Source organism: Alosa alosa, chromosome 10 (assembly GCF_017589495.1).
Source record: "Alosa alosa isolate M-15738 ecotype Scorff River chromosome 10, AALO_Geno_1.1, whole genome shotgun sequence".
NCBI lineage: Eukaryota > Metazoa > Chordata > Actinopteri > Clupeiformes > Clupeidae > Alosa > Alosa alosa.
This window is the reverse complement of record NC_063198.1, coordinates 7,794,497-7,863,799: the sequence shown is the minus strand read 5'-3', so window position 1 is coordinate 7,863,799 and position 69,303 is coordinate 7,794,497. Positions and strand designations below refer to the sequence as shown.

General features: G+C 41.6%; 3 protein-coding genes across 3 annotated transcripts in view; 2 read left to right on the top strand and 1 right to left on the bottom strand.

Annotated features, from left to right (window-relative positions):
• Positions 1-12,276: 12,276 nt before the first annotated feature.
• angpt4 (angiopoietin 4) lies at positions 12,277-41,203 on the top strand. The gene is made up of 9 exons (XM_048256026.1): positions 12,277-13,176; positions 32,153-32,308; positions 33,712-33,833; positions 35,206-35,453; positions 37,362-37,474; positions 38,012-38,113; positions 38,703-38,869; positions 39,244-39,374; positions 40,638-41,203. Exons 1-9 carry the CDS (start codon positions 12,793-12,795, stop codon positions 40,796-40,798), a joined length of 1,584 nt encoding a protein of 527 aa, XP_048111983.1. The 5' UTR covers positions 12,277-12,792; the 3' UTR covers positions 40,799-41,203.
• An 11,603-nt stretch (positions 41,204-52,806) lies between these two features.
• abraa (actin binding Rho activating protein a) lies at positions 52,807-55,785 on the top strand. The gene is made up of 2 exons (XM_048253923.1): positions 52,807-53,533; positions 54,635-55,785. The coding sequence occupies exons 1-2, from the start codon at positions 52,916-52,918 to the stop codon at positions 55,070-55,072; spliced, it is 1,056 nt and encodes a 351-aa protein (XP_048109880.1). The 5' UTR covers positions 52,807-52,915; the 3' UTR covers positions 55,073-55,785.
• A 3,577-nt stretch (positions 55,786-59,362) lies between these two features.
• Positions 59,363-69,303, bottom strand: part of rims4 (regulating synaptic membrane exocytosis 4) — a 17,640-nt gene continuing 7,699 nt past the window's right edge. The window contains exons 2-6 of the mRNA XM_048255564.1: positions 66,646-66,784; positions 62,737-62,849; positions 62,438-62,539; positions 62,094-62,233; positions 59,363-60,483 (exon numbers count right to left, since the gene is read on the bottom strand). Of these exons, the coding sequence (XP_048111521.1) occupies positions 60,265-60,483; positions 62,094-62,233; positions 62,438-62,539; positions 62,737-62,849; positions 66,646-66,784 (713 nt within the window). The 3' untranslated portion in view covers positions 59,363-60,264. The remainder of the gene's footprint in view (positions 60,484-62,093; positions 62,234-62,437; positions 62,540-62,736; positions 62,850-66,645; positions 66,785-69,303) is intronic.

Here is a 69,303-nt window from a genome sequence, read left to right as displayed (position 1 = left end):
TCATCCGATATGTTTCTCCAATTCTTGCGAGTTTTTCCTCGCCCCTGTTACTCATTGGCTCTGTCTGAATGTTTAACACTCTGTAAAGCGCCATGAGACATGGGTAATGTTTTGACGCTCTATAAGTGAAATTAAGTTGAAATTGAAATTCTGAGAGGGATTTGTTGATGGGCAATGGGCTCCTGTTCTGTCAAAACTTCCACCAGCACCACAGGCTGTTGTGGAGCTTGTGAAGTGCTGTTGTCTTGCCAGCCAATGCAGTAGATGGTGTTCTTGCAAGAGTAACAACTTACCATTCACACAACTTTGCAGGTGTGAAGGCTCTGAGGAGATGTGCACCAATATTAAAAAGACAGTGACAGTGGTAAGGATAAATACTTGAGTGACAATGTTTTGTTAATGTTAATGTTTTTCTATTTTTCCCATTTTTTCTCCAAATTTCTTGGCAAATGATGCAATACATCTTTTGTAAATAGTCTGTATCTCACTTGTCTACCTTATTATGTGTATATTTATAAAAAAAAAATTGACCACTTTAAGCCTTTATATTATTTTTCTGCATATATTGTCCACCATCTTGATGGGTCCTAGCAAGTAAAAAATCACCAGTTGCAAAAATCTAAATGAACCGTTCCTAAAATTGCACGATTCCCCATACTATAGCCTACTGTTTCCGGATATTGCCTATTTGGTGTGTTGGTATTTTCGATTGACTTTCGTTGGGTTCGTTTTGTGCAGTCGATAGTTTCGTCTTGTCCAAATATCTGGATTCTTCACATTGATTTTTACACTTTTTTTTTATCTTGGACAGACGTGAAATCAAAGAGTGTGGCCTACACACATGAGCAGCATGGACACATGAAGGACGACCGAAGACGTCTGCTGAACTATACTCGGAAATTCGTCACTGCGTTTACTCAGGTGCCCCTGTGTCATATATTTAAATGAGAGGAAAGACGAGTCTATATCCTGTAGTTACAAAAATGAGAAAACAGATTAAATTAAAGTTCAGTTTAAATAAACCACCTCCTCAGTAACACGGGTCTATATATATAAAGCTTGCAATGAAAGGAGCCCTGCGGTTTCAGGTGAGTTCGTGCAGTTCCCTGGTGTGGCCTGATTTGGTCAGAATGGAGCCTAGACATTGAAGTCAAATAGACAATAGTGGGGTGTCAGTCTTATCTGGCAGAAGATCAGCTCCAAAATAAGCAAATTAATGGAAACAGCAGGACACTCAGGCAATTGGATAGTGACCTGGTGCATTATTTAGTGAAAGACACACCACTCCTGTGAATGGAGACAGAGCGGGTGTTTATTGATATGTCTCCATCGGTATTAGCACCCAAAACATATTACCTGTGGCAGGTATGGCTCTACTCATGAAAACAGTATTGTATGCAGTATCCTGCCATATTAGTAATTTATTTGTACTAGTGCAATGTCTATTCAAAACATGCCTACTTCTGTAGAAAACCTGTAGCCCAATTACATGACTGCAGGTAGGCCTTCTTTAAAAATAGGATGATAGTAGTAGGGAAAAAAAACATAATTCCAGCTAAGCATTCAATAATGCTTTTAATGAACTTGCAATAATTAAGCATCACTTACAGATCAAAATTATATAGGCCTAACAGTAACAGCTACTTTGTGTTGGCTATGTCCAGCCTAATTTAAGAACTTGATGATAGAGAAGACAAACACCATTTTCAGTCCCTGGTATAAGTGACATCACACTCTGCCTCTCAGTGTGTGTTGCTGAAGTGGCCAGATTAGCCTACAGTATCTCTAAATGCTTTTCATGAATGTGGCATTCTGAAATCGACAGTTGGAATTGTCACTTGCTATGCTTCGAGACCGTGCAGTTGTCATTTGTTTAAGTATATATACTCTTTTGATCCCGTGAGGGAAATTTGGTTGCATTTATCCCAATCCGTAAATTAGTGAAACACACTCAGCACACAGTGAACACACAGTGAACACACAGTGAACACACAGTGAGGTGAAGCACACACTAATCCCGGCGCAGTGAGCTGCCTGCAACAACAGCGGCGCTCGGGGAGCAGTGAGGGGTTAGGTGCCTTGCTCAAGGGCACTTCAGCCGTGCCCACTGGGTGGGGTTCGAACCGGCAACCCTCCAGTTACAAGTCCGAAACGCTAACTAGTAGGCCACGGCTGCCCCATGGCTGCCCCGTTTATCCAAAGTCCAAAGACAGTGAAAGTGTAGTGGCAGTTTATGAAGGCGTGTTGTTGCAAACTCCGCAGAATAATTGTAATCTCTATATTGTTGAGGTCAGACGTGATGATGTGCTGTGTGAGAGGGGGAGTGGCTAGTGCGGCTAGAGTGGCAAATGTCAACTTGTGCTTCTTCGATATTTAACAATGTATGTAGCATTTCTTCATCAAAACAGCATCAAACTTTTCACTGCACTCAGTCGTGCCTGTAGCAAGAAACGTAACAAGTTTGAAATCAGTCAGATGAATGGTTCGAGAGATATGTGACACAAACACACACACACACACACACACACACACACACACACATACACACAGAGGTTCCTGTCATTAATGGATAGATAGATATATGACGATAACCGTCCACCCAAAAGCACCGAAACTGCCAACGGCCAGATACTTGCCATCGTGTGTTATCAGAATTTCATGCAAAGACTTGCTCCACTAAATACAATAGCAGCCCATACTGTACATATATTGTGAGAACCAGCTGTTATGTCTGTCAACAAGTGTTTCAAGTGAGTGTACAGAGCTTCAGATTTCTTCGAGCTGTCTATTATAATATGTACTATGATTTTTATGCAGTGTATATCATTTTGGATACATAAAAAGAAATGTGGTTCACGGCCCACTTAGGCCAATATTGTGGTGTTAAAAAGGTGTGTTAAGAGTTACAGAATGTTAAAGAATGGCAGGCGATTATACACTGCACATATTTGTTTCATGTTATACACAGGCCATACCTCATTACAAGTGCTCTAAATCCCCCCTCTCTCTCCCTCGGTCTCTCTCTCTCCCTTGGTCTCTCTCTCTCTCTCTCTCTCTAGAATGTAAATTCAGAACCACAAATTAAATCTGTTTCACTCCCATGTCGATCTTGTGTTACAAGGCACAAAAAAGTCAACACCATTTTTAAAGATACAAAGTGTGAAGCCCTTCCCAGGAGACTTCCAGTCGTGCCCAGGACAACATTAATCCAGCGTGGCCCCTTCGTGGGGCTTAGCACATTTTAGGAGACACAACCCATGGACCAATAGCACAGACTTCCATAAATTACTGTTCCCCTGAGAGCGCCGCCGTTAGCTACAGGAAGCAACCAGCATGTAGGAGGATTAATGGATGAAGCCCTTACACTACACAGACCCCTGGACACTCAGGACCCCTTCAGAGAAAGCACACACACACACACACACACACACACACACACACACATGCATGCAATGTTTCTCTGGTATATCTTAATCAGGTCAGCTTGAATTGGACTGTAATCATCTTTACTGGAATAATTGCTTGCCGGCACAACTGCACTCTGATCTGCTCACACAATGAGCTGAGAGGGGCTTGAACAAGCCTTTGCTGGATTGCCCATGGTGTGCTTTGATTTGCTTAAGCGCAGGACGTGGAACATTGTTATCTCTCTCTTTCTCTCTCTCTCTCCTCTCTCTCTCTCTCCCTGTCTCTCTCTCTCTCCCCCAGTCACTCCCTCTCTCCGTCTTTGTCTCTTCTCCTGGTCTTGTTCATTGTACGTTTCTCTCTCTCTCTCTCTCTCTCTCTCTCTCTCTCTCTGAGCAGTGGTCATTCTTCCTGTCTCTGATTGGATTGTGGTGATGACCTCTCATCCCAGGCCCTGTCACTGGGGGTCTTCTTTGCCTCTCTGCAGTTTGTTCACACAGACTTGCCCTGATGAAATCCTCCTCTCTCTCTCTCTCTCTCTCTCTCTCTCTCTCTCTCTCTCTCTCTCTCTCTCTCTCTCTCTCTCTCTCTCTCTTTCTCTCCCTCTGTGTGTGTGTATGTGTGTGTAGGATTCTAATAAGGCTTAGCTTTGTGACTGCCTTTTATTTTAATGAGAAAGTATGTCAAGAGCCCCTCTCCATTGTAGCAACCTGGGAATAAAACTCTTCTGAAGTATGCTTCCCAGCTGATGGCTGACAGGGATGGATGACATATCTCCATCCACACTCTGCTCTACACTCTACCATTCTTAAGAGAAATAGACATTGGGATGATGTCAGCAATGATACCATCATCAATTATTGATCATCAATCATTTATTCAGAAGAAATGATGAGGACTGTCATTCATGCTTTTCATCCCATTTTAAGAATAACCCAGAATGAAAAGTTTGAAACTTTGTTGGTCCATTGTAATTACATGATGGTGTTAATTTTCAGGACTTGTTTTCTAAAGTTGTTAGCAGATGTAAGCTTATTTTGAAACATAAAATGCTATAGTTATAGTGGTGGATAATTGTAGCAATCGCAATAATCCAAACATGTCAAAAAATGATTTGACTAATGGCCAATTCTTGCTTTAATAACTTCTCTAGTCTTTGAAGTTGCTTTATTTAGTTTCAAAACAGATTTTGCATGTTGGCAGAACTTTACATTTACAAATATAGCATATGCAGTATGCTCCAAATGAAACAAGACCAACAAAACAAGTATTTACGGCTGAAGCTGATATGGCAGAAATAGGCTCCATTCTGGTAAGAAAAAACACTGATAAGATACGATTTACTCAGTGCTGGAAACTGCAGCCGCAGGGGCATATGGCAGCATTCTGAAGCCATTTTCACAAAGCAAGCTTTAATTTTCTTAAGAGGAGCCCACGGGTCTTAACAACAACATGTTGATTGCTGGTTTTGAGAAGATAGCTCTGATTTGTAATCAAGTAGGCTACCTGCTGTTAGATTTAAAAAAAAAAAAAAAGAAAGAAAAAGAAAATGCTCCAATCTAAACAGAGGAGAAGTCCAGAGCAGTGAATCATTGTGAGCTCTGGATGTGATAGATGAGAGCCCTGATCTGCCACAGGGCTGGTGCTGCTGAGTGTTTGCGTTGGGATCTTAAAGCTGTCAGTTGCTGCCGGCAACTCCTGGCGACCTCCTACAGTCACTCCCGCGTTAATGTGTCAGGGGCACGTTCAACTCGCCCCACTCTTCACCGTAAAACCCACAACCCCCCACGTCTGGTCTCGTCTTCTCTTCGCCCGTCTCAGCTGCCCCGTGCTGGCCCAGACGGTGTTGAAAGAGCGTGCCGCTAATCCCACCTGGTTGAGGTGATTCACGACCTCGGTCCGACCCCGGGGACCGCCCAAGGCTTCTTTGTAACTGTTGCCTCTGAGGTGTTTGAACAAGGAAGGCATTTATGATTCCTTCAGCCTTTCAATTGATTTCTTTAGTGAGTTCTCAGCCAGCTGTGTAGTGCAAACCGAAGCATTAGTTAGCCCTTAGAGGATGGCAGAGGAAATGTACAAGCTCAGGATTTGTTAGTAGAAGTGAGTGGAGTGGATGTGTAGTGGTAGTTGACCTCCTCTGTACTTATCTGCATGGTGAAAAAAAAAGCCTTGACCCAGAGCCATCTTCACTGTAGGTTTAAATTCTTTAGAGGGGGCAAAACGGAGAGATCTTCACGTCCCACTGCAGGGAGGACACCACAAAGAGCATCCATCTTATGATACTTCACATATAATCCTGTAAAAGCATTCTTCTCAAATATGTAGCTTCACAATTTTTCTGTATGGCTAAGTAAGTGTTGAGCATGTCACGGTCATTGGAGAGGTATTGAGTTAGGTAATGAGGTTTGGAAGATGTAATGATTTTTTTCCCCCAAACACAAGCTGAAAAAGAACTCTTACTTCATAGAAACAAGTAAAGACACAAAGCAGACAAAGAGCTTTTAGAGCACAGATGTCCTTTCAGGCCTGGCCCATCTGATAGTGCTAAAGGTCTCAGGCAGAGAGATGATGAAAGGGTGACCCAGTGCAGTCATTTAGTCGCTCCCTTTTCCAAAATATATATTTGCGTAAATTTCATAGATAATTGATGGGGCATTTATCTAGACCCAAAGGTAAAGCTGTTCTGTTTCTAAGATCCATTAGATTGTCATCGGTCTTGCATGGTGACACAATGTGGGTTACTGTTGGCAACACTGATATTATGACTTGGGTTCAGGGACAAGGAACTTGCTTGGAAGTTTTTGAACTTTCAGTTCCAACTCTTGACATGGCTCATGACATATTTCTAATATAATAAAGCACTGGCATGGTTATTTATTTACATTTCAGGACAACAGAATTGGGCATGTTTTACACAAATAATTATTAATACAATGTATACATTAAGAATAGTTTAACAATCTGTTTCAGGAGATGAACTCCACAATAAAATGAACTGGCCATCAAACAGATAGGATAACATTATACTCCATTATACAACCCCAAAACAGAAAAAGTTGGAATGTTGTGTAAAATGCAAATAAAAATAGAATGTGATAATATACAAGTCTCTTAAAAACCCATATTTAGAAGCAAAAAGGACATAGACAACATATCAAATGTTGAAAATTAAAATTTGAATTATTTCATGGAAAATATATGTTGATTTTGAATTTGATGCCAGCAACATGTTTCAAAAAAAGTTGGGACAGGAGCATGTTTACCACTGTTGCTTCACCTCTTCATTTAAGAAAATTCTATAAATGTTGAGGAACTGAGGAGACCATTTGCTAGACTGAGAATTAAATATTGTCCCATTCCTGCCCGATAGGATTTCAGTTGCTCAGCAGTATGGGGTATTCTTAGTCATGTTTTTCATTCCATTATGCAAATAATTTGACAAATCTGGACTGCAAATAGGCCATTTTAGCACCTGGACTCTTCATCAATAGACTAGGCAGGATTTTGGAAAATGTGCTTATTTAAAGTCCCGAAGCCAAATCATGTTCATTTTTGGCATACAACATTTTTAGAGGTTTTGAAGGGTGCTGAATTCAAATCTTCCGTATGCCAGGCTCAAAAATGTCCCATAATGCCCCAAAATGGAGAAATCCAATATGGCCGCCGCCGCCAGGTCAAAATCGAATTAATCACTTATCTTTTGGACTGTACAAGGTAAAAACCTGAATGTAATGTGCTTTTATAGGTTTTCACATATAGGGAATTCAATGCCATGCTCATATTTAAGATCAAGACTAAAGAAAATGCTTGAAATTAATGTACATGGTTAAAATTGTTGTCTCAGATAATGAATAATTCATTAAAAAAGAGGACCATGAAACAGGTTGATGGCTTTCTGAAGAATTTACTTGAAACATGTTTAGAAGCATGGTTGATAACCATATTTTAACTATCTATTTATATTATTCACCTGTATTTATCTATCTATCTGTATTTTAACTATTTATTTAATAATGCATATTTTCCTATTTATTTAGTAATTAACCAATTCTATTCTATTCAATTCTTTGAACTTCTTGATATGAAGAGGTAGGCTACACACTTAGACTATCCTAATCATCCTCATCCTCTCTCCTCCCAGCAGTGTTCTGACAGGTGCTGCATGCAGCTGCATGACTCCATGCATAACATGCCACTTTTCCTGCAACTGAAGCACAGGCTTAGACATCCCTTGAAGCAACCACAGGAGGTGATCTCCTTACAAGCTTTTGGAATTGGTGAGAGATAGTAGCTGTGGCACTAACTGATCATCCACATTTGGATGGCCATGATTGAAGTGTGTGTTGTGTTTGGGCCACCAACATGCTTTCTTGGCAAGAGACGTGCATTAATTGTTTTATTATGCCTACACACATTATGGGACATTTTTGAGCCTGGTATACAGAAGATTTGAATTCAGCACCCTTCAAAACCCCTAAAAATGTTGTATGCCAAAAATTAACATGATTTGCCTTCAGGGTTAATTTCTTTTAAAAATTGACCTAGACTACTATGGAGAAATACTGTTTAAATATGTGCAGAATTCATTTTATTCATTTTGCCATTGTTTTCCTGAAATATTCAAGGTCTTCCCTGGAAAAGACATTGCCTAGATGGCAGTATATGTTGCTCAAAACCTGTATACATCATTCAGAATTGATTGTGCTTTGCCAAATGTGCAAGATTCCCATGCTGTAGGCACTAATGCTCCTCCACACTGTTTTGAACTGAGCACTAAAACAATGGGTTGGATACTTCGATATAGGCTTTCTCCTATTTAGTCCAGATGAGTCCATGATTTCCAAAAAGAATGGCAAAATTTGATTGGTCTAACCACAGGACCTTTTTCCATGTTACCTCAGTCAATTTTAAACAAGCTTAGGCCCAGATAAGATGGTGGCATTTCCTGTATCATGTCTCAATACAATTTTGGCTGCAGTTTTTGATTTGAGTATTAAATTGTGCAAATAAAAAAAATAGGTCTGGTGTTGATGCAACGCCATCTGAGGTCCAAAAGACCATGGCCATCCAATTTGTTTTTCAGCTCTCTCTGGATTCTCTGAATGTTTTAATAATATTATGTCCTGTGATGAACTCCCCAAATAATTCACAATTTCATGTTGAGAAGCATTAAAATGACATTGTTTCTTCATTTGTGCACACAGGTTTACAAAGTGATGTATACCCCTATACATCTTTACTTCTAAGAGACCCTGCCTCTCTGGGATGCTCTTTTTTTAATACCCAATCGTGTTGCCAGTTCCCCTAATTAGTTGTGAAACATTCCTCCTTTTGTTTTCTTTATCATTACAACAACTTTTCCAACATTTTGTTAGCCCCCGTCCCAACCTTTTTTGAAACGTTGCTGGTATCAAATTCAAAATTAACATATATTTTCCATGGAATAGTCACATTTTATATGTTGTCTGTGTCCTTTTTGCAACTAAATATGAGTTTAAGAAATTTCCAGATTATTACATTATGCTTTTATTCACATTTTACACAACGTCCCAACTTTTTCTGTTTTGGGGTTGTAATATTAGACGTAGTTCAAACTTTGCCATAGGTTAAATTCAAAGTGAGTGAACACTGACACAATTTGCTATAAAAGTATATTCCCACTGAATAAGTTTGAATGTATGTAGGTTAAGGGTCTTTTCACATAGAAAGTTTCAGCTCTGCATGATCATAATGTTATGCACATATAGCATAATGGTGTGGATACTGGCTCTCAATGTGTATCCACAAGATTTTTATTCTCTTTATAATAATGAATCTTGAATATCTTTCCACAAGAAAAATACAGTAGGAAAGAAATACAACACCCGCAGGTGGTTTGAGCCTTAGACATAAAATGTTTTCGATAGAAGAGTATAAATATTCTTCTTACTTTGATGTTTTCACTCAAATATCTCAAAACCAGTTAAAATGATAACTGACAAAGTGGGAGAGCCAAAGGCAAGATTTGACATTTGTATAATTTGCCAAAAAAATGATAAGATTGTGAGGGGGAAATATGGAGAACTGACAGAAAGACATTTAACAATGCACTTTTACATAGTTGTGGTCAAATGTACTATATGTAAATTATATATTTCTGATCCACAAAGCCAAAGGCCTAAAAACGTAAAACAAATACAACTTTCCTTGTGGACCCGCTAGATCTCTGCTTAAACCCATATGCTCTCACAGAAGATGTTTTCACATGGAAACTAACCTGGCACTGACAAACTTGAAGCCCAAAGTGTTGGTGTTGATAGATGACCTGGGCTATTAAGAGCCGAGAATCCACTGGTGCAATTAAGTTGATAAAGGCTCATTTCTAAACGCAGCGGTGCGAAATCTAGCGCAGCTGAGGACAACCTCCTGAGAACAATACAGAACGCAACGCAACAACACACTGGATAATTTCAATTTGAATCACACTTGGCAACCGCAAGCATGGTGACTCGATCTCCCAAAGTAAAGGTTTATCAAATCTGTGATTACAATATTCAGGAATAAATAGCATAATGAATGACTGGCGCCTGGCCAATGTGTTTAGCCATTGCAGTCCGATCCAATACTCCAAAGTCATTTGTCATGTTTGAGGGACCTTCGATAGCTGGTCTCTGTTGGTTTCAAAGAGATTCTTTGTGAGCTGTTGACCTGTTTTGACCTGGATTCAGTAAACTAAGTTAATCATGTCCACCATTTAAAAAAAGGTCTTCCTATCAACTCACTATATTTGATTCCACTGTAATTTATTTCTTTAATAACAACAAGTCTTTGGCTGAATTGAGACATTTAGGGAGACAGACATGAAAAAGGTGCCCATCTTGAGTAATTCAAGTCAGGTCACTTTATTTATATAGCACATTTAAAACAACATTGACCCAAAGTGCTTCACAGGTAAGGCTATCTTACATAAAAGCAAAGGAGGGAGATTGACAAATAAAATTAAATTAAAAAGGGGGTAGATATAGAGGTGTTTAAGATGACAGTAAGACATAAGCCAGGAAAAAAAAGGTTACAATGCGCATAAAACTAGAAATAAAACATAGAATAAATGAATGAATAAAATAAATAGATAAATACACAAAGGGCTATTAAAAAGTCCAAAATAAGATAATCCTAAAATCAAGACAGAATAAACAAGACATAAAATAAAAAAATAAACCACCAAAGTCAAGATGTCAGCTGTCAGTACAGCGAGGGAGAACAGGAAGTAGTTCCTGTGAAGGTGTTGGGCTCTCACTCTTGGGATCAATAGGCTGCTGTGGATGCTTGTTTCCTGTGAGGGCAATACAGTATTACAGTGCAGCCGCTTTGATCCCACAGGATGCCGTGCAGTGCAACAGAATCTCCCCAGCGAGTCTGAGGCCGCAACTGCCGTGTGCCGTGTCACATTTTTATTAGAACCTTTGGAACATCAGTCCTACATAACACTTCATGTGAACCACAGCAATGGAGCGTAGGAGCGCTGTTGCTCTTGACTTATTTGAAATGTGATGTGTGTGTGTGTGTGTGTGTGTGGGGGTTGCACGAAACATCCCCGAATCAAAAGATATCTTCATATTCCCACAAGAAAGCTGAAAGTTTAAAGTTCTGCTTGCAAAATGTGGGGGAGGGGGGAAGTGTGTGGTGTGTGTTGGGTGTGTATGTGTGTATGTTGGGTGTGTGTGTGTGTGGGGGTTAGGGATGAGGGTTCCAGAACTTAAGTGAAAATAGAATGCTGGTGTACTGGCCTTCCCCCTCGCATTCCCATGAGAATAATCTCAGCAAAGGGCAGAGAGCCTCTGAGTGTGACCCCCCCATTCTCCCCCCTCCCCAAGGGGAGCAGCCACACCACAAGCCAACCGAAAATAAGCATTATGTAAAAACAAACAAATGGGCACAGGGCATAGTGCATTAAGGAGTCACATGAATAGGAGGAAATGAATCAGAGCGGGAGAAAGAGAGATTCTGGACGCAGTACGGACATTTACTTCTAGTGGTTTCTAAAGTTGTGGTTGAAGGATAATAGTCCAACTTCAAAGCCTTTGTAAATGAGCTGTTCAGATATTTTCATTGAAATACTAACAAATATGGCATAATTAGGTACATGTGTGTATGCTATAGAAATATACACTGATATACTTCATGTATTGACATATATTTATAGTATATTTAATATGAAATAAGTTGACCTGCTATGTGCTACGGTGATATTATTTACCCCCTAATGATTCTGAAAGCTGTAAACTGTTCTGAAAACTGAAACTGTTTAGGATACTAAATCCATAGTCTATCTTCAGAAACCGATCAGAAGTATCCTTCCAGCTGCAGTAAAGCAAGCTGATCATCAGTGTGAGTTCATTCAGAGCACAGAGGCGACTCAATGTCAAACATGTGGATTTAGAACCAAGACACAGGCTGACGCATTCCTGAGGCGCATGAATGTCTCTGCTCCTGTCAGATGTCAGACAGAGTGTGTGTTGTACATGTGTCTGTGTGATAGCTGTCTGCCTGAGCCCTCCCACCACCACCTCCACCTCCACCACAGCAGCAGAAACAGCAGCCTGTGTCAGCCCGGTGCTGTGGTGAGGAGGGAGGGAGGGAGACACCGGGGAGCGAACAGACGAGCCATGAAACATTATCTGAACTGTAGCAGAGTGCGGGGAAGGGGCAAGATAGGAGGAGACGTTAGCCGGAGTGTGCTAACAGACCTCCCTCAGACTCCCCTCAGATTCCCCCTCCTCCTCCCCATGTCCTCCTCCTGCTCCTCAACCCCCCCCCCCACCCCCCACCCCAATCCCCCAGATAAGAGGGCAGAGCAGTTTCACTGTGGTCACTTTTGAAACTCGAGCCACTGCAGACGGATAGCAAGGAAACATTTCTCCCTCTCTCTCTCTCTCTCTCTCCTCTCTCCCCCCTTTTCTCTCACCTCTCTCTGTCTGTATACCTCTTTTTTGACGTTTGGAGGGATTGAGAATTTAGAGATTAATTTGGAGCAGCTGTCTCTTTCTCTCTCGGTGGCTTCGCAGGGGTCAGTGCTTGCATCTTGTTCTCTCACGTAGCAGTGGGGGCCATGGAGAGTTGAGAGGAAGCGGAACCCTACGGGGGAAACATTCTACTCTCCTAAGAGTCCGAGCAGCCGAGCTGACCGTGAAGACAATTGCAAAGGCTTTAACAATTAAATCTCAAAGGATCCAAAAAGAGACTTGAGCATCTTCTCTTCGTTTGTGTGACCCCTCTGGAGCCATGAGCAGCAGCAGCAGCAGCATCGTGCTCACCAGGGGGTGAGTGATCAGGCAGTGCTACGACACACACACACACACACACACACACACACACAAACATAACCCCGCAGGTGGCTGAGTGGACGGTATGAGACTGGTGCTACTCAAGTGGGGGCTGGTGGTGGCGGTGACGGTGACAGCCGGTGTGGTGGTGGCTGCGGGAGGCGAGAGGGGAGGGGGTGGAGGAGGAGGAGGAGGTGGTGGTGGTGCCGGGGGTCACCGGCGCAGCGGTGGCGGCGCAGGAGGAGGAGAGAGGCGGCGTAAGCTCCACCGCGTCCAGCAGGGCCAGTGCAGCTACACCTTCATCCTGCCCGAGGTGGAGGGCTGCCAGGCGACTTCGGGGGACCAATATGGCGGCGTGAACGTGGTGCAGAGGGATGCCCCGCCACTGCCGGCCGACACCGAGTGGTCCAGCCAGAAGCTGCAGCACTTGGAGACGGCCATGGTCAACAACACGCAGTGGCTGCAAAAGGTAAAACTCAACGCACTCTCAGCCCATAACATTATGAAAATACTAATGTCGTTATTGTGTGTGGGTGGCCTGTTATTGCACTGTTGATATAATCGTCCGAGGTGTTTACTCAGAGAGGCTGCATGTACAGCATTCTCCACTTTCACTGCGCTCAACGCGAGCAGCATGAACATGTTACTGGCAGTTGTAAATACTTCATGCACAACTAGGACCAAGACATCTGCTGAATGTTGATCAGGGAATAGACACTTAAATGGTCTGTGAACTGTCATAACAGTCACATGTGAAAGATTTGTTGACTTACATATTCTTTTTTAGAGAGATAGAGTGAGAGAGAGAATTCCAATAATTTGATAACATTTCACAAGGCACTTTGTGTCTAATGATATAATATCAAAAATATCAAATCATATTGCCAAGTAACACAACATTGCACTCTGAAAGCATGTAGTCCCAAAACGAACCCTGAAAATTTCAAACTGAGCTATTAGCCCTGGAAGTAAAATCTGACATTTCAAATCTGACCATGCTGTTGCGAACCTCTTTGACTGAAGCAATGAATGGAGTGTTAGTGTGAAGTGTTAAAGTTGGTGTATGAGTGTGGGTTTGCATGGATGTAAGTTTCCCCTTATGTGAGCACATGTGTGCAGTGCCACCCACGTTGATAAAAGGCAGCAGGTCAAGTACCGAGCTCAAGAATGCCCCACCTCAACAGGAAGGAGGCAACCGGCCCCCTGCTCCACAGTCTCCGGAGGGTAGACAGAGATAAAAAGATCATTCAATTAACACAGATCCAGAGTCAGACGACAGTAATCTTGTTAAACGTTTGTGTCCTGGGGGTGCAGGACAGGGGGTGTTTTTGGTATTTCAAAAATGTCAATACCTGATTTCTTTATTTAACATACATAGAAAACTGATCCCTCTCCAAGCCTGGATGATGTAGTGACGTGTTTTTTTTTTTTTTTTTCAAGCTTACTGAAAGCCTTAGTGCGTCCAACCACAGGCCTGGAAACACAAGCACTAAAGAAGCACTTAACAGGGGGAGGCTGTTTAGTTTAATGCCAAATGGCTGAGCCTAAATGAAGCCATTGTCTGGCAAGGATGCAGTGAACTCTTACTCTTTGAAGTGTTGGAGGGCTCTTAACCTGATATCCAGTGGAAACCACACGCTGCAGTGAATACAGATCAGCTACTTTCTACTCCATCATTAAATAGACAGGCAGGGAGAGGGGGGAGAGAGAGATAGAGAGGGGGATGGGGAAATATAGAAGGGAGAGAGGGAGAGAGAGAGGGAGAGAGAGAGATATACTGTAGATAGGGATAGATTGTTTTGCTTATTGCGTATTGCGTATAACTGGAGTATCTTCCACATTCATAAATGAAAGAATTTGCAGTTATGGGGCACAGCTCCAGGCTATTTGAAAGAAACTTTGCTTCCAAGTCTTTTTCAATAGATCATTCTTTTTTAAGCATCATCTAAAATGTTTAATATAGTATAGTATATCTCACCAAATGCTACATATAAAAGTGCAACCCCATTTCCAAAAAAGTTGGGATGCTCTGTAAAATGTCAAATAAAACAGAATAATTTTGTGAATAATTCCAGCAACACTTCTCAAAAAGTTTGGGACAGGGTCCTCAAAAATCTGGAAAAGTGTGTGTAATGGTATAGAAAATACAAGGAGGAACATTTCACAATGAAGTAGTTTAACTGGCACCATGATTGGGTGTGAAAAGAGCAGAGAGGCAGAGTCTCTCAGAAGTAAAGATGTAGAAGTCAGAAGTAAAGATGTAGAGGTATTTATCACTCTGTAAGAAACTGTGTGGCGATTTGGGGATTTCATCATCTATATAACACTCCAATATGCAGAGAATCCAGAGATCTTTGTACATATGGGACAGGGCTGAAAAACAATATCGGCTAGCCTGTGATCTTCAGATGACACTGCATTAATACAGACATGCTTCTTTAATGAAAAATCAATACATAGGTTTTGAAAAACCGCCAATAACCATTGTCTATGAATATGCTGCCATTTCTGGAAAGGTCTTAAATATGTCAAAAAAAAACCATGCCAGACTGCATTCTGCATATATTACAACAGTATGGCTCCACAGTAGAAGAGTCCAGGTGCTAAAAGGGCCTGCCTGCAGTCCAGACCTGTTATTTGGAGGATAATGGAAAGAAAAACATGATTAAGAAGACCCCAGACTGTTGAGCAGCTGAAATCCTATATCAGGCAAGAATGGGACATTCTCAGAGCTTCAGCAACTGGTCTCCTCTGTTCCCAAATGTTAAGAGAATGTTGTTAAAAGAAGTGGTCATGCAACAGTGTTGTGTGTAACGTGTTACAAAGTAACGAGTTACAGTAACGTAACTACTTTTTCAAGTAGTGTAACGCATTACTACTGAAAATTTGGTAACGTAACGTAGTTCCTTTTTCATATTGGCGCAACGTTACTTTTCCCAGAGACAGATTTGACAGCGACGCTGCTTTCTCAGCTGCGCGCTTGCGCAATAGGCACGAACTCCACACGGCAGCCTACATGACAGAGGCTGGTAGCATGAACTGCAATCATATCTCCACACAGTACGTGACGGAGGCTGGTGGCAATGAAGAGCAATCATAGCAAGCGAGACGCAGCCAACGCTAACTTCTTAGGGATGGAGGTTTACATTACAGTCAAACTCGTTGAAACTAAAGGGAGGAATGTGAGTGTTAGTTGTAGCCTACACTGTGCCCTGATTTTGTCCACTACCGTTAACTCAACTCGCCTGTAAAATAAGCCCTTATATATTTTGTGTTCACCTATATGCCCAAGATGTATCGAGACTATGTTATTTGATATTGTTTTATAGGGCTTTAGTGGTGGTGTTGAAGCCTATAAACCCAATGTTTTCTTGTCAAGTGCTCTGTTTGTGGCATTTTTTATAATAAAGAGCACAAAAGAAATACCTGTTATGTCCTCCATAGTAGAACTTTATGTAGGCCTTCGCATTTAGGAACAGATATTGGGTTCTGCCCAAAGTCAAGCAACATAAAAGTAACGTAAAAGTAACGAGTAACGTAAAAAGTTACTTTCCATAGAGGGTACCTAAGTAACGAGTTTGAGAAGTAACGAGCATCTTCTTTTTTGAGAAGTAACGAGTAACGAGCAAACACTACTTTTTAAAAGTAACTTCCCCAACACAACATGCCCCTGTCCCAACTTTTTCTTGAGATGTGTTGCTGGCTCCAAATTCAAAATGAACATATGTTTTCCAAAAACAATCAAATTCTTCTGTTTAAATAATTGATATGTTGCCTTTGCACTACATGTTTTTAAAAACTAGGCATTCTGTTTTTGTTTGCTTTTTACACAGTGTCTCAACTGTTTTGGAGGGGTTCTGTCTAATGTATGAGGTATTTTTCATTTTATTATTCAGACATTGCTGAGATCAAAGTATGGCACCATTTCTAAAAAGCCCTTTTATAATACCAGGGTTCCTATGCAGTATTGGAAACTTGGAAAAGTATGGAATTTGATTTTAGTAATTTCCAGGTCTGGATAAGTATGGAAAAACAAGGGTATGGAGAAATATTTGTGTTTCCAGACTATTGCATTTGTAGTACTAATCACTTCACTCAGGTCATAATGAACCATTCCTACTGTTATGTAGTTTAACTGTCAGTCCCCATCGTCAAGATACAACTATGATACAACTAAAAATGACCCAGCTAAACGGACAAATATTAAGTGTCATTTAATTCACTTCAGTTGTCCATACCTTTGTTTTCACCGAGTTATCCCAAACCAGAAGTGGCCGCAATGTCGAGAAGATGGTCAGAAAAATCTACCAAGAAGTTTGGAAATTTAAGTATGGAAAAGGTATGGAATTTTGAAACGCAAAATGTGTAGGAACCCTGTAATACGTGGTCAGACATGCAGGTTTTAGTATGTGTCTCATTTGGCCAGCGCGGGTCATACGTATTAACATGCCATTGCTGAACAAGCTTGGCACTCGACATCTGAGGACTCTCCCAACTGCTTAAATGCAAGTGTAATAATGGTTAATGACACAAGCAATCAGCACCCATTATCGACAGCCTACAGATGCACAATAAAAACACAAATAATTGGGAAGTCAGACTTTCTGAGAGGTCCTCCTTAGTAATTGAACTGTAAAAGCCAAAGACAAAATACCAATCCCCGAAAAGATTGTTTTAATATGGGGTGTTTCTCCTAATGCAACAGCGCACTAAATAGTCCCTGAAGCCCCTGTTAATGGATTCTGTCTCCAGGTTATTGCTCATTTCATTTATCTTTGGGGATTTCAGAGGGGGTTGTTGGTGGTGGGGATAGGCGGAGATCCTGAGAATCACAGCGTTAACAGCAGTGCACTTTACAGGGAATGGGGTGCCTTTTCAGTGTCTTTTATTGCCTCGTAAAGCACTCGTAATGGGCTTCCCTCAAAACTCCGCAATAACCCTGACGGATTACACGTTTATCAGTCAAACAATCTTTGCGGGGAAAGACATCAAAAACTCCGTCAACGCCAGCCAGCCACATACTGCTGTCAAGAATGCTGGTCCAGAGCTCAAAATAAATAATAGACCCTTCTGGGAGAGAACTGAAGTATGCTGGAGAAGAGATTTTGAGAAACAGTGAGAAAGTAAGAGCAGGAAAGGAAAGAAAGGCCTAGGACCTAAAGCCAGTGTTGGCAGAGTGGGGGAGACCAGGGAGTGGGAATGCGACCAAGGTGGAGGCTTGCCACCTTGTTCAAGTGCACAGAAATCGCCTGGATAGGAAGACAGAAAAGAGAATCTGTGCCTGAAATCAGGAGGACATCTAAAAGGAGGCAAATGGAATTATTCATGGCTTGCACACAAGGCCGGGTCAAAGACATGATTTAAAAGAAAAATAACAACGAAGAAAAGGGTTTTCAACTTCCTTTTTGAACTCTCGGTGCTCTCATTGTGAAGGCGAGGCAGTGTCCCAGCAGGGCCTTGGCCTGGCTTTAGGCAGCTCCCGCCCTGGGGGGCTGATGGATCATCTGCTCGCTGGACTGGCCCAGATCACTGGATCGGGCTTCGGTTTGTTAAATAAACATCTCGCTCATGTTTATCATTCTTGAGGAAGTGTCTCCGAAAAGCCAAAGACCGCGATACCGACAGGGGCCACGGTCCCTGAGTTGTCGCCTGCACTGACATCAGTCAACATTGGAGTAGGCTATCTGCGGCCGCCTCCTACGCACAGATAAGAACGTCTCTCGGCTCCCCAATATTACCTTTAATTGAGAAGGCCCTTTGTTTCGGCCTCTGAATAGACTCGCTTCTAAAAAACGAAGTCTAAAAGTAGCAGCTAAACAGAAAAACAAAGGCTGCACAAATAAAGAGACTGTACAGAAAAGGCAATGCTGACTCTAATAACCCAAGGTAACGCAATGATCTAACTCAGCACCCCCGAGTAATGCAGCCTTAAAACAAAACATTTCCTAGTTTTGATAAGATCATATTTACGGAGCGGTCAGTCTGTGTTTACATGCAGTCTGGTTTGTCATCAGACTTTATTATTCATCCTGTGTTTTTGCCAGCGCAAAAGTTGTCTCACAATGTGTGATATTCATGGTTATCTACCAGACTATTATAAATACAAGGTCTGATAATAATGACAACTCAGTCAACAAGCGACAAGTTATTTTCCATGAAAAAGTGACCATGTACAGAACTTTGGATGAAATCATATCTCTGTATTGTATCTAAATTCCTGGGGACAGAGCAAGTGTATTCTATGGCAATTAGATCTTAGCACAACAAAATATGATCCGATACCTTATAGATTAGCGCTTAATCAAGCATGTAATCTGGAGCCCGTCTCAGTAATTCTACATAACCCAATGTAAATAATGCTTAAGATAGTGGCGTGCAATGTGGTATGGAAATGTTACGTGGTTTTGTTTTTGTACTGTATGGTCTTTGTCACTGACATAGCTTTGAATTATGCCTGTGAATGGAAATGTCCTTGAATTTGGGGTTATGAATTACATGAAGGAGTCATGGGTGAAGAGGATCACGTTGGTCCGTATGCTTGAAAGATACGAAGCGCCGTGAGGTATGCCTACGGAGCATGCAGAGAGCATTCGCTGTAAGGAAGGAGGAACAGCTGTTTGGGGTCAGTCTTCTGCTACAGCTCCCGCTCTTTCCAGCGCCTTCTCCCGATTATGGCCAGTGCAAGATAGGCGAGCCAAAGTTCAAACACTGCCGCAAGCCTTTGATGGCGACGCGGACATTCCGTGAATGGTCTTAGATGCTTATCAGGCTCTGATCAACAGCAAGTTTACCCCCAAGTGAATTGAGGGCAATTTGCACAGTAGCTGCAACTTCAGTACACATGCAGGCTGTGTTTTTCTGCCTCTCTATTGCAGGTTAGTGTTAAGGAGCTATGTGATGAAAGAGTTGGGACTTGCAAACAGCTTGAAATGTTCACTCTGTCCTAACAGACTGTATTCAGTGGATATCCCTGTGGGTTGACTAATTTTCCAGTAATACATTTCCATCATTTCTCCTACTTCCAAATAAAAAATGTCATGGGCAGTTAACACAGTAACAAATGACTGCCTCTGCACCCCTACTAAAGCAAATGGACAAATTTGATTACAACCAGGGAGGGCCAGGATATCTTGTTCTGGAATCATCCGCCAATGGCTCCAACGGGACATCGGATTCGTGAAATTAAGCATGATATTGAAGCAAAGTGCTGTTTTTACAAGGCTGTGAATATTGAGAACACTGTTTTCAGACGGAAAGCATATATCATGCAAACATCATCTGTTGCCTCCATACCTACCCTCTCTTCTGAGTTTAATAAGCGGTCATTATTGGACTCACCGGAGTCGTAGACGGCTGCTCCACTGCGGTGGAGGCCCGGTACACACACACACACACACACACACAGACACACACATACAGACTTGGCCGAATTCCAATCATACAAACGTCTTCATGTATTTCAGCAAGTACTGCATATTTTTAGGGAATTTAGATATATTGCTCAAATTGACTTTCACAGTTAAGAAAAGAGAATCATTGTCATGGGAAGATCAGCCAACTTGATTAGCATTATTTGTAGCTAAGTTAGTGAGTTTTCAGTAAGTGAATAAGCAATAAAAATATAAACTAGTACATTTTACTCATCTATAATAATCAAATAAGCATGAATAACCTGCTCAAAGTTGCAGGCCAGATACAAAAAGAAAACTATTGAGGTCAAGTTTTGGGCATGCCCTATTCAGCCTACTAATCAGACTGTCCAGTCCATGTACCTTGTCATGATGTGCCGAGGTCACATCTGGCCTCTCAACACATGGTCAGCGGCCTGCAGTCTTTTAGCCCATCTTTACCAAGTGAACCCTTTTAGCCCATCTTTACCAAGAGAAACCCTTTTAGCCCATCTTTACCAAGCGAACCCTTTTAGCCCATCTTTACCAAGGGAACCCTTCTGAGCCCTTTCAACACACTACTTTGAGATACCCAACCACCACTCATGTCGTCGATGTTGGATTTTGGGCGACTGACGGAAACTGATCAATCTGACCAATTAGCGTCGATTTGACACTTTTGCTGTCCAGGTTTGCAAATCATTAATTTAGAAAACGTATGTTGCGCTATTTGTTATTGTGCAGTAGGCGACGACCTTACTATGTTATCATTACTACCAATTGCAATTAATAAGCCATCATAATCATCATCGTCAGCATGGCATGTCACACACACACCTGCTCCATCACTGAGTTCTTGTTGCATGTAGCCTCAACTACGCTACACTCTCCACCAGTTGCTCACTCCACTGTCCCACAGCTCTGTAAGCTTGCTCACATCTCCACTTTCAAATTCAGTGAACTTCAACCTGTTGCTAAAATAGGCTAGTCTTAATATTATATATTTTTTAAGCTTCTACATTGGTGTTATTTCTTGCCCAATTGGCACTACCAGCAACTGCCAGAATTTCAACATGTAGGCTACTTCGATTAACCATTTCAATGCGTTCACAGAATCCTGGTCTAGTCCAAAATGGGAGGGGTGGGGCCTGAAAAGACGTGTTATTGGATCAGTCCAGTGTCAGTATGGAAAATTAACCAATGGGCCGCTGACTGTTGCGAATTTAGTTGTAGGCTACAGCAAAGATGGTTGATTACGAAGATACTTCCTGAGAGGTCATTTCCTGTCCCCGGAAATGTATGCAAATAGGGTAGCAGTAGTACACGCCCCGCACGAGGGGGGGGGGGCACTATCCCCCATTTATGCAGTGATCGGGCTCCCTTTTTAACATTGAGGCAGAATCCAAGAATTTCCCAGAATTTGTCAAAGCCTTATTTTTCTGAGCAATGGATGCACATTTCGGACACGGTCTCATGATCTCCAAACCCTCCTCCCCATTTAAGGAGAATGTTGTAACAGTATGACCCTCCAGTCGGGAGAAAATCAACCTTAATGAAGGTGTACACCAAGTTTGTTTTGTACTCCGGCTTTGGTCAGGCGTGGAAACCGAGGCGTTCAAACGTCAGTCATACGTCAGTGACACGCCCCTGTGCAGGCGGGGACTGAACCAGAGCCCTTGACTGAACTCCACTTTGCCCTCATAGACATGAACCAGGACAACCCATCTTGCTACGCATTAATTATCTTTGGCTACAGCCTATTGTATCAGCCCAAAAGGTGCGTCAGCCTACTGGGAAAATGCCCGGTTTGCCAGATAGCCGGTCCGCCCCAGGTCAGCCTAAAGGAGCAGTATGAAGGATTTAGGATGAACTATTAGCAGAAATTGTATGTAGTTTCATAAGTATGTGCTTGTTAGTGTATAATAATTACCTGTAACTACAAATTGTTGTGTTTTCGTTGGCTCAGAGCCCTTCATATCTACTTAGGGAGCGGGTCCTCTTCCACAAAATCCGCCATGTTTTACCACCATGCTTCCACTACAGTAACCCAAAACAGACAAACTAAACTGACACTAAAGAGTGATTTTTGCCATCATAAAAGCACCTGAAAGGCATTCAGTTGGTTACAATCTCAAGCTCCAGATGCTACAGAATGCAAGATCTGCAGATCTTACATTCTACTATGCTACTATGGGCTGTCTGGTTGGCTGCAATATCTGTTAGTTAAGCAGGCTGCAGAGTTGAACTTTGCCCAGATGAAAATACTTCCACCTCATAAAACATACTAAACTAATAATGAAGCTAATTTAAACTTGAATTAGATTACATCTACCAATTACATTTTTACCAGAGTTCCTATTACAATGGTTTTCTCCTAGCATTTGGTGAAATTGCCAGTGAATATGATAATCACTGATAATCATTGAATAAAAACAATCCAAGTCTCCAGTTCCAAGTTTAGTCCCTTTGCTGGACATGGGAAATGCAGCTTAAAGTTACCTTACTCACTCCATGTCTAAATGATGAATGTCTAACAAGGTTAGGACCACTGCACTGAATTCTTGTAGACTGGACTCAATATATCCAATATTTAATTGTCCACTGACTTTTATAGGTGAAGATATTGGAGTAATTGCCGCAAACAAAGTCTAATAATTGAAGAAACCTGTGCAAAAGAAACAACTAACTTGCCAATACGGCCTTGACCTGGTTTAAGACCGTCTGCATAGTCTGATGTTAAATATGAAACAAAACATCAAATCTGACACATCTTTTTCCAACCGCAAAATTATTAAGTTCATCCCATATTTTCATGCCAAGAATGTAGCCTTCTCTCCCAGTCACAAGCAGTAGGCCAAAAGCACTGTTCGTGCAGTAGGTGCTGTTCTTAAGAAACCACTGGAAACGTTTGATAAGGGAGGAGAACCAGAGCCCCTCCTGAACTCCCCAGTTCAACATGTGCGCAACGCACTGAAGGCAGTTGGAGCGTTGAGCTCGGTAGTCTGTCTTCCGCCCTGTCCCTGTGCGGGATTATACCCAGCAGTGTCCATTAGCTGGGGATTGTTTGTTTATCTTAGCTTGGGAGAGGAATCTTAGCCCCTCACTCTACATCTGCACTTTCCCTATGCGCAAGGGCCAGTGGTCAAATAGAGATTGGTTGCAGCGAGATTTGAATTGCAAAGTAAACATGGTTTACTTCCAGCTGAACTGTAACTTTGATAATGGTAATTAATGGAGGAATCTGGCTCAATCAAATATGGTCTTAAACCTTCACCTCCAAGCAATTATGAAACGCTAAGAACAAAAGCTTCATTTTGATTTTCATTTCAGCATTTATGTTCCACTTTGGGAGTGATTTGGAACAAAGCAGTCAGTGTCTTGTGATCCTCTGTGTAATGATGACCCCAGTATCCTCAGACTGATTTGTGCCCTCTAAGGGGATCAGATATCTATTTTAGCAATGTCTTTTTATCTTGGAAGCAACTAAGTCTTTTCCATATTTCTTATTCTTCAGAAACTTTGACAAAATATCGCACGTCTCCAGGGCTGGTGTTACCAGATATACGGTTTTTGAGATTCTGAGTTTCCAGGGCGGAGTTTAGCGTGAATATTTATAAACCCAAAGAAAGTAGAAGACCACTGTGTTTTAACATGTTTTTTGATGTTGTCATGGATTATTAATGGAAAGTATGACTATGTCGTGTTCGAGTTTAGATGCAATTTGGCGTCAATGTTGTTATCTTGTGTCGCAGCCAGTCAAACAAAACTTTGTGTCAGATTCAGTGGGTCGCTTACCATTAAGGATATTGGCAATTTTTACACAGTAGGCCTTGATGGTAGTCCTAGCCTAGGCTATTATGTTTTTATCGTTTTGATTGTAGCCTAGCCTCTGTGCATCTGTAGTGACATGTTAGCCCAGGCAGCAACATAGCCTACATCAGATTGACACACTGTATAGCCTACAACACAAATGTAATAAACTAGCCTATGTTACACGTGAACAAACTCTGAACAAATGGTATCCTGTCATTGCCCTCATGCACATGTGATATGTTATTCTGAGACATAATCTATAGGAATTACTACACATAACTAAACAGTTGTGAAAACAATTTATTGTATTAGTTATTTACAGCCAGGGCAAATAAACTGTCCTTCAGTGTCAGGCCAGTTTACACATTTAGTTTTAGGCCAGCCCTGGCAGCAATCACATTGTATCTTCAAGACAAAAACATTGGCTTGACTCAAAGTTGTTATCATAGCAATATCATGCCAAAATACCCACAGATAAGGATACAAAATAAAGTTTGGGTAATCAGCCTTCAAAGGGCAGAAATGGGGTGCCCTGCATGTCTATCTATTGTACAGCAGTTTATTCTTTTCAATTTTAATTTTACATTGTAAGAGGGAGTCTGGCCAAGTTAGCCTAAAATTCCTAGGGAATGGAACATAACAGCAGATTATGCATGACATGACTCATTTGGGGTTTGAAGGGCCAGATTACTACCTGTTATAATCAGCCCATATAGTCATTCACCTCAATCTGATTAATTTTACGTTATAGTCCCCCCCCCATCATCCTCATTGAGCACATAGGTTCTTGTAAAGTACTACTTAATTGCATTTGTAACCATTATCTTTTGAATATACAGATTCTATATGACCATACCCCACATTAATAACATTAACCCATTCATCCATGTAAAGCTAGACAGTGTTTGTAAGGTAATAAAGCATATTTACTTAATGCAGTTATGACCTTTATGAATAAACATAACCAATATACTGTAAGTGCATGGCCCATATTGATGCCCTGCTTCCCTAATGGCAGAATAACGGAGCGCTGGCACTACAGGTCTCTCTCACACCATTACGGCAGTAATGTCAGCACCCCATTGAGTTTGTGAGCTCTGCAAGTAGACCATGAGTCATGACCAGGGCTGTAGTGGAGGCTAAATGTGAGTAAACACAGTTTATCCACCTCTGAAATTTCATAAATACAATTTATCCACCTCTTATTAGAGTTTATCCATCTCTTAAAATAGTTTATTCACTAATTACAACTTTTAACGTTCAAAAAAATCACACTGTGTTATCCACATTCACAATATGTACTGTACACCCATCAACACTCTAGGAACCATTTAATACCGCTGGTATTGTTATAAACACTGGACACTAACCTCCACCATCATCAAACATGTTCTGAATGCCTTTTTCAAAAAATCCGACACCACATGGCGCAGTCCACCTTACCATGATTACAGAGTTCATAGTTAACCCACCTCTTATTTTAACACTGTACCACATGTCATGGCAATTCAAAGTAAGTCGATATGACCAGTTCACATATAAGTGATCACTCTGCCTTGACTGAGACCTTATATAGGACACAGATATGACTGATGAAAAAATATGAAAAACTTTGCCCAGATAAATGTTGGCAATAATTTGCACTGATGACAGCTTTGATTTGCAGACTTGGAAACAACATGAAGTGCTACAAGTCCTCTAGAAGCCTGTATGGGTTTCAAACATGTTCTTATCTCCATCACTTTAGAGACTTCAAACTAGTTGAGCTAATTAGCTCAAACATACACACAATGCCTGGCACCTAGACAGACAGACAATTGCAATGCACTGCACTGCAATTTGCAAAAGATACACAACTCCTTGGTTATACAGTTCTGTGTATCAAACTAAATAGTAATATGCAATAAGATTTAACCATCAATCATGAAGCAGTCATGCTAAAGACATTTGAGTCAGGACAATCACTCACACACACTATAGAAACCTACTGGGTATTCATGCGATCCTTTGGCACAACAAGCTATGTAAAGAGGAAGGTTTGTCAGACCCTGCGAACCAGGAAGCAATAGTATACCACTGAGTTGCCTAACACATTCTCCAATTATACATGCATCAAACTAACATTTGTCATAATGAGTTATCATGAATAAGCATGAACATGTTTTTGCAAAACATCATCAAGTAATGATGATTAAACAAGAGCTGTGGTTTGTTATCAGTATCATTTATTGCAATGGCTACCTCATAGGTACTGACTTGAAGGTATGCCAACTGAACAACTGTAAAATGTTAAACTGTGATCTATAAACAATCCGTAATGTGCCAGCAATAGCAACACATGTATTGAGTGTGATAGATGATTCTTACTGATATTATTGTCCATGGCGCTCCTATTTACAGGTCATTCTATATTATGTATACATCTCCTTTTGATGAAATAACAGAATGCATTATGCAAGCAGGGGGTTATGCTCTAGATTTTGTATTTGTTTTTTATGTCCTCCCATATGTGTAGTTGAGCGATCTTTGACTTTGAAAGCAGCCCAACACAGAGGGAGTTTTGCAGATGATAAAGCTATCAGAAACGGCAATTTAGTCTGAATAACCTTCATAATCACAGTGCTGGCAGACGCAGAAAAGTGCACAGCAGCCCTTGGCTCATTAACGAATTCTGCTCCGAGGAAACAAGACTACTTCCAGTCGAGCGCGCACCGGGGGACCTTTCCACAACATGTCCACAGAATGAATGTTTCACCCTGATACTGCTGCCGCCAGTCACCAGCAACAGCAGCAGCTGTAGCCATATGGTTTCAATGGGATAGTTCCTCATCTGAGACATATTCGTCTACTTATAACATATCAGCTCGTATCACACGTAGCTGCAGGAATATGATCACACAGAAGTCAAGAGTGATACATCACTTTTCCATAAAGGAGGGTTTTTTCCTTTTTACAAATGGACTTGGGTTATCATCCAAATTACTCTGTTCTGCTCAGATCTGTTTCTTTTATCATATTTCGCCGTTATCTATATTGGTCCGCAAAGTACTGGAGCTCTCCGTAGCCATGGCAATAGAGTGACCAGATGGGAAGGAGCTGGCAAGCGAACTTGTGGAGATTTGGAGGCAGGCAGGCAGTGGTGGTGGTGGGGGGGGATTGGTGAAGTATGTGGCTCTCTGTGAGCTGGAGAAGATCCAGACTTTGCACACAGCAAAAAAAGAGAAGTAAAAATTCCCCAGGGTCCCCTTTTTACCCTCTGGCGCCATGCCAGGTTTCTTAGCCATGACGGGGCTCAACATTCCCTTTTTATTGCCCCTAACAAACTAGCCTCTCTCTCTCTGTCTCTCTCGCCCTACGTCTCTGTCCATCTCTCTCTCTTCCTGCCCCAGTGAAGGGCAGTGGGCATGGACACAACAGGTAGCCCTCAAATAGGGCACCCACCACTGGTTTTAATGGCTGGGGCAGGTCTTTGTGGGTGCCGCTGTGTGCTTTCCCCTGATGAGTGCTTGTGCGGTTATTTATGGGAGTGCGTTAATCACTCCGCTTCTGTGGGAAGATGTTCCGGGGGACACTGGGCATGCTCATCTGAGACCATGCTCTCTACACGGTCCATTAGGCAAGGGTTGACCACAAACACAGACTTGTTAAGGACTTACATGGCTGCACATGCTAAGCTCCGTAGGCTAAGAGTTAGGTTGAGTTGCATTCATCCAAGCAGATTTTGTGACAAAAGGCAGATTGGTTTGGAGTTTGTCGAGGGATGGTCATGCTACAAAAACAAAACTAGATGAAACATTTTCGTGTTGTTTTTGGAAGAGTTGCCACTGAAAGCATTGTACCTACGCATCTCATGCATAGCACCCCCTTTTTTGGTCAGGTCTTCCTTCACTCTACCATGGGTAGCCAACTATGACTAAGCCATGTGGAGCCAATGGCATGGTTCCAAGGTAAACAATGCTGTTCCCACCCAACCATCACCATCACTGTTGTTATGAAATGCACTATTAATTTTCAATTCAGAAGAAATTGTACATAGCTTTTTTTCTCCAAAAGCAACGTCTCAGACCAGCGGTGCAGGGCCTTGGATCACTCCAAGCAGGCACTGAGACAAGCATGTGTTCAAGACTGATGCGTTATAGCGTTGGTCTTTTGACACGAGTCGGAGAAATAGCGGGCACAAGGGAAGGCAAGTGAACAAATAAATACACTAGCCTGAGAAGGGACATTAAACGAGACCTTTAGCTTGTCGACAGTGCCCGTTGTTGACTTTGCCCATCTGGTCCTGATTTGGGCCTGGAAGAGTGAGATGTTTGTTGCGGTTCGAACGCGGGGGTTTGGCAACCCCCCTGACCCTCCTGCGGACTCCGGGGGAAAAGTACTAAGAGTCTCATTCAGGAGAGGACACACAGCACACAATGGAAGTAATTATTTAATCGAAGGTAAAGAAACAGGAACCAGAGGACAATGTGCAGATGCTTGGACACATGGTTCAATGGGGGTGGGGGAGGAGTTGAAATATTTGTGCTCACCATCCTCTGCGCTCTGGGGCTTTATTCCTACAGACTCTCCCTATATAGCAGATCAATGTTTGGCTTGGAAGGGGGAGTGTGTGTGTGTGGGGGGGGCTCCAACTGTGTTCAAATAGCCTCACACCCAGGGCTAAAATTAAATTGGCTGGCCACTTATCATAGTTCCCACTCCCACACCTAAGTAAATTTAGACATGCCTTTTTGCACAAAGGATGAAACAGTCCTCAGAGTAAGCCTGTCATTGAGTGATGTGAGCCAAGAGAGAACACTGAGTCACTATAAAAACTATGTAGCAAGAACGCACACACACACACCATTTTATAAACATCTATCTTCATATAACTATAATATTTACAGATACATTTTGTTATCAATTCCAATTTTGAGTAATATTTGAAGGAGGGCCATCTCTCATGGATAAACATTTGTGGCACTGCAGTACATTTTAGCAAGCTATGATTTTGAATTGTTATAAGTGTTGTGCAATGCCACAATGAAGCAAGAATAGAGACTCCCTACTTGGCCCTCATTGTTTGTAAACAGAAAGATGTGTAAACAGATTTTCTCACACCCACAAAATGACTCTTCACTAATACAAGCAAACAACAGTTGCACCAGCAAACACCTGTAGATACTGCAGGGGGAAAAAACTTAATTCGTTTGGCTGATAATCTGACTGCAAGACCTTATGCAGTTCTGCCAGATCTACCGTTCTGTGTTTGAAGTGCAGAAGGTAATGAAACAAATGCTGGCTTTGCATCCTGCACCACCCAAACAGAGGAAATCATTTCTCCATTACAAGTCATCCACACTGCAACGGTTAATTTGATGTGATTGTTCTAAAATACGGTGCTGAAACCATTTTCAGACAACCCAGAGTTCTTTGAGCCAATTCCAGCAATGGAAATCAGCAAGTGATATCCAATTTCCCAGGTACAAAAAAAAGTGACTTTACATGAAACTTATTACAAGGTCTCCAGAAACACAGCACATATTACAGACTGTGGAGTTTGATCGACACGTTAGTTAGTTTATAGTGAATTTGTTACTTCCTGAACCAAATATTGACCTGAAGCCAAACATTTTTCCTTTTCTCACCAATGAGATCTCATTGTAAAGTGTTGCCACTATTCATTTTTTGGTTGAAATTAATTAGAAACATGTATATACCAAAGGAAACTTCAAGCCACAGTGTTGAAAACAATCTGTCATTTTGATGGGAGTTGTGAAAGATGTCTTTGCACAGATTGACAGGTGAATAAACATAGGTATAGTTACAAGTCAGTGTGCATTTAAGAATACTATTTTCAAGAAAAGCTGTACTTTATTTTTTACCTTTTTGATCCTTCAATTTTGCATTTTAGTTTTTACAACATTCCCATTTGTCTCATCCTCACAATTGCACTTACGTCTTCAGTGAACCAACAAGTGAAAAAAATGCTTTTTCCAGCCAATTGGAACCAACAAGTATACACAGGTACAAATGCTGGTTGGGTGCACAGTAGAAGCGTTGTTTGATATAATCAGAGTTGGCTGTACTTGACCTATCATCTAATCAAAAGAAAAACAGAAGATCAACTCTCATGATTATTGCTTGTCCTGCGCCAGTGCACATAGCCTTATCTCAGCTGTATTTTCTTTATTTTTTTATCAAGAGGAAAAATCGCAGTCCCTGCTGCACTGCATGTACACATCTCATGGAATGATCAATATCCTAACTGCTGTTAAACGTTTCCGTGCTGTGACTTAACTTTTACCTCAGAGCCGTGATACATAACAGGACTAAACCTATGTGGTTTGCACTTTTCAATCAAGCCAAGGTTTGCCGTGTTCTCGTTCTCCTCCTGATTACAGAGTGATTTAAGGAAAGTTTGTGTTCATTAGGAAATGAGGAAGTCGGCCTTTGTGTAGCTACACAGATTAACACGAGAATCCCACGCACCCAGAAGGAATCGGTGTTGACCTAAGGCTGTAAACTAGCCCATGCATGTCTTGAACTGTCACTGGAGACAGTAGAGAAGGGATTAAAGCTGTTTTAGTAGTAACAGCAACAGTGAATAGGAGTCAGGGGCCTTGGGAGAGGTACACAATTGTTCTGTTCTGTGTAGATTAGAAAGGTTGATTCGGACAGAACTAACCTAATAGATAGCTGGGATTTGCTGTCCGCTTTCTACCGGAGACATTTTCTTGATTGATAGCATTTCAACGCGGGCTGTGTATCATTTCAAGCAGGATGGACTGTTTTAAAACACCCCATTAAGACCAGGTGACAAGACTTAAACATGACCCCCCATTCCACCTAATCTCCCAGGTATTGTCCATGGAGTTGACTCGTTAAGAGGTGCCTCGTTAAACGAACACATGTCCGATTTACACTATTCCTCATTCTCCACATCCCGTTGCTGTCAGGGCCACAGTGATCATGCTGAAACAGGACATCTGTTTTAAGTTAGGAGCACTGGAGCAGGCCCTTTTCGCCGGCCTATCTGTGTTCTCAAGCTCTTAATATGGGCATGTCTTGTGTAATTTTAATCCAAAGGCAGGAAGCTAGGGTCAATTAACTGGTCAAAGCACACAATGGCTGCAGGGAGCCAACTTTTTTTTTTCTTGTTGTGTCTTGTTTGTGACTATTCATTTTTACAAGCCAACCATCAGCCAGCTTCACAATTCTGTGACAAGGGAAGGGATGTATTAAACAGTGCCCTAATGCTATTGGATGTGGATAACATGAGGCACAGTAGAGCTGTGTACTGTGTGCAGTCTCTGTTTCAGAGCGCTGTTACTCCAACTCCCTACTAACCACATCAGGAGGGCAGAGGTCCCCCAGGAGTCTTGTGTTTATTTCAACTGTGATAAATTTATCTCCCGTTAGTCCCCTCTTGGTGTTTTTATATCCTGAGGATGGCATATTTACTTTTGCTGAATTTAGAGTACACAAGGACCTGCTGGGTCATTGTGCTGCACCTTAGCTGACACCAGATTGATTCCCAAGGACAGAAGGTCACTCAGGCAAGGAACAAGCTCATGTATAATAACAAACAAAACGATTTCCAACACAGCAACATATCGGAAAACGCTGGAGCAATTTTCTCTGTGGGCACGTCAGAGAAATTATATATTAGCGAGGTGATGTCGCTGAAAAAGCAGCATTTCTGAGTTTTGTTATGAAGCTGAAGTGGTGCCAACCCCCATGCTTTCAATTTCAGAGTGCAGCCCTGTGACATTTTTCATCCTCGGCTTGCAAAATGTTCATGAATGGCTGACGTTTCTTTCATTTAAATCAGTCAGCTGCAACAGCTAATGGACATGCACTCGAATTCGCAATGAAAATAGTAATGATGCAGTTTCATAAGGAACAATGAACAAAAGGTGACCCAATGTCTGTGATGGGACAAAGTGTATCTCATTCCTTTCTGATCACTGTTCAACACAACATGAGGGAGCCATGCGAGAGTTTGTGACGACAAGCACAATATGAATGCAATATTAAGAGGGTAATTTTAAATATAGACAATACCAGATGGACAGAGAGTGTCTGACTATAAATGGACTTGGAGAGCGGCTAACAGTCATCTGACAGGAACACTGAAAACCCATCAGGCTTTGATCAACTTTCGGTGACTGGTGTATTAAAGTCACACGCACACACACACACACACACACACTGATTAACGCTTTTCTCTGTTTTCTATTTTGTTTTTGTTTTTATCACCAGCTAGAAAATTATATTCAGGAGAACATCAAAACAGAGATTGTCCAGATCCACGCAAATGCTGTCCATAACCAAACAGCTACGATGCTGAAGATCGGAACCAATTTGTTGACCAAAACTGCAGAGCAAACGATGAAGCTGAATGTTGTAGAAGCCAAGGTAATGTAGGCTAACGTGTGTTACTGATATGTCAATCAGAGGCAGATTTATTGTTAATAATTAATGTTAATTATTAATTGTCAATCCACTATTACATATGTTTATATTTGCATACATTTGCATTTGCAACATTTTTTATAAACCAAATATAATGTCATATAAGACTTTCTTTATGACATGTTAGAATATAGCTGTTATTTTGACAACTTTTCACTGTCACACAAAATTGACTAGACTAAGGAGATACCATTGAAGAATGCTGGCTGATATCATATAGATCATATCACCCATGTTGAGAAACATTCTTGAGATGAATCACAGGCTCATTTCCAATGCTACGTCATTCATAAGATTTACTGTGCCATAATGTGTTTGAGTTCATGCACGAGACACTTATGCTCATTATATGACTTTGCAATGTATATCCATTCTAGATGACTTGAATTTTGACTTACAATAGAATTCCTTGTTGATGTCTAACAGTAGTGCAGTCTGACTCTCTCTTATCATACACATCTCACACATGATCCAATCTACATGAACGACAATACTCAACTCCAGAAACATGGGAGCAGTAGCCTGGGTGAACCCAGACAAACCTGTTAGCAAATTTGAATTTGCTCTGCAGGTTGGTCTGGAAAGGAACCACTGACGTTTGTTTCCAAACCACCAAAAACCCAGGGACGTGTATTTTCTTTGGAATTGAGAAAAACAATTTAAAACCTTTGTTTACAAGAAAGATATCTTTGCTGCACTTCTGGAATGATTTTGTAAGACTTAAATGGCCAAATTTAAGTTTCTCTGCTGGTTAAGCCTGTGGAAGTAGTACAACGGCAAGTTCGGACACGGCCATCGATTCTCCTCCTTTGCAGATGGACCTGCAGAGCAAATTCAAATGTGCTAACAGGTTTGTCTGGGTTCACCCAGGCTATGGCAGCAGATCCATATTCTAGAAACAGAGGATATGGGAAACAGATATCATTCTTTTGAGTCATTGTAAAATGCTAAGAGACATTGTAACTGGGATATGCACTTACTAACTTCTTATTTTACCTCTTATTTAACTTTCCTTTAATGTAACTTTTTACACTATCTCTTTTGTTCTTCGTACCCCTACCCAGAGCCTTTTTATATTGTCAACTCCTAACTGCCTCTATTGTAAGACACTTTGGTTCAACTACTGTTGTTTTAAAATGTGCTACATAAATAAAGTGACTTGGCTTGACTTGAATTGACTTGATTTAAGGATTGATTGGAGGCATTCATTTGATAATCACATTCATAAATAAATAAATAGCCATTTCACTACTTCCGAAATGTCTTCACTTCATCGTCTTCACTTCATGTTTGGTGTCTATAATTTGATAAATTATAAATTTGCTTATGTTTTCAAATCTCTCTAGGTCATGAATCAGACGTCTCGAATTGAAATTCAATTATTGGAAAACTCGTTGTCTACAAACAAACTCGAGAAAGAGCTTTTGATGCAGACTTCAGAGATCACTAAGCTTCAGGACAAAAACAGGTGAAAGAATTGCTCGAATCCTTTCCCTAAACTTTTACAGATAATTAAGTCGTAAAAAGCAAATAATTAATCATCCTGCTATTAGAGTACATCTGAAGAATCTGAGTAATACCCACTTGAATGGAGCCTTTGTTGCGGGAAATGCTAATTATTCCTTTAATTGTTTGTTTGTGATGCTGAATCACTGCGGCTTAAACACTGAGCTTTGACTCGACCTGATTTAAGTCCAAATTCTCCATTCAAAAGATGAATTACATTAAGTCTATCTGTTTAATCTAGAGAAAATTAACTAGAACGTTTATGGGGAAATCTGCAATTCATGCTTCACGCAGATTTCCCATAAAAGTTCTAGTTAATTTTCTCTAGATTAAACAGATAGACTTAATGTAATTCATCTTTTGCAAAGGTTGGATCCACAGCTCTAGTTCTAGTTAATTTTCTCTAGATTAAACAGATAGACTGGATCCACAGCTGACTGTTGTTTTCTGCTCTTGTTGTGGTTACTGTGCAGTCTACGTGAAATCTCAGAGACAAATGTAATTGGCCACTGCATCACTGCTAAAAGCAGCTCCATGGGGGATTCAAGTGCTCTTAGTCCTTCATCACCATTTCAAGTGCACTTGCATTTAGTGTGCAATCAACACCAGAAATCCAGGGAGAAGTGAAAGACCACAGTCCACTCTATTCCCATGCTCCCATAAATGTTTGATGGTCAGCCACTCTGAACCTTAACCTCTGTAGTATGTATAACTGCAGAGGGCATTTTGCTGAGTTACTAATAACGGGTTGGACGGAAAATGTTAAGGCCCTGACTTGCCATCTCTTAGGTTGAGTATATTTACTGAAATAGTGCGAAGGAACATTAAAGAGCCAGTATACTGTATGTAGAAAGGTTTTTCTTTGGGGAACTCTGAAAGAGTTGGTTTGGGAAACATGCATAGAAATGTAAACAACGTATTGGTACATCTTAAACACTAAGGGACATTAGGTGGGTTTACATGACAGTTTTTTTGTCATTCTGAATAAACTATTCTCAATGAAAGATTTGTGCCATCTGTTTACACGGGGTATGTTCTATTTCATTGCTGCTACAGCAGGCAACCCAATTGACTAGATGCATGGCTGTTCAGTCAGAATAAGATACACCACCTCTTTCATTCTTTCATAAAATTATAATCGGATCAGCCGTTTTATATGTGTTGTTTCTATTCTGATTGACATTATTCTGATTCTATTCGGATTAAAAGTGTCCATGTAAACACACCTATTGTTATTGGGAAAGCCGACTAAAATACAGTATACGGTATATGTCTATGCAAGACACAGCTACCAATGCTTCACAACCAACTGTTTTGAATTTGCCTGCCTCTAGCCGGTTGGAGCACAAGGTGCGTCAGCTGGAGTCGCAGCAGCGGACGGAGCTGGAGGGCATGCGGGAGGAGAAGCAGCACCTCCAGGAGGTGGTGCGTCGGCAGATGGAGGCCATCGAGGCCTTGGAGAGGCAACTGCGGGCGGCCAGCTCCAACAACTCGGCCCTGCAGCGCCAGCAGCAGCAGCTCATGACCTCCGTGCACACGCTCATCGGCCTGGTGTCGGGCGGGTCGGCTGCCCACCGCCTAGGTGACTATCGGCACTCATAACGACTAACACGGCTAGGAGTGATGCATCAGCTGACTATGGTCTCTTTTAACCACTAACACGGCTACAGGAGTGATGCTTTAGGTGACTATGGTCTCTTTTAACGACTAACACGGCTACAGGAGTGATGCTTTAGGTGACTATGCTCTCTTTTAACGACTACGGCTTGGAGTGATGCATCAGCTGACTATGGGCACTTTTAACAACTAACCCTGTAGGAGTGATGCTTCAGCTGACTATGGGCACTCTTAACAATCAACATACCTAGGAGTGATGCATCAGGTGACTATGGGCACTCATAACAATCCAGAACTAGCGAGGAGTGCGGTATCACACCTGCCCATGGGCTCTCTTAACAACACTGCTAGGAGTGAGGCATCAGGAATGAGCATCAAATTCATTAGAACATGTTTGTTTGTGAGAATGTTGTCTGAGCACATATAATAATACAAAAAAACACTCAAGAAAAGGAAGAGATTGAGTGTGTAGACCCTTTTCAGCAGGTTATTTTTATACTGTAGGTATCTAATGCAGTTTGGGTTTTTTTGTGCTACTGGGCTCCCCCTGCAATTGCAAGTGTGTCTTTTACACAACGGTCATAAATACCACTCTTGGCTATCACCTTTCCTCCTGGACACAATACATGTGGATTTGTTTACAAACCAGTCGAGATCATTTACGAAAAGCCATGTCAACTGACAAGGTAATATAGCACAATTTAATACAATAGTAGGCCATTGATTTTGATTCAACGGGATGTTGGCAAGCAAGTTGTCCGGGATGTTTGGAAGGCTGGTTCTCCTTAGGCAGCTAGGCTACGGCTGCACAGGCCAAGTGGTTCTCCCTACTAGAAGTTTGTTTGCCATCAACATGACTTTGAAGCTGTTATATGAAGGTAAACAACTAATGCCTTTTAGTTCACCCTCCTCATCTGCACCTAAGATGCGCACACTGACCTCTATCTTCTGTTTGTGAGAGCTGCAGTCCATTGGACAGAGCTCAGGTTTCTGGATGTAGATCATGTGGAATATAATAAGGCCAAATTAAAAGATCTTCTAATAATGAGGCATGGAAATAGTCCAGAGATGACTTTGATTAAGCACTTTTTAATACATATGTAAACTAATGAGTAATATGTAATCAAAGATCAAACTTGCTTTTATCTGCTTGAAGCACGTTGTGTTCTGAGTGCTTCAGGCATTGGCACTAGTTTGTAAGTCTTAGAGAGCTTTTTGAGGGGAAATGTATCCTTTTGTCATCTCATCCAAGATGTTTAGAAAGAGAGTAAAATGGGCTGTGACAACAACACTCTTAACAGTGATTTATTTGGCAGTATCTGGGTCTTGGATTAGCTGCACATGTGCCGGAGTCACACACTCTGATAAAACTGTCTAATCCCTGACCAAAGTAAATCCTGTTCAGGATTACATTTTCCATATTATTTGGCAGAGGTGGTTTGCTCTCAGATATACTTGCGATACATACTGTAGATTACTAAATGACTAAAAATACACATCAAACTGCTACAGATCTGTGCTATATTTTGCACAGTCCTCAGGAATTAAATTGTTCAAATTGTGATGTGCAGAAATAGAAGATAAGCAAACGTAATTTGCTTAATTATAATTTACTTCATTTATTCAGATCACACGCAGCTTCTTTGACAGTTAATCTCATGTTTGATGCAGTTTTGCAATTTCGTGTCATATCCAAAGACTAATCCTACCCCTAACCACACTGACATATGTTTCTTTAAGCAAGAAGAGTTATGTGCACTGAAAATTGGAAATTCTTCCCCACATATCAATCTCGTCTCATAAATTGATGCTATTCCTGAAGTTGATTGTGAAACATGTAAAAAGTATTTGGGATGTATGTGTTTGCTGACAGGGCCAAAGTTGAAAGAGCAGAAGTTTCAAGACTGTTCACAGGCCTTTAAAGCAGGTCACAACACCAGCGGAGTCTATTACATTTACATTGGCAACGTGACAACACCAACCAAGGTAAGAGTCATAAAGCTCTCATTTGTTCCTCGCTCTTTCTCCCTGTACGTTTACGGCGAATCTATTGTACAGACGTGGAATTCATTTATGTCCGACTGAAATGCATTTTTATCTACATAGAGCACACAGTAAATCATATTTGTGCACACATTCTGAATTGATTTTTGAAGTTTTCCTGAATGTATGAATTATACTCAATAACAGCAATATCTAATAATGTTCATTCTGATCTATTTACAAACTTTCCCAGTCGCCATTCCTTTCAATAGAACTGAATGGAAATATGATTCTCTCGTTCACTATGCCACTGTATGCAGCCACAGGTGTCATTAAACCATTTACAGGCTTGACAGTCTTCCAACAAAAATGTGTAACAATAGAGACTAATGTTGGAATATTGAATTAAACATCTTTTGTATCTGGACTGGGCTGTGAGCAATGATTGTGCTTGTATTGCTGTAAGTGGCTTTTGATAAAAGCGTCTGCCAAATAAATAAATGCAAATGTCAATATTGTACGTCTGTGTTTCTGTTGAAGGTGTTCTGTGATATGGAGACAAGTGGGGGAGGGTGGACCATGGTTCAGCGGAGGATCGACGGTAGCACAGACTTCCAGAGGGGGTGGGAAGAATATAAAATGGTAAATGTTCCCTCCAGACTTATCAACAAGTAGGCTACCCTTTGCACAGTGAGAATGATGTGTTCAAGCACAGCTTATCTTGTTTCAACATCTGTACATTACATATGGCCGCAACCGCTTTCCCATCCATGCTATCCAAGACGTAAGGCTCAAGAAGCACTTAGAAAAGACAAATTATCAGATGTTTTCCTACTTATTCAGTGGAAGTTTTGATGAAGCGGGCGGGTATGCCTGGATGACATAAGCTCACAAATCATGAGCTGTAGAATGAAACATGGAGATGGCAACCGTGTCTGACAGCTTGGCTACATCCCCACCAGAGGATTCATTTTTTTCAGAGAGCATTTGGAGATCCAATTCTGTATTTGAGAAGCTGTGGAAAATAAACTCTGCATGTTTGTTTATATATTTAATTAAAAGAAATGGATGAGTTCAATAAACAATGCTCTCTTAAACAATTTCATTTGTAAAAATAAAGAAGTGAATTTAAGAAGAAGGGGATAAAAACAGAATTGTGTCCTGATGTCATAGTGAAAGACTAAAGACACATCAAATTAAAGTTGCCATGGCAACCGCTTTCTTTTCTCAGGGTTTTGGTGACCCAGCTCTGGAACACTGGCTGGGCAACGAAGCCGTGCACCAGATGACCGGCCAGACACAGTATTCTCTCCGAGTGGAGCTGAAGGACTGGGAGGGACACACGCATTATGCTCTTTACGACCGATTCCAGCTGGGCAGTGAAAAACAGCAGTACAGGTGCTACTACATCGGATTTTAGTGACACTTATTTTAGCTTGTGCTGGCACCCATTGCATTAATGAGTGACTCCGGGATTCCTCAACCTGGGCCCTACTTTTAAATTGTTTTAGGTCTAAATTTTCACTACAGTCATAAATGGTACAAAATAGATCTATTTCATTCCAGGGTTAAAGTATCACCTAATAAAATGCATTTTTTATCATCTCATAAAATCAAGTCTTCACAAACGGCAGCTGCACTGGAACATTATTGCTGTTAGCCTTTTACACCACTCACAATCTAGCCGATAAACCCACTGCATAGTCCTGCTATGAGTCTTTGTTATTCTCTTTCCCATGTGTTCTGATGCTCTCTGATCTCTGTCCACTCAGACTGTTCCTGAGGGGCTACAGTGGCACTGCAGGGCAGCAGAACAGCCTGGTGTCCCACGGGACGGCCTTCAGTACCCGAGACAGAGACAACGACAATTGCCTCTGCAAGTGTGCCCTCATGCTTACAGGCGGTATGTATCATGCCTCTCTATGATGTCTCACATGTCATATATTATCATGTCATGTCATGTCATGTCATGTCATGTCATGTCATGTCATGTCAGGTCAGGTCAGGTCAGGTCATAGATAGATAGATAGATAGATAGATAGATAGATAGATACTTTATTGATCCCCAAGGGGAAATTCAAGATGTCATCATGTCATGTCACATCATGTCAAGTCATTATATAATATATCATATCATGCCATGTCTCATATCATACATCATATACCTTGTCATAGCATGTGGTGCCTCTAGTCAAGTCTGCCTAATTTGTTGGACCACAGGGACTTTCACATTCTGCAGTGCTGCATATCATTTTACAATACCCATCTGAGTTTCTTAGAGGATTTGTTGGCCATATAACAAGAAAAATATTTTGGAATTCTTGTAATAGATCACATGACAGACAGCTGTCACTGTGAGCCTGTCCTAATATAATAAACCGTATTATGACAGACATATAGTAATTCCCCTTATCAACGTTGCTGTTCTTCTTCCTTCTCTGGTCTTTCAAATCAATGACTTTTGAGCCAGGGCCCAGAACTGGAGACAGCACCAAACTCTTTCCTATGATCCCCATTCCAGACTTGTAGATTATGTAAAACACATTGGATTTTAAGGTCTGCTATTTTTTGCACAGTGCCCCTCTCAATCATAGCTATTTATTCTATGGTCTTGACAATCTCACAAACTGAATGAACTCCAAGACAAATAGCTTTTTAATACTATGTTTCTTGATTGATTTTGAATGTTGTTTGAGTTAATTGGTCCAACTCAGCTGGAAGCCTTTGAGATTCCCCTGTTGTTTGTATTGTAATTCATAATCAAACCACTTATGGGAAGAAGCACTTGACGAGTCTCGTCCAAAGTAAACATTCGTTGAGTGAGGTGATATTAGATTAATCAGAGATGAATCCACAGTGTCTCTCTCTGCACACAGAGAAAGAGATAGAAAAGCCTGGTTCCCATTGAGACATTTTAAGTTTGCTTTGAAATCAAATCACTACCATTTTAGCTCAGCAGGCAAAGTGTACCATTTTAAAATACAGAAATGCGCTTGGGGGGATAGAGAATCTGCTCCAATCCTGGTGTAAAAACAGGATGAGCAAACGGAGGGAAGTGTCAGACGTGCCACTTGGAGGTGTCAGTTACACTTTAATCACTCCTCCAGATTTCTGCGCCTGCCAGACATAACACTCACACCTCTGCTGCATTCGGCTCTCCCCACAGGGTGGTGGTTCGACGCCTGTGGCTTCTCCAACCTCAACGGAATCTACTACGCCATTGGCCACAACATCCGCAAGCTCAACGGCATCAAGTGGCACCACTTCCGAGGGCCCAGCTACTCCCTGCGTTCCACAGCCATGATGATCCGACCGTACAGCTTCTGAGGGAGAGGGACTCCGACAGAGGAGAGAGAGAGAGAGAGAGGCAGGCATGACGCCCTCAGAGCCCCCAACCCCCTCCCTTCAACCCCCCACTCTCCAGAAACAAACAAACAAAAACAAAAAAAGCATTTTCACAGGATTTTCTGACAAGCGTGACGGGCTCGAAAGCGAAACATTTGTAAATCAGCGTCTTGAATCTCAAACAATCAATCAGCCGCTGATTTGCTGTAACTTGAGCTGGAGACAGTGGTCGAGTCGAAAAAGACGGACAAAGGCTCTATCCTCTGGCTGCTGCCCAGGGCCCAGAAACGAGGCAGGCCAATCCAATCTACCCACTGACAGGCCAGAACCACCACCACCATCCCCCTCCACCCCAACCTCAATCCCGACCACCACATCTATATCTCCACCCCCAAACCCTACCACCACCAGAGATGAGGCTGGCCAATCTACCCATGGACATTGAATACCCCCACCACCACCACTGCATCCCACCCCAACCTCAATCCTGACTCCACCACATCTCCATCCCCATCCCCCCTCCCTTCCCCATCCTCATCAGTTCTCCCACGGTGTGCCCCGCAGTGTCAACAGACCTCCTTGACAGCGCTCCATCCTTCTGTCATTGCCTCGGCACTGTAGGAGGCCGCCGCCGTCGTCAAGACAGCGTCAAATGAATGTGAGGGGAAAACACAGCGCAGCCACTCAGTGATGGCTGGAGATGAATATCAGATTCAGGCGGCTGAGAGGAGAGGTGCAGGCACTGCTGTAGAAAGAGAGAGAGAGAGAGAGAGAGAGAGAGAGAGAGGAAAGGAACCTCAGAGGGACAGAGCTGATTTCCTGGAATCCGCTAGAACTGCACTTGCGACGTGGAGAGCATAGAAATGTGATGAACTATCTTTTTTTTTATCTCTGTAACACTTTTTTAACATTGTATTTTTATATGTGTTTTTATTATTACTTGTCAAGAGCAGGCCTAGTTTTCTACTTCAACTTAAACTGGATCGCAAGATGTTATGGTGGTAAATGTATGCTTATATGAGGGGATGAGTGAAGAGACATGACAACAGAGGAGACAGAGACAGATCAAGACTCTTTGTGTGACATTTTGTGCTCTAGAAAAAAGGTTTGACTTCACTGGCATGAAGTCTTATCATACCATCAAATGTTATGTTTGCTCTTCTAAACATTATCTCACCTCCTGGGAAAATGCACTTTAAGATGTATGAAATGTACATTTAGTCTAGCAGTGCCTTCATAGAGGGACCTGAGTGAGTATGTAGCCAGACTATACATATATACAAAATGGCCCTGTAGTCGACTATCTCTTTTGCATCACATCTTCTTTGTGCCTATGCTCACTTACTCATTTCCTCCATATGAGAGAATAATAAACATCACCAATATACACCATATACAGACAGACCTACACCTGTTGTGTACTCGCCTATTTAAACATCATATGTACTATTTCCATGAAATTCATATTACAGCTACCATTAAACGGAATTAAAAGTCACTTTCCTTTAAACAGTTTTTGGCAGACAATTTTGTATATTTATGAACATCGAGTTATGATTTATTTAAGAGCCTTGTAGGCACATCAGTCCATGACTCAATAACAATCCACTCCTCACTCGACATCCAGCAAATTCTTCTCTCAAGGCCAATAAAAACACAAGTCCTGTTGTTGAAAAAAAATAGCTCAAATCAAAAATGTTCTGGTACATGAACACAACACATTCCCATCTCAGTAAAATGTTTATCGTCGTATCAGATTTCAGTTTAACATGTCGATTGCCTTTTATATGTCTAATGTCAGTACCTATTATATCTCAAAAGCAGCTGTCCTGCTAAATGTGTCAAATTGTTTATCACGAGTCCCTCAGTAAAAATCCCATCCCGATCAATTTACGGCGAAATCGAGGTTATTATTAAGACATGTGTGCTGCATCTCATGAGTGAGTCCTTTTTGGCCGAGGCTACTACCCTTGGACTCAGTAATGAGCTTGGACAATGCTGCGAGACTATGACGTGTTTCCAGAGTGTGTTGATTGAAGGGATAACACTCATATGGAAATACTTACACGGCAGTGATTACATCTGTCCGCAGCTGTGGTCGTCTCATTTTATTTACTTTTTTTACAGCGTGTATTTGATAACGTAACAAAAGGGCATTGACAAAGAACAAGCCATTTTATTACCATTAGCATCACAAGTGAATGGCCTGCCCCATTAAAAGGCTATTTTTCACTTGAGGAGTCATCATTGACACCGACTTTGCCCCAGTTACTGGGCTGCCTTGTGTAAAGCCTCTCCCTTTTCTTATAGCTGATGCCTCAGTACAAACCAGGGAACACTGCAGGGAAACAGAGGGAAACAGCAGTTTGTTAAGCAGTCCCTTAGAGAGAGAGAGAGAGAGGGAGGGGAGAGGGAGGGAGGGGGGTTCTTCTTGTTTCATTAGCAGGTTCTTTGAAAGTGAGCCGGCCAATCAAGTTGTATTGTAGAAGCTTCAAAAAGGCAACTACTGTGTGACCTGTTATATACTGCCTGCCAAGTTGCAAGAATCATTTTGCGCTGAAAATGTGTATACATTATTTTACAAGTTTGTTTAGAAATAGTTTCCTAGTAGATCTTTGTGTCCATAGCACTGGATCTGATTTAATCTTTTATAATAAATAATGCAGGGAGACACTAACAACACATATGACTCACTGACTATATGCACACTGATAGACCTGCTTGCACTGGTATAGCAGTACTCACTTTGAGTGTCACTTCATATTATGCCACAACAGTGCAATTCTTAACGAATACTACATCTCTTTAATATCAATAGCATTATCCTTTACACATCTGCTTCCACATAAATGAGATGATGTGGCCCCCTGGTGGCAGATCCCATGCACTTAAACACTGACAGACAACAAGGCTTATACCCTTACCTCCCTACTACACAAACAATCAGGCCTTGCTGCTTGCATTGACACTGTGGCTGGGCTGAACCTTAATGGAAGACTGGAACCTTCACTGGAAAATACATAGATAAGACCACAGAGAGCCAGGCAGATTTGCTTGAGAGCTGATAAAAAGGTTGGGAAAGGTTGTTATGCTATTAAATGTGAAAGCATTATAGACATGTCTGTCAATACTGTGAACGGAGACAACAGATAACTGATCATCTGTGTTATAGAACCAGCCAAACTTTCTTTGGCTCCCCTAAGACCTTGATTCGTACTCTTTATCTTTTTTCCCACAGTCCTTTTCCCTGCAACCTCGCTTTGTCTTCTTCCAAAGAAACTGGATGAGAATCTAGGTCATCGAATGTGTTCTATTTCCAAGCAACACCAGACACGTCGCTTTTTTTGCAAAAAAAAAAATTAGTGTGTCCTCTCCTTCACAAACCTCTCATCTGCAGACTACGTTTTCGCTCTCAGGTTGTACACGGTAGGAGCTCTCTGGTGTATTTGAGGAATCTAAAGTGAACTGGAGCTTTTTTATGTGCTTTAAAACTGTGTCAACACTTACTGCAACACTCTCTCTCTCTCACACACACACAATGACAGATGGAGAGAGAGAGAGAGAGAGAGAGGAAGGATTATCTGTCCATGAGATGCAGGTACTGCCAGATGGGGGCACTACTACGCTACACACCACCATAGCCCAGACCGTCTGTAGAGTTATTAGTAGGAGTGTGCCACAGTGCAGTGCAGAGCAGTCAGTCAATGCAATTATAGCCATTACTGCTTTCACAATAGCAGAGATGACGAAGAGGAAACATTTATCCCCTCAGTGGTAGAGTGAGACTCCTTCCAAGCTACAGCATCTCAGGGTACTTAAATGGATATGCTGGTTAAATGCACATGCAGTACTTTTTGCATATGTGCTTCATGAGTCCGTTTGATAATAACCACGTGTGATCATATGGAGATGTATGTGCAAGCTGCAGAACATGCGATGTGCTTCAAAGGAGCCGGTGCATGCAAGGCATGGAGCTGCAGGAAGGTGTGCATACATGCAAGAAGGTGTACATTCACACAGAAAGCATTTAGTTATCGTATGTTATCTGTCTCTATCTGTAAACATGGCTGCTCATTGAGTAATTAACTACACAGAGCTGGAAAAACATTAGAAATGGTCCAGTTCAACTGTAGCACACCAGAGATAGTCTGGCGGCCCACATTTTTGTTTTGGTGCCTCTCTTGTGGCTGAGTCCTGCAGAAACCCAGTTAGCTGTGAAGAGCATGGAGAATCACCTCAGCTGAAATAAAGAAGGCTCAGTTTGCCTGCTATGTCCAACTGCTTGCCCCCCATCTCAATAACACATAACGTCAGCAGCATCTCTCTGGGTAGTAAATTACCGAACCTCTGTTTAATAAGTCAGAAATATTGTGAAATTTAATCATCCAGAACTGTTCTCTTGATTATTAACTGCCAGTCGGGGATACGCTGCATTTAACATCCAGCTTACCATCAATTTTTCATGTGTCACTTTTTTGGTGCATGCAATTAGCAGGTATCCTCTGCTGGTATATTAGCTTAGCGTTCAGAATTCAGAAATAGCTTGTGTCGCCCTTGTCATTTCCTTGCATGTTTCCAATCTGCTGTCCAGAGGCCATAAAGTAAATATATGAGGGGAGGGGGTGTGTTATGGTGTTATGGGGGGTTATAAATCTACTACATGACGGGGCCTCCAGTGCTGGCAGTTCTGAATGCTTATGCCCTGCTCTCTCTCTTTCTCTCTCTCTCTCTCTCTCTCTCTCTCTCTCTCTCTCTCTCTCTCTCTCTATGACTCATTCAGTCTCTAGTGCAAATTACAAAGATGAAATATCTATTTCCTACAACAAAACACATAGCACAATGGTCCCAGTTCTATCTGTCTATTCTGATATATATATATAATCTATATTAATGCATAAAGTCTATTTTATGGTGTTCTGAATATGAGAAAATGTATGATATAAAATATTTAAAAGTCCTTTTTTACTGGAGTTTTGAACTCAATGTAATATCCCAAACCAAGACTGCACACTGAGTCCCCTCTCTCCCCTCTTTCCCCTCCACCATGATTGCACTCATTAATGCATCTTTAAGGAAGTGGAAGGCAGGAGTCTATTTTGGAGTGCTGTCTTTGAGGATCGCATGCATGGCGAACAGGTGCTCCCACCCTGCTGCTGCGGGAATTATTCAGACGGCGAAAATCACTGACTGAGTCACTGTCGGAGTGACTCACTGAGATGCACACAGAGACAGACTCGGTCCTTTCATTAGGACGCATGACATGACACCACAGATATGTCTGTCATAGCTTTGACTCTGCGGGGCCAGAGGCAATTTCCTTTTACATGTCTTACTGCTGTTTCCTCGGCGTGTCAAACTGTAGCCTACTCAAGGTTAAACTGTTGCATCATTATTTAACACACTGCCTGTTCAGCACCCACTTCTCTCTGTTTCAAACTTCCTATCTGGGCCACGGTTTCGGTGTCGTTTAGGGAAATGAAAAGAAAAGTGTATGTAGAACAGTCCTGGTGATTGCTTGCCGACTGGGTGACCGAATCCCCACAAATGTGCCCAATACACAGACAGGAAAGTGAACGGCGCGGTGCATTCTGGATGCTTCCAAAAAAGAATCCCAGGCTAGAGCGGCAGACAAAGCTTGGTAAAAATACTTCCTCTGAGAATATAGTTCAAGGGCACATTTTTGGGTCAGGTTACCTATTAAAGAAAGAGAGGCAGGCGGCAGCAACAGTGTCCAGGAATACAAAATGACTCTTTGTGGGCCACATCAGTGGTGAGCTCATAAGAAGTGGAGTAATTATTTGCAGCGCTACTCCACTCCAAAGCCAACACAATGACCTCACGCTTTAAATAAAATATATTACCTGGGTCACAATGGCACGCGCAGCACTTGTGGAAAACATGTCTGTGCCGTTATGCTTCCTGTAAAGATAGCACATGTGTATTTATTGAATCCTGTATAAACAAATATAACACATAAACAAACTTGTAAGCAATGGCAGTCACAAAGACAATATCAGTCACTCTGGTATGTACTGACACTGTTGGCAAAACAAGTGTTTCACCGGAGCTTTTTAAACATCCTGTAGAAGAGACGTTTCCTGTCACCAGCTCGCTGCCTGGCTTCATCATATAGCACTGTGTTGATTAGCTGATTTCTCATTCTCCTCTAATGAGTAGGCCTACTATACAGATGCAGGAGTTATTCAGACACACTGAAAAACACATCATGATGCCACACGGCTTTGGCCTGTGGTGACAGAACATATTTTGTAACTCTCTTTTGAGGTGAAGTTATTCGATTTAGGAGCAAGATTTTCAATCACATTTTGACTCCTTCCATCTCTCAAAGTACCACTCAACAGATAAATATTTGAAAAGATTTTTCCTGATATGTAATCCCTTAACAGGACATTTTTTAAGAGGATAATTTTTGTCAAATTCCATGATTTACAGATTGCATGTTCTGCTTCTGGGGCCCTATTTTGACGATCAGAAACGCAGCGCATAGAGTATTCTTATCATGATGAAAGTTTATTCCTATCTTGCACTTGAATTGTTCGCCATGCCCTTGGGCCCTATCATGACAGTCAAAAGCGCATCATCACTCGTCAAAAGCTTATTCAAATTTAGTAGGATGTCCAGTCCACATTGGGAGGGTTTTCGTCAAGCGCATGGCGCAACAAGGTGTTCCTAGGTTTGTTTAACCAGTCATGGGTGTGTTTGGGGCGTAACATCATTTAAACCAATGAGAATGACTTCTGTCATTCCCTTTACCGGCGCAAAGCGCGATGTCAAATAAATGCATAGGTATTTTGACATTCAACAGAGCATTTGAAGGAGGCTGCTTGCGAGACCGTATAGTCATTCCACTAAACCATGCTTTACTAAAACCTAGCATAACCTTCACGCATTTGCACTCCTCTATTATTTGAACTCATTGTCAAAATGAAACTAACTTCACCATGGTGTCAGTCAAGGACAAGACATTTATATGCAGTTACTTTCACTATTGACTGACAATGGGTTACCATCGAAAACATAGGCTGGAAAAAGCAACACTTACTCTAATGTTGCTCAAATGACATTTATCCTGCAGAGGGGTTGCTTATATCTTGTGACAGTGCGTTTTCAGCTGTGCCATACTGTCTCTCGCCTCTCCCCTAATCACTTTTAACTGTCATTACCAATTTGCAAATGATGGTGAATAACTACTCATCATGAGATGTACAGTTTTTCGTAATATCTTTATTCTAATTATGTTTCAGTGTTTCCGCTAGATTTTTTTTACCCCAAGAAAAAAAAAGGTTAGTATAAAAAACGGTCGGGTGTCACTCGCAGGATGTTTTTTTCTAGTTGCTAATCACACCATTTAGCCTAACATGACTTGAGAGGGACAGGATTCAGGAACTAAGACAGGCCCATCTTCTGTCTGACTTACGTCAGGTTAACCCATGCATTAAACCACATTGTCACTTGAATGCTTGAACATACCGGTAGTTCACGTTGACAATGGAGAAACGCTTAGCTTACTTCGTTTATGACAGAAATTAAGTTTTGTGCCAACGTTGTAAAAACACAACCCACAACACTGCCTTTATTTGGTGTAAATCTCCTTTACTTTATAGTCCGCGATTCACAATAGGCCTACTAGGCCATCACTGCGAGTGCATACAAAATGTTTTGAAATTTACCTTCGTTACTACCAGCAGTCGTTGCTTTTTTACTGCGTCGATTCGCGATTGAGTGCGCATCTAATGTAACAGCTGAGACATCCTCTCAGTTTCATTTTTGCTGTTGTTGCGAGTGAGCTTAGGCCTATAGACTACGATATGGGAAATACTTTATACGATCAGCTTCAGAAATTAATGGGTTTTCCTTGGCCTGTGCCACCTTTCCACCAAGTTGTGCGAAAATTTTAGTTTTTGCGATGTTGACAAACATGCGTAGCACATGGAAGCTCTTGATAGCGCATGCCACTAACGTCTATAAAAACAATATATAATATGGAATAAAACTAGACAGGTACCTCGGATTAGCATTGCTGTTTATTTATAAACTGCCATTTTCAGCAGCCAGCGGAGGGCGTTTAGCCTACTATGCTTCCGGACAATATTTTGCGTCTCCCCTAATTCTGAAGCAGTGGCACCGCTAAATGAAGAGGAAACACTGAGAAGAAAGTTAATGCTTTAAATAGGCTACATCAATACAATATATAATATGTGAACTGAAACTGGACGGGCCATAATAACCTCTGACTAGTTTAGGCTACTTAGGCTATTGTTAAATTGCAATGTGAGCGGCAGCCAGCAGGGGAGGATACATCCAGGATTATTTAAAAAGTAAATGTGCGTCTGCCCTGATTCTGATACCGTGGCGGTATTAATTAAACCGTGGGGGGCCGCTATGCTGAAATAAACATAGAGGAAACTATGTGTTTCCCATTGTAATCGCGCAATTTGTAATGTTTTGCATGGACGTGCGCTGGTGTGCTTTCATGGATGATAGAAGGATGGTGCGTTGTGCACCCGCAATATGACTGTTGACAATGCGCTCTTAAAATAACATATAAACAACTTGCCATATACTTCTGACCAGGTGTAATAGCGATTTTTAGACAATGTGCCAGGCCATTCCCTAAGTTGTTAATTGCCACACCCCTGGGCGCATTGTTTAAAAAATAAACGTGCAAAATACCGAATTAAACTTTGCATTGGGTGGAAAACAAGTTTTACGCCATGCGCCAGGGTGCAAAATACAGCTCAAGGTGTGGTCTGGCGCGTGATCTTACACCATCAAAAAAGCATTATGCCACTGACCAAGAAAAACCTGGTCTATAGCGAAAGGCGCATATGAAGCACAGCTGAAGACTCACTGTCACAAGATGTAAGCAGCAACTCCTCTGCAGGATAAATGTTCTTAGGATTTTTATTCAGTAATTTGAACATTATTGGGGTAAGTGTTTTCGATGGTAACCCATTGTCAGTCAATAGTGAAAGAAATTACCTGTGTATAACTGTGTTGTCCTTGAATATGACACCAACGTAAAGTTAGTTTCACTTTATGAGTTCAAATAATAGACAAGTGCAGATGTGTGTGGGCTATACTGCTAGGTTTTAGTAAAGCATGGTTTAGTGGAATGCCTTTTCCATACGGTCTCACATACAAGCAGATTCCTTCAAATGCGTAGCTGACTATCAAAATATCGATGTGTTGATTGAAGTTGCACTGCTTGTTGTTAAAGAGAATGACAGATGCCATTTTCATTGGTTAAAAGGATGTTACTCCCAAAACACCCATGACTGATTAACAAACATAAGACAACCCTTTTTGCGCCAGGCACCCAACATTTAATAACAAAACCACCCCCAATGTGGACTGGACCTCTAAATTTATTTAAGCTATTCGCCAGTGACCATACGTTTTAGATCGCCAAGATAGGGCCCTTGGAGTTCTCCATCTCTCTGTTGCAGTATACTGTATGTGCATTCAGAAAATGCTGGTGTTTGTACTCAGTCCAAACTCTGTAAGCACAATACAAATATGTTGGTGTGGACAGACTCTAAGGGGTGTCATTTCTCTCACAAATCACAGATTGTGCCTTTAAGGGAGCAGGTTGGTTTGACAGATGGATACCTCATACTTGTCAAATAGCACAAGCATACTCAGGCATGCGGAGGCTGTTGTGAAAGGTGCCAAGTTTGGTATAAATATACAAAAGCGTTGCCAAATTATGGAGGCACTTTCATTAACACTGAGCACTGCCTTTGTTCAACACTTTTGAAAATGAAACTCTGTTACACCTCTTGTTGGTGAGTCACAATGTCCTTTTTGTAAATGAAGAAGTGTGACTAGCTAAATATGGCGGAAGATGTGTCCTCAGCAGACGGAGGAGGGCATGGGATCATTGTAAACACTAGTGTCAGTCAATGAAATCAGGTGTCTGTTAGAGGTGTGGAATAAGCCCAAGGAGGTTGCAGGTTACAGTGATTTTAGAATTATAGCTAAGGGATGTTGTTGGGCACGCAAAGCAACAAATCTCTTTCAAGTTGTGGAGAATTTGTGACTTTTGTGCCCTTGCAGGGCCTTTTGTTTTTCTGAAACCATTACCATATATTTCATAAACTCTCACAAATATAAGTGCAATAGTTGTCTCTGCTTTTTCTGCAGGATGTATTTGAGTTTACACTTTTGTAAAGAATATGCTGAATGAGAGAGACTAAAGGCATGTTATTTGTTTCTGACATTTTACATTTCACATAGAAATGTATAAAGCTGATAGAGTCAAAAGCTTTATTAATGGTGTAATGTGACTGTCAAGCCAATGTTTTGAGACAGGCGATGTCGAGATCATAACAACTTGGGCCGAAAAACAGATGTGCAGGTGTGTAAGCACATAAGTCTAACCATTTTTGGTTGCGGGGCTACCCTGGATCTTTCAGTCACTCCTGTATTTATGTCATGTTTATGCAATGACTTTTGCATTGCAGCCCTTTCAGCTCAAAGGGCTGATGCACTTCAAAGTTCTAGCAGTCGCGTTGACTTTTACGTTCTTTCTGGGACCTTTACATCATCTTATCTTTCTATGGTATGTAAAGCCAGGCCTACATGTTTTTTCTCACAATGTAATTTAACCAGTGCAACTCAATGACACAACATGCGGAACAAGTCTGAAAAAAGTATTGAGCGCTGTATTGTGAGAAAGGGGCGAGGAAACAGATCCTGTTACGTCTGATGCAGAGAGCGACGTTAGCCACACTCCTCCATACGTGAGTCACTCAGCCGCATTCTGTCACGGCTTAACCAAAATAGGCCGAGCGGCTTTGGCTTGTTGTACACCACAATTAATTCATTTCCTCTCCAATGTGCATCCTCAAGGGACTTGAGTGGGAGACGAAACCAACGTATGAATTAAGACATGGCCCATCTAAAGGAAAGACTTTCTCTCTGGTTGTCTTTGACAAGTAACACTGTTTGAAAATACAATTTGTTTCATTACCTCAACACATTGTCACAAGTCTAGTCAACTTAAAATTCTGTTTGCTTAAGTCAGAAGTTTTTTTTTTTTTTTCTGTGAATGTGAAAGGTTTTTTTTTTTTTCTGTGAATGTGTTGGCTTTTGCCTTGTGACAGGATCACAGGCATCAAAATCTACCCAGGCATACTAGTAGCAGGAACGCAAAGGGAAATCATATGTAGTAAATGTGTGTTTATAAGATAGATATCTAAAAATCTGTGCTGCCATGGTCTTAACCTTTTCTGCCATTGCAACAAAGCAACCTGCTTCCATCATATCACTCAGTCATTCAGAGTTTTATCTGTGTGTTTGTCCATTTGTTTGTGCATATATTCATTGATACTCTTATGTAAGAGCTTCCGTTTTTATTTTTTTTTGCATAAACCCATGAAGTCAGGTGGTCATTTGAGCAGTGTGACTCAAACACCCAGTTTAAAATGTAAATATGCCAGATGGACCCCACTGGTTCGTTGTGACTGGTCCAAGGACAACGATCTTCCCAAAATAGCCCAGCTCATGTTTTGCCGAGCAGGCCTGTGTATCAATCAGTAGAGGCCAGCACATGCAGCCCTTCTCAAAAATAGATCAAGTCATAGAGTGTTGGCGAGCCACCCAAAAACAGACATCCGAAATAACAAGCTAATGCTCAAACGCAAGTCCTTCTGGTGACAAAAGCTGTCTAAGTATGTGGGAGTGAGCTAATCTTTTCACTATGTGAGCGGCAGCCATGGTTAGAGGACGCTAAAATAAGAGATATCCGTTTCCTCTGGAATGAGGTCCTGTGTGTATGTGGGCTAGTACGTCAGGCCAGACAGGTCAGTAGGATTGTCATTGCCGCTTCGCTCCACACGGCCACCTGTTGCCTGGGTCGGCTCCGTGGGGAAATTCCTATGGCATGCGGGAGGTCAGCCCGATCACCATGTGCACACCAAAAATGTCACACCTCCGGACCCCAACATCTCTTCCTCCACCCGTATTTAAACCCCAGCACCCTCTCCAACAGGCTCCAGAGGATTACCTAGCTTCCCAGGAGCCCCCTTGATATTTATTTTCCTATCCCAGCATCACACAGCACTCCAGGCAGCCATGAGTACAGCAACAGAGGGGAATCAGCAGGTTACCCGGGTCGTGCGGAAGATTAAGTGCGCGGCGATGGTCAATAGCCTGGCTAAGAGCTGGCAGGGCTGGGCTAGCGACCACACTAGCAAGCAGGACACCATCCCCGCGGGCTGGATGCCCGACTCCATCATCGAGGACGTGGAGAACAAGGAGCAAGCAATGAGCGAGGTCAAGCAGCTTGTCAACACCCGAGTGGTGACGGTGGACGCCAGTGAGGACCTGGGAGAGGGCATCATCCGGGCGGCCATGTTGACCAAGAAGAGCGTGGCGCAGCCACGGCCCAGCGAGTGCGGCAGCGACTGGGTGAGCACCATGAAGGAGAAGATCAACACCAACCAGATGGCGCCATCCACGGACGTGAAGACCTTCCTGGGAAACGAGTCGCCCACCAGAAGACGCTACTGCGGGTTCAAGGCGGCGACGACGAAAACCCCCAGCGGCCAGGCGGGCAGGGGGGAGCGGAAGCTGAGCTCACGCAGCAGCAGCCTTGAGACAGAGGACAGCGGCCTCGGGGAGGACACGGCCCTCAGTGACCATAGCGACCAGAACGAGGCTGAACAGAAGAAACCCGTCGCCAGACCTAAGGTATGGTGTCAGCATGTGTGCTTGACCCCCTACTCTAAGCCTAATAAGTTTAATGCATCTCTTGCAGTCAACGAAATAAAAATTTAGTAGGGAAGCAGTTGAATGTGCTTTTCTGTTCACTATCACCTTGTTTATTTTATATAGGTTAGCATTGTGTGGTATAAATATAACCATACATAATACTGGGACTTTATACTGTAAACAGACCAGACATAACAGATACTCCGTACTACACATGTAGATCATTTTAAAGGGATGTTTTTACAGTAATCAGCCTGTGTCTGGAAAACTTTACTTGTCCTTTGAATGACAACAAAATATGTTGACGTCTGTGCAGTGGAAGTTATGAGGTCATATATATAGTCACATACAGTATCTTTCCATCTGACCTCAAAATCATTGGGATATCTCAGATAGCCTTGGTGTTGGCCAGGATTCAGTGGCGTGTCGCAAGGCCTCTTTTAATTCAGAGAGGTTTCCATCTTAGATTTCACTAGACACATTCCTCACACTTCGAATGACAAGCCATGAAAGATGCTCCCCTCAAAGCACATCACAGCGCAGAACATGTGCCAACACGTGGACTCTTGGCATGACTGTATATTATTTTCAAATGGCTGCAGCATTAGCCAGTATTTGTGAGGACTAGAGGACACTGTATCTATAAAGGACTGTGGTAGTCTAGAAACCAATAAAAAAAAAAGCTAGACAGTGGGGTGCAGACTTCTTTATCTTGCAATGTTGCAGAAAAGCATTTGATCTGGATCTGCTCAAACATGTGATGGGCTCTTCCCCGGCCAATGCTACACCCGTTCATGAACATCACAATCATGTGTTTGTATAATCCTGTTAACAGACAGATTGACAGAAAAAAACAATACAAATGGCAACATTCCTCTAGCATGAAACTAATTAGTCATCATCAATAAAATTTCACAAGCTAATTGTATTATATTCATATTCACAGAAAGAGGTAAAGTCTGGTAAAGGTCATTGAGGCTTTAATGATGATAAAACTGGACTGTCCAAGATTGTTTACTGTATAATCTAATCTACACGTCTACCAGATGTAATATCCTCAACTTTATCCTTCATCTACAGATTAAGGTGACTACTATGTCGGACATCAAGAACAGGTGGCAGAAGTGGTCTCAGAGCCACGTTGAGAACCAGAAGCTGAACCCCTTCAGTGAGGAGTTCGACTACGAGCACGCCATGTCCACTCGTCTGCAGAAGGGCGACGCGGGCTACGGCCGGCCCAAGGAGGGCTCCAAGACAGCTGAGCGTGGCGACCGTGCCCACAAGCACATCCACAAAGAGATGGACGAGATGTGCTTCATCATCCGCGACTTGGGCATGACGGACAAGAACGGCCGCACCTACGTCACCTTCGGCCGGCTGTTCGACCGCTATGTCAAGATTTCGGACAAGGTAGTGGGCATCCTGCTGCGCTGCCGCAAGCACAACATGTTGGACTTCGAGGGGGAGATGCTTTGGAAGGGCCAGGACGACCACGTCATCATCACCCTCAGGGACTGAGCGTGGCCCTGGACTGAACTGAACTGAACTGGACGCCTGAACTGACCCACTGACTAACTCCAAAGAGCTCTGACTGGTCCGCTGCCCATTTACACAGCCTGCCGGGCAGCTGGCCAGCTTGGCACGGCCATATAACAGGGTAGCTACATAGCCACCACGCTATGCTAGCCACAGTAATCTTCCATGCTGATCACCTGCTTTTTCTACTGTTAGCAATACTGTACTGTATTGAAGAAATAGGCTAAATGCACAACTCATAACTTTCATTGTGTAGTCATTACAATAGGAACGTAGATTTTTTTTTGTCATAGTATGTGAAATAGAGCGTACTTTTATTGAAAATCATTTGGTCAGTTTTGGTTTGCCGTTTGTGTCTAACTGGTAGGTTATGTGTTACATGGCCCCACATTCTGTTTTCATAGTCATCACTCTTCAAGACAACTGATAACACCTTTGTTTATAGTAACCTCTTACGGATAACATCTTTGGATTACAGTCACCTCTTACAGTAATGTGAAGATTTCTTTCAAAATGAAAGCATGCAAACCTTCTTACAGAAGAACATTTTATATTTATTAGAAAGATTGTATTTATATGTCAGTGTTTTGTGTTTATTCTTCTTTAACAAATGGTGGATGTCATTTCCTCTAACAGCTCAATGCTACACTCAAAGCTTTGGTTTGTGACTGGAAATAAAGTCTCCTTGCCAAAGACTGTTGGTCCTCTCCTCTCTGTGGCCTTGAATAGTTCTGGCTCGGAGGTTAAATCTTTAAATATATTTCCTTTGTGAAGAGCCAGTCATCCTAGCAATGGCACCAGCCTTAGCCAAGCCTGATCCATGAGTGATACGATTGTTTCCTTGTGTTCACTTGTGCGTGTGAGGGTGTGTGTGTGTGCATATGTGCGCATGTGCAATTGTGCATGTATGTGTGTGTGTGTGTGTGTGTGTGTGACCTTAATTCAGGTTGATCAAATCAGAGGCTCGTGGGTGCACACGAGCAGACACAGGGGAGCCTGGAGGGATGCCAGGCACACAGAGAGAGAGAGGGTGTCTGCATGTGTGACATTCACCGCACAAAGGACATCCAACAGCCACTACCTTCACCTGCACACACACACACACACACATGCACACACACACATACACACACACATACTCATGCTCGCACGCACGCGCACACACACACGCACACACACATACACACATACACACGCATGCACGCACACACACACACACACACACACACACACACACACACACACACACACACACTGCCAGCTTCTACAGTTAGCCACTAGACCGGGCTCCTAGAGTGTAGCTGATTAGTCACATAACACAACACCTTGCATGGTGGTGACTTGATTTGTTCAGGGATCTAAACACATCTTTATGTGTCTGTTTTTACCTCTAGATAAGATGTGTAACCCTATTCTGAAATGTAATGTCAGCAGTAATGTTTGGTAAAGATGCCTGATTTCCCTTATACAAGCATGTGATGGAGCACCTTAAACACACGGTATCATTAGCAGGTAGAGTAAACTCTTTATTGACACCTTAGAACCAAAGGAACAATACATGGATTGTGCAATACTGAACAATGACATTGCTTTTGTAATATATATTCCTGTTTCAAATATACTGTACATCTACAATATAATAATGATCCAAAAAATTGTATAGTAGTGCATCTTCTAAAAAATAAATCACAGCTTCCAATTCAAAAACATGTTTTTGATTTGAATATCGCATACCTCGGCTTGAGGTTAATGATATGTTCAGTGGCTAGTGACAACAAACAGAAAACAGTGTCTTCCACCTGTAAAGATGTACTCTTAGGACAACACATTAAATATGACAGTGTACAGCAACGTCATGAGAAGAACAAGAACTGAAAGCATGTACTCAACATTTTGACATTATAAACCACGAAAGGCTTTTTTGATCTGCTCCTCCACTGTATTACAATCCTGAATGGTATGACAAAACCCCCCCCAAAACAATCAGTTCTTGATCCCCTATGTCCATGCCCCCATAGTGTAGCACTGTAGCTGCAGCAACTTGAGCTAGGTAGAACCGATTGTTTTCGGGGGTTTTTCTGTACCGACAGTACTCGGTGACCTCGAGAAAACAGCTCTTAGCAGGTCGTTAACATTGGGTAGTATGTGAAATATTAAGGCTTCTAATTGTGTAATGTCTTTTTGTGATAAAGTCACCAGACTATGATTTTTTGTGTCTTTAAATAAATTATCTGCAGATTTCCTTTAAGAGAAACATAACACTGACTGTAGAAAAACATCACTGCAACATCTGAGAGATAAAATCAGATATTTTAAATCCATGTGTTTTATTCCTACATACTTAAAACTCATGGCGTGAACACAATAATGTGGTTACTGGGCCTACGCATTCATCGATGCTGTATCCCACTGGCATAAATTGAGCATTTGTTTTGTTTTTTGTCTTCAAAAAAGTTAGTGGTTGTGAATTAGTTCACTATTATGACAATTGAACTGTCTTGGTTCATTCAGAGCTGCAGAAGTGTATAAACAGTGCAGAATAAGCCAGTGTTGGCTACTCCTGATCCAATACAAATTAGATCTAGCAAGTGCTTTACAAACATTTGTCATTCAGAAGTTTAAACAAAGAATAACAATACAATACAGAGCTAGTTTGGTGCCTTCACTTAGATGCTCTTAATTCATTAACATTCATGTGATTCTGTTCTTAATTGCCTGCATTAACATTTTAATGCCTTTATAAATTGACCTTGCTATATCAAAGATTCAAAGCCAAAGATTCACTATCGTCACTCGTTGTATTAAACAAATGCCTTTATAATCCTAGCTCTATTACTATTTCAACATTTTGTGACATTTGAATTATTTTCAAAATGTTATGAACAATCAACACATTTTTCCGTTTGCTTCAGATGTGTTTGAAATCAAGAAAAATTCAATCTTTCTCAAGATACAATACAGTGCATCTAAAAACGCATTGTGTCTATTCAAGTGAGAAATATTAACATTATTGGGCACAAAAACAAAACAAACACAAGTGTTACTTGCTAATGACATAGAATGCTAGTTGCTATTTTAGCATTTCATTAATCTTATGGCATTCAGACCCCTCAATAGACCAGCCCTGGACCTTTCACACTTCACATAAAGAGGAAATACTGTCCTAGAAAGGACAAACCCAACACTGCCGATGGAGAAGAAAAACGAAGCATACATCCTTATACAGACAAAGACCATAGGTGACATAATTTCAAAGAGGATTAAGTTTCCTGATGTTTGTTTTGGACCAGGTTAATGGTAAGCACTTTTAAGCACACTGCTATCCCAAAGACAAACACGACTTCACAGCATTATAATCATAGGTTTGACATTTCCTCTTTGAAGAAGCAGGATATGACACACCTTAATGGATGTGAATAGAACACCACTGCGTGATATTGCTTTTTTCTTTCTTTACATAATAGATGTTTTACTCAAGAGAAAATGTGAATGCACTGGGGTGTAACTTCACCAAGATCCCTTTGTTCTTGGTACAAAAAAAATACTGAATGTTAATCTTAAGCAAGACACCTCACAGTTTCATGATTTCTGTACTAACAAATGTTCAATGGACTAACAAAATGATACTCAAAATGTTTTATCAAGCCTTAAGGGTGCAGATGTTCATCTGCATTAGATGGCTCCTTGTTTCCACAAATATGCAAACTGACATGGCAAACAGGCTACTGCTCTTTGACTCATTGTTATTACATACAGACATGACTCCTTTTTGACTCATTGCTTCTTAACACACAGACATGACTCCTTTTTGACTCATTGTTTCTTAACACATAGACATGACTCCTTTTTGACAAACACTACATCAGTATTGCAGTGAACAACTGTGATACTTTTTCTGCTACATATTTTCTCCACAACCTTTGAGAAAAACCACAAAATCTACCACATTTCCATCCGATTCCTGTCATGCGATTTTTAATTAGCTTCAAGCTAAAATATTTACCATGCTGATGCTACAACCTAATGCTAGCTTGCGATGCTACTAAAAGTTCTGCATTTCCCATGTAAGAGAAATAATATTACAACTGATAGCAGCACTTTTGCTCACTAAATAACCTGGTTAAATGTTATAATGATAAAGTGCCAAATATAAACAACTCATTTGACAATTAATCATTATTCTACATCATATTCAAGGTATACATTTATATATATATATATATATATATATATATATATATATATATATATATATATATATTCTTTGTATACCTTATTTTGAGAGTTTCCTCAGACAAATCATATTCTATTTATTACGCCAGTCTAAACATCAGTGATGAAGGTTAACACATTCTATAAAGATGTCTGAAGTTTCAGATCCTTAGGAAACCTTCAGAAGTGGCACGTGATACAAAGCAAAGACACTTGCTGGATATTTGGCACAATAAAGAGATGGATTAGAGCAAGAAAAAACAATCTATGCTCCAAGCGTGTATCCACATGTCAACCAAAGAGACGGTCATGACTTTGAATTTGTCCAGATCATCTCACATTGCCTACTTTTGTGCAGGAAACGAGAAGTGAGCCTGCTTTTTATAAAAACAAAAACTGGGTATTCATCTGTGTTGGTTGGATGTTCAATAATTCTTGGAGCCCAATTGAACCTTCATATTGCACGTACTGGTCCCATACGAACAGGATGTCCCATCAGAAACGACGGGTCTCATGTTCAGCACTCCTTCCCGACATCTTCCTTCTTTTCTGAGCACTTAACATGAGCAAAAACAGATGACGGTTCAACTCTGAGGCTTTGCCTCTTAAACAGCAATAAAAGACAGAAAGAAAGACAGAAATAAAGAAAGAACACAACAAGCCAAGATGAAGAACATTATTGTGCTCAAGTCCTACAGCTGTCCTAGGGTCACATGACTTGCCCAAGTCACCTTTGCAGTGATTTTTTTATTTCAAATCTTTTTTCCTTCTCCAGACAATGCAAGGTGATTTTTTTTTGGACTGTAGGTTCACACCCAGGTTCACCCAGAGTTCTGCACTGCAGTGCTGCTTACTCTGAAGGTAAGACACCCCACAGGCCCACAAAAGAGGGGTGGGGGTGTGGTGGGGGTGTGGGGGAAGCGTTGTAGCGAAAGAACCAGAGCGGGACGCCATCATCACTCTTAGGAGCGGTCACAGCAAGGTCCGACTGTACTCTCCAGCGAGAGCTGCGACGAGTGGCGGATCAGTGGCGCCATCATCGGGTCCACCATGGAGGAGGTGGGGAACAGCTTGTACCAGCCAATCACCATCGTCGTCAAATCCAGCTCCTCCAACAGAATGCGAGCCACGCCCATGAAACATTTGCGGTCCATTCGGCCATAGTTGCCCCAGACGATAACCTAAAAGATAGTCACAAAATTAGCCATATATTTTTTTATATGTCGAGTCTTACACCTAAAGTGTGTGAGAACTGTATGATGTAAGACATTCCTTCTATGATAGATTTTTGTTCACAATATGATGATCATCATGAAAAATATATACCATGATCACACTGCATTGTTTTAACAATATCTTTGATCTTTATAATTTTCTTTTAAGGCATTTATGATATTTCATTCCATTCACAACAGCCAAGTAATGTTGCTTCATTAAATGAATTATTCATCTGCTTAGCCTTAGCTAGTGAACATATGTTTATTATAAGAAACAATTGTCCAACAAACTGTACAGAACAGCATATAAATAAACTCTAACTGATATTTATTAGACACCACAGTCTGCCTTATAAGGGTTCTGTGTCTTTTGTATGTTTAGAACTGACCCACTGTCAGTATAAGTCATCCTGTCCAGACATACACAGACACAGGTATACACCCTTTCCCTGAACATTAAAAGAGGGGCTGTGTTTTGTTTAAGTCTGTAAGGTTTCCTTTCAAAAATACTTTAGATGAGTGTTTAGCATTTCCCATATTTTCTCTGACACACAAAAAATAAAGCATTCAACCCATTTCTCTGTTCTCTTGCCAAACCTCCTAAAAGAAGACATTTATCTGGGCAGAAAACTAAAGAGGGACGTGGAAAGTAGAATTATTCATTGACAGGACATGGAATTATCCCTGGAACTGTTCTTCAGCTGTTGGTTTGGATGTGAATGTTTTGTTGTCCACTTTGCTTTACCTTTAACCTGAATATTTTGACTGGACTGTAGTTATCCATTACTGATGTCCTCAGATTGTCTATTTATACCCACTCAATAAGTGTTGACACAGATACATAGCCAGCAACTGTGGCTGTGGCATTATTGCCATCAGATCCGATGCTAGGCAAGCTCAGGGTGGTCCATTTCAGTAAAGTCTAAATCAAGTAAATTGAAGTGCTTTTTCAGTAGTTTATTTAATCTTCCAAATGAATAGTGACAATGCCATTGTACATTTTTCTCCAGGCGATTTTAAATAGAAAAGCCAGACTGATTTCAGCTCTTCTTTGAAAACTGAATTCTGTATGTCCAAATGTCAGAAACAGCTAACTGGCTTTTTCAAATGCTACAGTTGACTTTATTGCACTGTAGGCTGAATACATTTGTGTGACTTAAATTCTTAAATGCATCTGCCTGTAATATTGTGGGTAGTGGAATCTGGGGGTGACAGTACCTGCTGGCTGATGCATGTAACTGACATTTAACTTTAACTAAGAAATGGTGCCCTAACATCATTCATAATGGACGCATTTGCTGCATATTACAGATGCAAAGCCATATTGCTCTCATGCATTTGCATATATCTACAGCAGATGCTGAACACTAGATTTAGCAGGAAATATAATTTTTAAAATGTGTCCTCCAGCCCTGATATTCTCTAGTGTGTGTAGCAGGTATATGCTGCAGGTGAGTGGTGAATATTCTCTAGTGTGTGTCTGTGTAGCAGGTATATGCTGCAGGTGAGTGGTGAATATTCTCTAGTGTAGGTGGCAGGTGTATGCTGTGAGGTGAGTGGCGGATATTTTTTACCTGTACAACCTTCCCCTGGGGGCTCTCTGAGAAGACCAGGACCTGGTTGTAGAGCGGGTCAAGGGACTTCCTCACTGACTTGGTCTTCTTTTTGGCTACACAGACACCGTTTTCAAGTAGGTACACTTTTATGTAGGCCGCTGCCAAGAGAAGGAAAAACAATTATAATCAAGACATGAAATTCCTGTTGAACAGTGTGTGAGATTTACTCCTGGACATAAAATGTAAAGTTGTAAAGTATCCACTGTTAACATTTCATAGATGTTTCTTCTCTATACAGTGTGTGTCCACTTGAATCTCCTATAAAACTATATTCTTCTTGAATGTCTGCAGGTCATGGTTACCTGGGGGCCCTTTAGATCCTGGCTTCATGGTCAAGCCTCTTGCCTGAATGATCTCCACCTCGAGCTGCCCGTTCCTCTCCGCCAGGCCTATCTCCACATCCCCTGAAATACACACTCCAAAAATTACTCTGGTTTCCTTATATATCATATCAAATATTTACATTTCTATTTACATTTATTCATTTGGCTGAGGCTTTTATCCAAAGTGACTTACATATGTAATTTATATTAAAAAGGCCAAATATGTCATTCCAGATATTACAGATTCATTTTTCTAATTCTATCCCAGTATTCCTCACCCATCGAGGTTGTTGCCAGAGTCTGTCGGCCCACAAACTGGGCAGGACCCATGCCGTCCAGGAAGTCACTGAACTGGGAATCAGAGGCCAGGCACACGCCAGAGTAATTAAGACTGGATGAAACAGAGAGAAACAAATACAGGGCATTAGATTCCCACGTTTACGCCCGCAGGGTTCTACATTGTCAGCCCTGGCTAATATGCTTCCAAATGGGCTTTGTGACAGTGTTTGGGGACAGTGGCTCATGCGAGCGATCCAAAGCAGGTTCTCAGCCTCTCTCTTTGTGACAACATTATGGACAGACCTGCACACACGGGGTGGAATTGCATTGGTGCTCCGGCTGCAGGGCACTCTCATGCAACGCGAGCCGCTTTCGAGCTTAATGATGTCTAACAATGAGACGGGAGCGTGTGTTTTTGTGGCCCCCTCTGTGCGAGTGATACGGGCCCGACTGGGGCATGTAAAGAGGCCCGCTGGCCAGGGGCCAGGGCTGGAGAGCAGATAAGGCAGCCTGGAGAATGAATTAAGGGAATTACTGTGACATGTGATTTCTGGCCGCGTAGGGGGGATAGGGAGGCGACGCAGTGCAGTGTGGCACGGCGCGGTGCGATGCACAGAGTGGCCGTCTGGTGGACTGAGCTGGCACTGTGACACAGGTGCCTTTCAATACGCCACTCTCTCCATGGCGATGGATGAGACACACGCATGGAGGAGAGGCTGATTCAGAGAGAGGGGAAGGTGCAGAGCCTCTCTCCGAGGACATTGTTTCATCCGTCTCACAGCTTTGTTTGGGTAGGGGGGTGGGTGGGTGTAGAAGAGGAGGAATATGTGCAGCCTGGAGAACATAACAACGAATGTGTGCAACAAAAACACATCTTTTATTTAAAGATATAAGATAGAATGTGGAATTTGTTGTAATTGATTGATCTGTTTTGGCGTCCTACCCTTGGCAGACACAAAGATGACAGCAGTCACAGACAAATAAAGTCTTATGTGAAGACTGATTCATCTCTCAGTGTAGTGTTTTTTGGTTCGATCTGAAATACAATGCAATACAGTTGAATCCAATTGATTGTTTAAAAAATCAGCATTGGTGAAATTACCCAAGCTCCCACCCTCTTGTGTATGTGTGTGTGTTTGTGAGTGTGTGTGTGCCTGTGTGTGTGTGTCTTGCTCTTCTCTGCTAGAGGATATTGCTCGCCATTGTCTCTCTCTCTGTCTCCTGCATGTGTGCGGGGAGGCTCACTGGAGTGTTGGAGGTGCGTAATTAATTTCCTCTCTGTGTTTCTGACCTCAATTCTTCATCTGCATTGCTCTCTCATCCTCTTTTCCTCTCTCACGCTCTCTCTCTTTCTCTCTCTCACTCTCTCTTTCTTTCTTTCTTTCTTCCTCTCTCTCATTCTCTCTCTCTCTCTCTCTCTTTGCTCTCCTCTCCTCGCCGGTCTATTTTTACGGCGCTGCTGGGATGGTCCACACCAGCTGCCACACATTTGGACAGGCAGAGGGTCTCAGGAGAACTCCTCTTCCCCACTCATCTATCTTAGCACCATCGCTCTCCAGCCGAGCCGCGAGCCTCCTTAGGAGACGCCACACCAAGAGCAACACCCATTAAAGTCTCATTCCGCACTAATGAGGGGGGTGACAAAGGAAACCAGGCCTGACCTGTGTCATTTCACACCCTGTCGCCATGACACGCACCGTCTGTCCGGCACTGTAGGGACGGTAAGTGGCAGGGGAAGACATAGTGATCATTTCGTTACACACAGCAAACGCGTGTCCTGAATAACATTGGTGTAAGCGGAAATGAAGGTGGTGATCAGTGGCTTCGTTTTGTAAAGCCTGAATAAAGCCACCGGGTGTCTGATTAAAACAAACATTTGCATGTAATCAGCATGCCTCAATACTGAGGGCTGAATTTCTAAAGGAAATCCGGAGCCAAATCCAGAAGCCATGTGTTTTTTTTTTCTTTTCTTGTATATAGGGAAGAGGCAATGCTTTTCATATCACATTCCAAAGGGAAGCAAGAATACATACTGAAAGTGTCTATTTGGAGATGCTTTGAAATTTCTCCAGCTGTCACATATGTTTGGCTAAGATAAACAACCTTACACAACCTATGTTTGATAAAATAGCATAAAAGATGAGTGTAACCTATAGAGTTCATAGGAAATGTTACAAAAAGAGATTATTCATAGTATTGTATTAATCTCTCCATGACCCCCTTTCCCACTGGTTTTACACACTGGTTTTAAAGCATAGTGTCGTAATACAAACTCAGACATACACAAAACGTAATCATGCAAACATGTAAACATGTAAACACATGTGCACACACACACACACACTGGCCAAATGCTGCAAATGTAAGAGCAATTATGGAGTTTTCTACTGGAGAGTAGGAGAAATGGAAGCCATTTTGTTTGGCCGCCACTCCAAAAAGAATGTTTATGGGCGGACGTATTTTGTTGTTATGCACTAAAGAGATTCCAGAGATTCAATATAATATGGTAAAATATTCAGCCTGAGCCAAAAGTGTAATCTGCCCCCAGCAGTCCTCACAGTCCCCACCCCTCCCCAACTCCCCATGCAATTCCCAGTAATCCAGCTTCAATGAGGTTGATTTCTCCCTGCTGATGTCACTTCACTGCCAGAATGGCCAAGGCTGTAGGTATTATGTAACAAATCTGCGTGCAGGTTTTGCGTGAGGCCTGCACATCTGAATCTGTTTGCAGAGAGCCGTACTGGATCAGGGCTTCCAGTGGCCGCAGGTCACACGGGAATACTCCATTTCCTTAGATGGCACGGGTGGAGAGGGCATATCGGGTATATGAAAAGGGTGCAGGTTCCTGAAAATAACTTTTTAAAAAGGATCTAAGCCTGAAATAAATGTTATACAATTTAATAAGATTAATTTATTTTTCTATTATTTGGATTTTGTGTTTCTATTTCCTGAAAAGTGTTATGGCCCAGCAATCTTAGTAAGAGAGTCAAGTTTCTAAAACTTTGTGAGCTGTAGACTGTGCTTTCCACAGAATCAGCCATCTGTCTCCTGCAGCCCCTATCTGTGCGTTTAGAGATTTAAGTCTTGTCCAACTCAAAAGATGCAAGTGTCCAAGCTAACAGACACCAAAAGAAGATGTCCCTCAGCTTGCATGAAAAAAAAAACAGCGCTATGGCTTGAAAGTCCGTTTGTGATGTCTACCCAGATTTGTACAAGTTCCACATTTCTGCATGTCTGTTTTTAATCTCTTTGCCGATATTTGAGCATGCTTGCGTAACCTTTGTTGAATTTGCACTGACTGCACTGTTATGACTCTGACAACATAAAAGGCAAAGGTGTTTTCCCCCATAAGCAACCAGGTCCTAATTTTCTCAATGATTAAGTGTCTTTTATATTTATTTAAAAAAAATAAATAAACAAACATGAGCATAATTGGTGTTATCTTAAGACAAATCAAACATGGTTAGTGTGAGGTGTGTAGTGTGTGCAATACAATGATTTATTTTGACAGGCAAAAAGAGCAACCTTATGCATAACTGTGCTTTACAATATCACAGTGAGTTTACATGTCAAGACCTTAAAATGGCAAGGCTTGATCTGACGTTTGGTTGATGCTTGATGCTTAAAGGCCTGAGGTAAATATACTGTTGAATAGAATAGGTCCTGAGGGCTACAGCAGAAAGACCTGAAAATCACAGTCCGAATAGTCCAAAGAATCTTTGTAATTCTAAGTACTAAAACAGTCATCATTAGCAACAGCAGACTTTGTTTAGATGACCTTCTATACACTATCTACAGATCTGTATCTCCAGACAGAGACAGATCAGATCCTAGTAGCCTACTTGTGTAGTCTACCCATAGCACAGGAGAAGCACAGGAGAAGAGTATGAGATGGACAGTGGACTCACTTTCCCTCTGATCCGTAGCTGTTCATGCTGTCCTCGATGGACTCGTGGCTGGCCTGGCGCACAGTCCGGCTTGGCATCTCCACGGCCAGCCCCGTCTCCGTGCTGCGTTGGATCCCCTTTAGCCTGCGACCCTCCGCATCTGCAAGAGCCACACAGAGGTACCAACCAGGTTAATAAAGCTGAAAACAGCATGCATTGTTTCATACACATCTTAGGCATTGGAAGATTCATGTCTCAAAATGGACGAGAGGTGAGCCAACGGATACAATTATACGCAGTTAGACCCAGCTGCTACACTGAAAAACAATTTTCCACTAAATATCATCAATGCTCATTCATAATGCAGCTAAATATGTAAATTACATTAAAGTGAATGCATCTATTCTATCACTTTTCAACTGTAACGAGAGAAATGATTATACAACAACCACAGCAATTTGTCATTGGGCAGAACAGAATCATTGCCACACAATGGCTGCACATTGTTGTTAGTTGTAAAAACTAGGCTGCTTTTACATCATTATATCAATCAACAATTGGGGCTAATTAAAACAGCAGATGTGGGTAATTTATCTACAAGTGATGGGAGTTTGGTGAACAGCTATTGTGCAGAGAAAGGAACAGCTTAACATGACATCTATTTGATCTAGCTCTGCCTTGTGAATCAAGTGTACAGCTTTTGATGTTCCCTCTTCTTAAAATGTATCCCATCAACTCGACAAAGACCACTGTGTAACAGGTAGCATTCTGTTTTAAACCTTACTGAACGGTGGCATATTCAGGCTTGTTGCCTGAATATGCCACCGTTCAGAATTGTCCAGAGTGGCACTCTGTATTTGCATGAAGGTGCATTGCTGAAAAACAGGGGGAGAGAAGGCTCCCATTTTACATCTTAGATCCCTGGTATGAAGCTCATGACCTAGATTGCTTGCTGTACAATGAACCGCGGTATTTGGCGTCAGGTGGAGCAGCACATACCGCTGGCTACCATGTCAACGTGGTTTGGAGGCACATGGGGGAAAGAACATCCTGTATCATGAAAGACCCTCAAAAAGACATGTCGTTGCCATGGGAGACAAACCCCAGCCTAATTCGGAGCATGCCTTTCTCTGAAATATTTCCCTGAGCTGTGTGCATGATTAAGGCCGATAATTATTTTCTTTTCAACCAGGATTATTAACAGATGCCAGGGAAGAATCCTTTCCTTTCAACAGGTGTGATGGCAAAGGAGTCATTTTTGTGCATTAAACAAATACATTTTATATTTTCATGGTGATGATCACAGATTTAATGCAAGGAACACAATTAATGTTAGCATGAACTCTGTGAACTCAGAGGATAAAAGCACTGTCATTAAAAGGGGCCACTCTTATTGGGGGCCAAGCAGCAAAGCTGCGAAAGCACCCATTGTGTTCCTACGTTTTCTTATGATAATTTCAGGTTAAAACTTTCAAATCAGTCAGTATTTCAGGTTCACTGGACATCCTTGTGAATAGCATTCACCTGGTCATCAGGCATCACGTAAGGCAGACTATGTAGCGATTGTGATTCATGCCAGCACTTACAGACAGCAGTGTAGCGCCTGCATGTTTATATCCATGGATGTTGCGTAATAGCATGCACTAGAAAGGCATCATACACATCTAGCTCTTGAACCAGATTGATAACTTCTCCGGTGGTATGTAGACCAGTCAGAAGTAGGCCTCATTAGAGTGCTCCCCGGAGAATGGATAAAAATGTACGCAGCACATTTATTAATGCTGGCTGAATTCATTAATCAAAATGACAGTCATGAATTTAAAACAGAAAAGAGACAAGAGATAAGGTACATTGTCAATATCCTGTGACGTTACATCCAGCATCTCCTTTTTCACAAATATATGACACATTTGATATTCATGATTAGATGTATGTCATGAATATATCTGCAATCATTGATCAGTCAACTTTTAGTGCTCCTAATGTTACAGCACTGTAATTCATATTCTATGTATTTCCTTTGTCTAATTATTTTGCACAAAGTGACATTGTCACTGTATTGGTTTGTTTGTAAGATAAATTATATAATTCCTCAACTGTCAAATGTGAAACTCTTGACATGCTCAGGCTTTGATGCGATGGACAGGGGCACTGTTTCAGGCTTTTATACAATCTATTTGGCATATGAATGCATTCTGTGATAAATCCTATCTCTCAGTTGACAAATATGTCCCTACACAAAATGCATTGTACTCATTCATAGCATTTTAGGCGCAAAGACACATTAGTTTCTTAAATAAAAGGGAACACAGTTTCACGTTTGTCACTTTCTGGTTAAAAGGACATGTTAGAAGAGGATCTAGTACTACAGCAATTGTACAGCGATAAACTCATTAAAGCTAATATTACCATGACATTCCAATTTTGTCTGTCAAAAAATAAGAGATATCCAGGACCATAGCACTTTATGATTGTTTCACAATTATTACTGACAAATCAACAATGAATTATGAGCAACTGTATATTTACTAATTGACTCAAATGTGGCATGGCTATTGCCAAGGGTGTTATTGATCCCAAACCGAGTCATCAATTTTCTGTTTAGTCCAGACCATCAACCAGTTATCATACAGCTCTTCATTGCAGTCACATTAATTACCTATTAACTGTTTGAGTAAT

Coding starts and splice junctions, on each gene's coding strand:
- angpt4 (XM_048256026.1), top strand. CDS start 12,793: ATGAGACTGGTGCTACTCAAGTGGGGGCTGGTGGTGGCGGTGACGGTG. Junction 35,454..37,361: donor GTCGGCTGCCCACCGCCTAG/GTGACTATCGGC, acceptor GTTTGCTGACAG/GGCCAAAGTTGAAAGAGCAG. Junction 38,114..38,702: donor GGTGGGAAGAATATAAAATG/GTAAATGTTCCC, acceptor TTCTTTTCTCAG/GGTTTTGGTGACCCAGCTCT.
- abraa (XM_048253923.1), top strand. CDS start 52,916: ATGAGTACAGCAACAGAGGGGAATCAGCAGGTTACCCGGGTCGTGCGG. Junction 53,534..54,634: donor AACCCGTCGCCAGACCTAAG/GTATGGTGTCAG, acceptor CTTCATCTACAG/ATTAAGGTGACTACTATGTC.